The following is a 71038-nucleotide window of genomic DNA, read 5'->3' as shown; positions in this document are numbered from 1 at the left end:
CCTGCTCTATGTGTGTGCTCACGGGTGCATCACCCCACACACATAGTCTCACATGTAAATACAAATATGCACACATATGTAAAGAGTTTTTTAGAAAAGATCATACCAGGAAGAGGACTTAGCAACACAGGAAAGGTTAATGGGACAGGCCAGGGCTACAGGAAGAGAACTGAGCTGGGGACAAGGCTGTATCTGGAGATCCCAAGCAGGGATGGGATCTCGGTGGTCCTTAGAGTTCAGAACACTTGTTCAGAGAAAGTGGAGAGTGGGAAGGAGCATGCGGGCCTTGACTAGAATGTTCCGGAGGGATACATGCAATGAAGGGTCTTGCTCCCGTACCCCTGGTTGTGGCTTCAAAGAATGGAGTGAAGACTTAGGTCCGCTGATCTAACGGAAGCTAAGCCACTGTGAGATTTGTGCGGTTCAGTGGGAGGCTTGGGCCCAGCATAGGGCTGGGTATGGCTGGAACCCAAATCATTTCTCAGGGGCTTGTATTTTCAATCAAAAAAAATTTTTTTTTACTTGATCGTGATGTTTCCTTATTTATTTATTTATTTATTTTAAAGATTTATTTATTTATTATATATAAGTACACTGTAGCTGTCTTCAGATACACCAGAAGAGGGCATCGGATCTCTTTACAGATGGTTGTGAGCCACCATGTGGTTGCTGGGAATTGAACTCATGACCTCTGGAAGAGCAGTCGGGTGCTCTTAACCGCTGAGCCATCTCTCCAGCCCTTCAATCAAAAATTTAAATTTGCTTTACGTGTTTGGGTGTTTTGATTACATGGATGTCTGTGTACCATGTGTCCCTGATGTATGCAGAGGCCGGAAGAAGGCAACGGAACCCTGGGAGCTAGAGTTACAGATGGTGATAAGTTCCTATGTGGGTGCTGGGAATCAGACCCTGGTCACCTGGAAGGGTAGCTCTCAACTGTGGAGCCAGCCCCACCCCCACCCCTGCCCCCAACAGACTGAGGCTTTCAATGCCACCTGGTCCCCAGCTTGCTCCTCAGAGGCTGGTGCTGTTCTGGGAGGTTTACTGATCCTCCAGGAAGTGACACCTAGCTGGTGGAGATGAGTCTCTAGTGGCAGACTGGAAGGCTGTAGTCTGGCCTTATTGCTTGCTTCCTGCTCTGCTCCGGTACACAGGTGACTCCAGTACACACCCTGCCATCACAAACTCTGGCACAACGGACTGAGGCCCTACAAGACTGTGAGTCAAAAGTTATGCTTATGTCTGTTTCTTCTAAATAAAATTTATAAAAAAATGAATGTTTCCTTCCTCCTGCTATTTCTGTCAAGTTTTCTGGCCACACAGATAGATGTAGAAGCAGAAGATTGGTGTCAGGAGTGTCCGCACTGCTTTGAATAAGCCTGACCCTGCGCCCCTTGGGAAATCTGGAAGAGTCTGAGGTTGTAGGAGCTCTAGGACACTGTGGACAGACCTCGGTGGACTCTTCTGGTGAGAAAGCAAAGGTCACTTTCAAGAGGTTTTTCCATGGGAACGAGGACTCTGGAAGTGGACTGAAGATCCTTCATGCAACATGCCAGCATGGAGCTGATCTATATTTAGCCCGTGTCTTGAAGTTTTGCGTGAGGCTTACCTCAAAGGTAACAGGGCACTTAACTTGGCAGAGGAGGTTTCTAAAGAGCTCAGCAGCCAGGCCTTGACATGACTGTTGCTGGCTGCTTCAGCCAGGTTTACAGTGGGAAGTAGGAGCAAGGGAGAAGAGAAAGCTATGAAAGGGCACACAGTGCGGCCATGAGAGGCATGCAAAGGACACAAGAGCAGTGGTGAAGGGTTATGGCCGTGATGAGATCAGCACCACTGAAAAGGAGCAGAGGGAGGAATTTGCACTGGGCTAACAAACAGAATTGGTGTCACGAACTCTACTACATCACCCCTCATCCCCATCCCCTCAACATCTCACCCCCATCCCACCCTCATCCCACCCTCCCCACCCCCTATTCTCACCCTACCCCATACCACCAACCCACTCCCTACCCCCACTTTCACCCCACCCCTACCCTACCTATCCCACCCCCATACCCACCCTATCCCACACCCTGACCCACCTCACCCTACAGCCTATCCCACCCCACCCTCACCCCCACTCTACTCTATATTCCCACCCCACCTCACCCCACACCCTCACCCTACCCCACTGCACCAACCCATCCCATCCCACACCCCAACCTACTTCACCTCCCACCCCCATCTGCCCCCACCCTACCCCCCCCCCCGCTCCACTTCATACTCCACCCCACTCCCCATCCCCATCCTCACCACCTCCCCCCTCTCCCAGACACGGTCATGGGCTCTGTCTTAGTTACTTTTCCATTGCCATAACAAAACACCACGAACAAAGGAACTTATAAAAGAAGGTATTTGGGGGTTGGGGATTTAGCTCAGTGGTAGAGCGCTTGCCTAGCAAGCGCAAGGCCCTGGGTTCGGTTCCCAGCTCTGAAGGAAAAAAAAAAAAGAAAAAAACAAAACAAAAAAACAAAAAACAAAAAAAGAAGGTATTTGATTTGGGACCCATGTTTCCAGAAGGTTAGAACCCATGACCACCACAGCCAGGAGCATGGCAGTAAACAAGGAGGCACGGCACTGGAGCAGTAGCTGAGAGCTCAACTCTGATGCATAACTGAGGCAGGGAAAGCTTACTGGGTCTGGCATGGACTTTTGAAACCTCAAACCCCATCCCCCAGTGACACACTTCTTCCAACAAGGCCACACATCCTAACCCTTCCCACACAGTTCCATGAACTGCGGACCAGTCAATCAAATACCTGAAATATGGGGGGCCGTCCTCATTCTTTTTTTTTTTTTTTTGGTTCTTTTTTTCGGAGCTGGGGACCGAACCCAGGGCCTTGCGCTTCCTAGGTAAGCGCTCTACCACTGAGCTAAATCCCCAGCCCCTAGGCCGTCCTCATTCTAAGCACAAACCCTGCCCACAAGGGTGGCTTGAAGCCAGAACGCATTCTTCTGGGCATGTTTTGGTCACAGGGCAGCAGAGGAAGGTCACCTTCAACCAATGACCCCTCAGTGTCACCCCCTGACCTCCACCAACACAGTGCTGCTGAGTTCTCTGTCTTCCACGTCTGTCCCTCAATGATGCCTGAAGAGGTTCAGATCACTGTACTTCAGATACAGCCGTTGCCTGAGAGCCTGTCAGAGATGCAGCCTGGCATGCTCTTACACTCAAGGGCCAGAACCTGCACTTAAACCTGTCCAAGCCTTGACTGTACTTTAACATCGAATGGCACAGCCCCTAGAGGCTACGCAGAGCCAGATGCAGCCACAAGGTATTCATTTTAAAAACTAAAACTTACTTTTCAATCAAATGTGCAGATAAACCAGGTGGTAGTGGAATACACCTTTAATCCCAGGATTCAGGAGGCGGGAGGAGGTAGGGTGGGGGGAGGCGGGGGGAGGCGGATCATGGGTCAGAGGCAGGAGGAAGAGGCAGGTGGGTCTCTGAGTTCCAGCCTGGTCTACAGAGTGAGTTCCAGGACAGCCAGGGCTGCACAGAGAAACCCCGTCTTGAAACAAACAAATGTGCAGATCAGTCTGCCAGGCGTACAGCAGTACATCACCGGGCTCCAGGACACTCCCACACCACCGAGTATACCCCGGGCACAGTGGGAGCAGCAGTGGCTCACAAGCTCACAAGCTCACACTCAGCTCTCAGCCACATCACGGGAAGACTTTTGCCGTCACCGCCTATTCTTGCCCTCCACAGTCCTTTACCTAACTCATTGAGATTATCTAACCTTGTCAGGTTTCTCCGGACAGCTGGATTTCGGCTGTCCTTCAGTGTCCCCTCTGTTAGGAGCTCTGCTCTCACCCAGTCTGATAGCTTTCCCACTTTTCACGTTCTAAAGTGGCTCCCTGTGAGGATGGGAGGTCCACTCCAAACCTGTGCTCAGGTCACCATAGGCCTCACTGGAGCCTCAACAACCCCTTCCACCTCCCGCTGTGCACCACAGTCCCCTCCACCCCCACCTCTGTCCTGCTAAGTCTCATCAGAGTGTCCCCAACCCTTTAGACTGATCTTAAATTCTCAAGCTGCCCTAGGGCTCATGCTAACCCAGGTTGGCCCACCTGCCTGGAACACTCTTTTTATTCTCCACACTTCTACCTTCACTCAAAAGTCACTGCCTCCAGCATGCCGTCACCTGACCACTCTATGTAAACTGTAATGCCTGTCCCCTTCTCTTCCTCCTTCAGAGCCTCTCATGTTCTTTCCTCAGAACTTCCTGTACTTGCTGGGGCAACCATTTCCTGCTTCCTTCACCGAGGGGTTATTTCTTTTGAGACTAGGTCTCACACCTCATGTAGCCCAGGCTGCCCTTGAACACATCATGTTAGTGGAGGATGACCTTGAACTCCTAATGCATCTGTGAGCATCTGTTCACTGACAAAGCGTCTGTACCCTTGGATCTGAACCATGGCTATCAGTTTACAGACCTACCAACCTGCTGGGTCACTCCTAAGAACTCTTTGGAAAGGCTTTCTCTACCTTAGAATTCTCTGGTTGCAGCATGTGCTTGGTGATCTGTCTGGTCTTCAAATGCTAAGAACTTTCAGGAGGCCTGTCTTACTCTGAGATCTGCGTTTCCCCTTCCGCCCTCCTGCAGATCAAAGCATCTTCCTACTCCGGGCCTGTAGCTATGTCCTAAAGTAGTCAATAAAAATGACAAACAAGGAGACCTTTTGTTTTGGGTATATCTATATCTATCTATATATCTATCTATATCACTTTCCTGGAACTGGCTTTTCTGTGGAGCTGTTTACCATTAGTCTCGTAAGCAAAAGAACATCATTGGAACAAGTCAGAGCTTTCCCCCCTCAATCCTGGTAAAGCCTATTCCAGTGACCTAGTCTGGAAAATGCCTCCTGACTGACCATTTCAATAGAGCCTAGCTCCACCCTTCCCTCTCTAGCCCTTCCAGGGCCCTAAGGCAGCACAGCGCCCTTTCAGGGAAGTTTAGCCTAAAGTCAGCTGTGCATGTGCTGATGTGAGCCTCTCAAGGCTCTTGTCCTCTCAGAGGAAAGAATTCAGTTGAGAGGCACAGGTTATTTAGCAAAGCAAACCAAGCATTTCAAACAGAAACTGGAGTAGTTGCTCCCGGGTCGGGTAGCAGCTCAGTGGGCTCCTCATTTTATATTTTCAAGGCGGTTTTATGAATATTTTTAGGCGGATGGCATATTCATGAGGTAAGGTGATCTTTTTGTCCCTCCCAAATCATAGTGGGCCACGTTTTCCTTTTAGGATTATTTTCTCTTCATGATTCTCAGAGAAGCTCACAAAGGGGAGAGGGTAAAAAAAAAAAAATCACACAGTAAATGATACCACCGTGAAGCTGAGTTCATCTGGGGTTGCAGTCCCTGCGTGAATGCCTGTGTAGGGAAATGCCCAGAGCCTTTATTTTTCTGATTCGGAGGTCTGTAACATTGTAAAATCTTCAAGGACATTAACCACCAAGGGGCATTCTGACCATCGGGAGGCACAGTGACCACAGACACAGCATCAATTCTCCTGCTTATCTCATCTCTAACTCCCTGGCAACAGCAGGTCCTGGACTGAGTCCTGCTGACTGTCACATAAAACCTTCTGCCCTAAGGTTAAGACATTCCGTGGGGCTGGGGATGTGGCTCGGGGATGTAGCTCAGTGCTAGAGCGCTTGCCTACGAAGCACAAGGCCCTGGGTTCGGTCCCCAGCTCCGAAAAAAAAAAAAAAGACATTCCGTAATTTAAAAATGGAGACCTATTGTGAAAGTGGAGGTTTTATGACTTTACCATAGCTTGCCTGGCTGCTCAGACAAGACCAGACTTGAGCTGCATTTAAGACTCCATTGCTCCCAGTCCCCACCTTCTATCTTTTACCTAATCATAACACTTCTCCATGCCAGGTAACCCACCAGGTGGGACACATGTGTGTGCCACTTAACATGCTAAGAACATACTATTTATGGAAAACAGTAAAACGAAATCCTGCTTCATTCCTTTGGGCTCATGACCCGAGGCCCACAGCTCCTAGCCCACCCCTCTCCACACCCAAGAATCCCCTGGTGTTCTCAAGCTTTTCTAAAGTAGCGGCATGGACATCTGTCTTCTCACCTGTAGACCTCTGTCCTCAATTCCAGCAGGAAGCATTTTAAAAACAAGCCAGTGGTTGGTGAGACGGCTAAGGGGGAAGGTGTCTGCAGAGAAAAATGCTTGGAACCCACATGGTGGAAGGCAAGAACCGCTGACTCCACACACCCTTCACATACACAAAATAAATGTTTAAAAAATGAAGATACAAAATTAAAAATACAGTGAAGTGTGTGTGTGTGTGTGTGTGTGTGTGTGTGTGTGTGTGTGTGTGTGTGTGTGTGTGTGTTTGAGTGTGTCTCAGTTAATAAAGTGCTTCCTGTGTGAGGGCCTGAGTTCAGTTCCCCAGTGTTGGGTCCTAAGGAAACTCCAAAAGGCAGTCCAAATATCCAGAAAGGAGCTCAACCTGGACTGTAGGATGTCTACAGGCTAGATAAAGACCCAGCATTCCTCAGGAACTAATGGAGTCATTTCCTTACCTTCTGGCAGAAGGGACAAACAGCCACCTGTGGTACCTATCAGAATATCAAAGGCTGCGCTGGCTCCCTTGGTGTCACCGTTTCAAAGTCTAAGCTCTCATCTCCCTTTCCTACCTCCTCCCCTCCCCTAAACTCCTCCAGCTCAAGGCTTTCCATTCCACAGCTACTCATTCTCCTGTGTTTCTCCTTCTCCTCTCTTCTCTTCTCCTCTCTTCTCTTCTCTTCTCTTCTCTTCTCTTCTCTTCTCTTCTCTTCTCTTCTCTTCTCTTCTCTTCTCTTCTCTTCTTTTCTCTCCTCCTCCTCTTTCTCTCTCTCTCTCTCTCTCTCTCTCTCTCTCTCTCTCTCTCTCTCTCTCTCTCTCTCTCTCTCTCCCTCTCTCTCCTTCCCTCAGTGTGTTTTCCCTGTTCTCTTTCCTCTGCTATTCTCTCCTCTCACAGAGCCCAGGCCATGTCCAGTCTGCTAGCCATGTTCAGTTTACTCCTTTCTGCCTGCTCTGGACTCTTCCAGATGCCTCCGGCTGTTCTCTCTGATATCTACAATGAAAACCTTTGCCTTGACTATTCCCCGGAGCAGTTGTGTGGTCAGTTTCCACACCGCAGCCGCACAAACTGCCAGGTGCAGAAATGTCACACAGCTATAACCCCAGGGCCAGCCTTGGCAGATAGATGAACTCCAGGCTCAGGGAGAGATCCTGCCTCAGAAAGTAAGGTAGAAAGCCTAGGGAGAAGGATTAGTGGACAAGAATACTTGCTATACAAGCAAGGGAACATGAGTTCAAATCCTCAGGGCCCATTTTGCACATAGCCACACCTGCTTGTAATCCTGTGCATGCTGCTCCCCCATGCTGCTCCCCCATGTTAGCATTCTTTCTAGGCCCCACTCCACAGTTACTTGGCAACAGCCAGGTATGCAGGACTCACTATAAATGGGGTTGCTTGCCCCCCCCTCACTCTCTTATCCTCTTACCCTTTTCCCTTTCTCTCCCTGCTTCCTCTCCTTCTCTCCCCCTCTCTCTACACCTGTTCCTGACCAGCCTCTCTACTCTCTCTTCCTCCTCCTCCTCCTCTCCTCCCCCTCCTCCTCCTCCTCTCCTTCTCCCCCCTCCCTCTTTGCCTTTCTCTGTGTCTACTCCCTCCTTAACTCTCCTTCCCATGCCCTAAATAAACGCTATTCCTTACTATATCCCTGGTACCTCAGGGGGAAGGGATGCTTTAGCCTGGGCCTGCAGAGACATTCCTTCCACCTCACCATACCTTGATCTACAAAACATATCCCTGGTTCTCCTTCTTTTCTATAAAACACAGCACCCAACATGTGCTCTGGCACACAAGGCAGAAACAAACAAAAATGGGAGCTTGATGGCCAGCTGGTCTAATCAAAACAGTGAGTTTTGGGTTCAGAAAGAGATCTTGTCTCAAAATAAATAAGGTGCCAAGGAATAGAGGAAAACACTGGATGGCCTCCTTTGGCTTCTACATATATGTACTAGCATATACATCCCTACATTCACATACTCACACGCATGCACCACACAACACACACACACACACACACACACACACACACACACACACACACACAGAGTGGTAGATCTCAAATCTGAGGCAAACCATAACTGAGGTACCTATTTAAACATATCAAAGTGGACCTGGTCACCGGGTTCTCCCAGCATCTCTCGGCTCCTACTGGTTAAAGGGTATAGGTCCCCTACCCTGAACTCCAAGGGCTGGGCTGCTATCCTCCTTCTCATCCTATATAATCCAGCCATTTTGTCTGTGCTGGTCCTTTTTACCCTTCAAGCTGCTGGTCTCCCGGTCTCCTGCCTCTCCTCTCTCTCTGCACATGGCCCAGCTTAAGGTCATCTTTCATGTGCTTATAGAAAGAGATGGGGGATCTGTTCTATGGTGGTATGGTGAGGTGTGGGGGAAGGGGGTACCTCTGTGGGACCATGCTGAGGCATCCCTTCCCCCTGAGGGACCAGCCACACAATGGTATAGTATAGTATTGAATAGAGTTTATTCAGGGCATGGGGATGGGAGTCAAGAGAGTAGTAGAGACAGAGAAAGGTCGGGGGGTCGGGGGGTCGGGGGGAGAAAAGAGTAGAGAGGGGTTGGAAGGGAAGACAAGAGCAGGAAAGGAAAAGAGAGTGAGGAGGGAGCAAGCAGTCCCTTTTATAGTGAGTCAAGACTACCTGGTTGTTGCCAGGTAACCGTGGGGCGGAGCATACCAGGCTGTTGCCACATAATTGTGAGGTGGAGCTTAGATGGAATGCTAACAGAGTTCACTCTGTCCTTTCTACAATGAACCTTCTCCTGCACCATCCCTAGGAGCGCTCATGTTCTTCCTTTTTGTTTCAGTTTTTTCATTCAGTAAGGTGGAAAGCCTGAAGGGGAACACCCAATACTGATTTCTGGCCTCCACATGCATGGACACTCACATGTACACACACACACACACACACACACACACACACACACACACACACACACACCTACAAGTCACAGTAACAAAAGACCACAAAGCAGCTTACATACAAGACCACATTCTTTGTGTAAGCGCACTCAACCAGATGGCCTGGTGTGCAGGCCTGTATGCCTAGCTCTTTGGGAGGCAGGTGGACCACAAGTTCAAGGCCAGCCTGGGCAACTTCAGCAATACCTTGTCTTCAAATTAAAAATACAAGAAAGGTTGGGCATGTAGCTCAGTGGTAGGGCGCTTATGTAGCATGCACATGCACTTGGGTACACACACGTCATCAAACCTGCTTCTTCCAAACTGAGTTCATTGGTTAGTCTCAGACCAAAGTCACATAGCAAGGAGGTATAAAAATGGGAACAATGGGTGTTTAATGTAGACAGGAAAATGAGGAAAGCAGACAGAAAAGATGGCTTCTGCCTCGTGTAGACTCTTTCCAAATGACCGGAGTCCACAAGTGAGCAGTATGGAATCCTGTACAAGCTAGTAAGTTGCCTCCCTCCTTCCTTTCCTTCTCCTCTCCTCCTTTAGCCCAAGCTGTCCTTGTACAGTCTGTAGTGGTTCTGGGGATCAAACTTCAAGGGTATGCTAGCCAAGCACTCTACTGAGTGATGCCCAGCTGTTACCATTTTATAAAACCTCACCTATTGCACTCCTCAACTTGGTGACCCTGACCCTTGCCTTGCTGCTCAGCAAGACCCCCACAACCTGTGTCATGTGCTCCATGAACATGCCCATTCCCCCGCTTGACCACGCCCCCACAGCCACACCTCCTGGTAGTCCTGATCCCGGGCTACTCCCTGTGGGTCCTGCAGATTGAGCTCCTGTTGTCAGGTATGGGAGCAGGGGCCTTTACCCGAGCTATCTCACTGGCTACTACTTATTTTTGTGTGCATGTGCATGTACTGTGTGTATGCATGTGCCTACATGTGCTATGTGTGTGCATATGCTGTGCGTGTGTGCATTTGTCCTATATGTGTTCATATGTGTTCATATGTCCTATATGTGTGCTGTATGTGTGCATGTGCTGTGGGTACATGTGCTGTGTGTCTGTGTGTGCATGTGCTGTGTGTATATTCGTGTTCTGTATGTGTGTGCTGCGTGTGTATGTGCAGTCTGATGTCATCTGATGTTTTAAAAATGTTTACTTATTTTTATGTGTGTGAATGTTTTGCCTGCATGTATGCATGTGTACATGTGTGTGCCTTCAGAGGTCAGGAGAAGGTATTGGATTCTCTGGTACTGGAGTTACAAGTGGCTGTGAATAGCTTTTTGGGCTTTGAGATCTAAGTCTCAGTCCTTTTCTAGAGCAGTAAGTGCTCTTAACCACTGAGCTGTTGTTCCAGACCCTCACTGCAGCTGGCTTTTTGTACTTGGTGGGTTCTTCTTTTTCTTACTGCTTATCCCCAGTCCCCTGACCCCCAGCTTCATCCACTATCGCTAGCTAGGAGAGAAAGAAAGATGGGAGAGAAAGATCTGTGAATCTAATTTTTCTTTGAGCATAACTACTGACAATCTGCAAGCACTACCCCCCCCACCCATGACCAACAACTACCACCACACCTTTTGTGGCCTCTAGCATTTACACACCCTCTGAAAAGTTCCCAGAATTCCAAACATCTCACAATCACAGAAACTATCTGTAGCTGGCAAAACCAGGCCTTGGCTAGAACATGAGGCAAATCATAGTCACCAACTGTGGACAGTCCAAAGCAGCCCTATATCCCATACCTGGAATTAAAATGAAAACATATTTCTGTGCTTTTTAAAAAAAGCTCCTCACTCCTCTTCTCTTCTCTTCTCTTCTCTTCTCTTCTCTTCTCTTCTCTTCTCTTCTCTTCTCCTCTTCCTCCCTCTCTCTCTCTCTCTCTCTCTCTCTCTCTCTCTCTCTCTCTCTCTCTCTCTCTCTCTCTCTCTCTCTCTGACAAGACCTCTCATTGGCCTGGAGCTCACTGGGCAAGCTAGGCTGTCTCACCGTGGGGCCAAAGGGATCTGCCAGTCATTATGTTCCCAGTACTGGGATTACAAGTGTGTACCTGTTAGAAATAACATCTGCTGGTTCTTTTTGTTTGTTCGTTTGTTTGTTTAAGTTCAGGGAATCAGCTTAGGTCCAGCTACAAATAAACAGCAAACACTAGGCCCTTGCTAAGTCCTGCTGGTCTAACCTCCCCAACACACACACACACACCCTTACTAATGCTTGCTGGTCTAACCACCCCTCGCTCTTGCTAATGCCTGTTGGTCTAACCTCTCTCCCCAATTCTACTAAGCTGCCCTTCCCTGCCAAACTGTAAGTTTAAAGTAGAAACTATTGGCAAGGTCATGCGTCTGATAAGCTTTAAAATAAATGGGATGTGAAGTGTCCAGATGGGCCCTGTGAGAGAAAACCTGTAAAAAGAGTCACAAGTATTAGAGTTTTATTATTATTTTATGTGTGGGAGTTTTGTCTGCATGTATGTGGTATACTGTATGTGTGCCTGGTGCCCACAGAGACCAGAAGAAAGGCATAGGATCAGCTGGAACATTAAGTTAAGTCAGTACATGGGTGCTGGGATTTGAACCTGGGGAATTGGACACAGGTCCTTTGGAAGAACACTCACTCAATGCTCTTAACCTCTGAGCCATCTCTCCAACCCCTGTTAGCATTATGGGGATTGTACTCTGTTTCAACTAGCCTTACCTGCTATCTTAGCCAAACAGGGACTTTGCAAGTCATGAAATAAATGATCCCACTACTCTGGGTGTTCAGTGCTCTTATTTTGATGGTGTGATGGTGTCACTGCGTAGGGATGGCCTTGAATCTTGTCTACCAGCATGTGCTATCACACCTTGTCCATAAAAAATGATTATGGTTTACTTGATAAATACATTATTTTACTTTAAATTCTTCTGGTAAAATGTGTACAATGACACCTACCATTATAACCACCGGGGCATGTTGTTCAGGAGCTTTAAGCACATACACTCTGTACTGTCTGTCTGTCCATCCAAGAACACTCATCTTCCCCAAAGTGGAGCTGTTCCCATTAAACACCAACTTCCCAGCACAGCTCCGGCGCTGGCACACTTCATTCCCCTCGCTGCATCTGTGAACTGACTGCTCTTGCTTCTGAGAAACCTGAGGTGAAATTCACACAGCGCACGGGACACTGTGGAAGTGTAAATTCCGGTCGTGAGCACTGACAGACACCAGTTCTCTCTAGGTTCAGGATGTTGGAATCATCCAGCATCCGTTTGCTTCACATTCCATCTCGTCTCTTCTGGCAACTGCAGACCTACTGTCTGCCTCTGAGATGACCGGGTGCCACCACAAAATACCACACACACTGTGAGCTTTAAACAATGGGTGTGTTTCTCACAGTTGGAAAGCAAAGTGCTGGCAGGGCTGGTTTCTCTTCTTGAAACCCTGGTGTTTGCCCTCTTAGAAGGTACATAGAGGATTAGGGCTCCATATTTATTTTCTCCTTTGACCTCAATTTCTTCTTTAAAGAACATATTTTCACATTTGGTCCATGTTTCTATGTATAAATATGGGAGAGGACACGGTACAGGACACCGTGTTAGAGGAGGAACTGTGGGACACTAAAGTTGTGCTTAGTAGCAGAGCACTTGGCAATCATGGACCAGACCCTGGCTAGCTCACAGCACCCCCCACAGCGTGGCCTTCTGTGTCTGGCTGCCTTAACTCTGCTTAGCATTCTTGTTAAGGTTCCTCCGGTTGTATTGAGTGTGAGCTCCCTCATTCCTTCCTGTGGCTGGATGCTGTCTAGTTGCACCGAGACATGTCAATCCACTTACCCGATGACTGCCATCTGGGCTGTCTCCACCCTTGGGTTGTTATGAAAACTGTTGCTATAAACACGTATGTGTACGCTTTTTTACTTTTGAAGAGGAAAGACACCAGGCTTTTCTTTTATGCTTCCTCCGTTTTGTTTGAAGATGTTCTTTCCTGCCCTGAGATGACACAGTTTCCCTTTATGTTTTCAAAAGTATTTACGGCTTCCTTCTGCCTAGCTACGGGGAAGTGATGTGGTGTGTGTGAGGCAGGGATCTAATGCAGCCTCCTCTGTGTGTGTAGCCAGCTCTCCTAGCTCTGCACACTGCACTTTGACCCACGCCTCTGGTGGGCAGTGTCAGCTCTCATGGTCACCCATGTCTGTCCTCTTAGGTGCTTGCTCACTCTGACGGCCACTATTACTGTCTCAACACCACACTGATCATTATTACAAACTGCCTTACACAGGAAGCCCCCAAACCAGCCTCATGTTCCACTGGCTCTTAGCTTAAAGGTCACATGGCTGCAGCTCCACGGGTCTCCTCCCAGCTCTGCTGCAGACGGCACCTCTGCCCTGTCATGGAGGCAACAGTTGTCCCTGACATCCCTGTTTTGGCTCCCACCTCACCTCTGACTCGTCACTTGGCCACAGGCATTGGCAGTGACTGGGGTGGGTGACATCTATATCTCTGTTGTCATTGCTGGACCTGTCCCCTTTGTTGTCTTAGCCTTTGGATCAGATCTTGGTTAGCTCTGCACATGGACATATTGGCCACTGAGAAATATCTTGTTCAAAACACCAGACCCTAATGGAATATGAAAAGAGGGGTCCTAAAGTCTGTGGAAGATCTCTCTCTCTCTCTCTCTCTCTCTCTCTCTCTCTCTCTCTCTCTCCTCTCTTTCTCTCTTCTTTCCTTGCATATGTATGTGCCTAAGGCTGACATCAGAGCCTTCATCCATCACTCTCCGTTTTATTCTCTGAAGCAAGGTCTGTCAGTTGAACCCAGAGTTCCCCAATAAGGCTAGTCTAGCTAGCCAGGTTGCTTGACGGATCCCCAGTCTCAGTCATCCATGCACTGGAATTATGGGCAAGCCACCATGACTATAAGGAGAGCCAAACTCTAATCCTTAATCCCTTCTCTCTCTCTCTCTCTCCTTCTCCCTCTCCCTCTCCCTTCTCTCCCTGTCCCTGTCCCTGTCCCTGTCCCTGTCCCTGTCCCTCTCTGTCTCTCTGTCTCTCTGTCTCTCTGTCTCTCTCTGTCTGTCTCTCTCTGTCTCTGTCTCTGTCTCTGTCTCTGTCTCTCTCTCTCTCTCTCTCTCTCTCTCTCTCTCTCCTCTCTCCTCTCTCCTCTCCTCTCCTCCCTCCCCCTCCCTCTCTTAAACAGGGTCTCATGTGTCCCAGGCTGGCCTAGAACTTGACTATGTAACCAAGGATGACCTTGAATTTCTGATCCTCCTGCTTCTATCTCTTGAGTAGCTTCCAAGGTGCCGGGAGTGGAACCCGGATTTCTCTGCGTGCTAGATAAGCACTCTGCCAACTGAGCCACATCCCCAGCCAATGTCTGGGAATTCCGGAAAAGATTTTTATTGGCTTTATTGACTCAGTTTGGACAATTGCAATACCAATTCTCTAACTGTTGTTTTTATAGAGCATTTTTATATGACTCTATGTAAACTTGACATATTAAAGTTGTAGCAGGGTGTGGTGGCATAGATACGATCCCAGCACTCAGAGGCAGAGGAAGGCAGTTAGATCTTGAGGCCAGCTTGCTCTATGTGGGGAGGTCTAGGCCAGCCAGGGTTATGTAGCAAGGGTCTGTATCTCAAAACCAAAATTGTACGGGTGTATCAATTTTCAGACTGGAGAGATGGGTTAGCAGGTCTCTTGGGAATGACCTGAGTTTGATTCCCAGCATCCACCTGGTTAGCTCACATCCTCCTGTAACTCCAGTTCCAGAGGATCTGATCCCTACTCTGGGCTGTGTGGGTATGCAAGTGTGCATAGCCATCCATATGCACAGAAAAACGTACACTCACATACATAAAAATAAATCTTCAAAAAAAATTCCCTAGTTACCGCTTGTACTGGAATGCCCCTCTGAAATTCATGTTTACTCAAAGATCAGGACATGACTTTTTTTGAAAATAGGGTCTTTGCAACTCAGTCAGTTGAAGTACTAGGTTAAGGTGGGCCCTAAACCCAACAACTGGTGTCCTTCTTGGAGGCCATGTGAAGACAGAGATTGACAGGGAAGGCAGACAGGACAGATGATTTAACAAAAGTACAGCCAAGGACTACATGTGCTGGGATATGAAAAGAGATAAGAGGCTCGTAGCATCCTTCAGAGGGAGAGGCAGCCCTACCCACACTGGATCTCAGGCTTGCCTTCAAGACTGAGAACTCCTCTTTTCTTAAGCAAGTAAGTTTGTAGCAGTTTGGTATCACATTATGGGAAACAAACAGGCCACTAAGGTGTCGGTGTACTTTCTAGATTGTCGCGACCACCTCAGCCAGCAAGGAAGACGCAACACTGTCGGATTCTTCTCAATAGCCTTTATTGTAGGAACACCTCATTATTGATATGGGGACCCCGAGCAACAAAGGCACCAGCCTTATATACAAAACAGGCTGTGGCTATATACTTGTCCTCTAGGGATTGGCGGAGCATGAAATACCTCATTAGCATGAATATCACTCCGGCCTGATAGCTGCCGGAGAAATGTTAACACATGTGCTTTGTGGGTGTTTACCACAATCGAGTACGGGATGTTGGCGCCATCTTTAGCTGCTCCCTACAATAGATCTCTACCCCTTGTCTCTGGTTAGAAGTGCTTCCCATTTTAATGTACTGATTTGGCCTCTTGAAACTCAGAAACTATGGATAATATTGGCAACTTGGATAGTTTATATCTACATTTTAGCTATCAGGTTGTGGTCATGCCATGACGCTGACTGTGGTGCTTTTAGATGTGGTGGCTTAAGTTTTTAGATTAATTTAAGAGTATGGATACTTTGCTTGCGTGTATGTCTGTACACCATGTGAGCCTCATGTGGAGAAGATCAGAAGAGAGCATTGGATCTCCTGGAGCTGGAATTAGGGGGTTGTGAACCTTGGTTCTTTGCTAGAGCAACCAGTGCTCTTAATCACCGAGCTTTCTCTCCAGCCCTGGCTGTGGTAGTTTTAAAGCCACGTTCGTGGGTCTTCATCACTGTTCTGCCCTTCTCTGCTACCCTTGTCTCTGACAGAACACAGAGAAATGACATCTCACCTGGAGCTCTGGCTTCTCTAGGTCTCATGAATCACTCCCCTGGGGAAACTGGTCCCTGGTGAGCTCTCTCAGCAGAGTGCTGTGTGCTGTGATAAAGCAATAAAGTGGCACAGTAGGCCAGCTACAGTCCTTCCTCCCTCCCCTCCCCCAACAGTGCAAAAGAGAAAGGCCATCGTAACCTTGGTCCAAAGACACCACCAAAACAGAGTGTCTCCTGGGTGGGCTCACCGCTGCTGGTCCTGCTCTCCTACTGTCTATTTTTCATATAAACTCACTGTCTTTACTCCATCCCTCACTGTCCCCTCAAGTGGATGGTGTTCACAGGGATGGACGAAGCACGAAGCTCCACATAACACCTTGGCAGGAAGGTGACTCTGCTCTGGCTGTTGCCTGGGGAGGAAGGCCGTGAGCCTAGGACCATCTCCCAGGCAGCTCCTACCTTCCCATCACTCATCTGAGGGAATGGAAGGAAGACGTCTCTGCCATTGTCAATGAAGTCGGAAGGGACAGTGCCACTCTCCTCTCTTTTTGCAGAGCTATTGCAGGACGCTTGCTAAATTCATAACTAAATTTCCCATACCCGTTATCACTGTTGAGCTCAGCTCAGCCTATGACATTCCATCCCTAAACCCCTTAGGCCAGCAGGGCTGAGTGAGCCGTGACTAGCACGGCCTGACTTGGGGAAGCCCTATCTTCCACCCCACTTCATTGGTTGATTCCGAGAGCATAGTGCCATTTCGTGCCAAGCTCCCAGGCTGATGAAAAGACAGCCATTCTAACTCCATATCCTTCAGACAAACATCAGCCAGAAGTCTGGTTGAAGTACGTTCATTCCCTGGCTTCCCTCTCATCCATATGGTGCTCCCTTGGAGCACTTCCTGACCACTCACAGCCCTGTCTCCTCCGCACCCCAACTACCACGCACCCCAACTACCACCACAACATTCCTATTGCCCACTGCAGACTTTGACACCTGATTCATGACCACCCCCCGCCCCCACTCCCGCCTTTTCTGAGACTCTCTCTCTCTCTCTCTCTCTCTCTCTCTCTCCTCTCTTCTCTTCCCCCCGCTCTCTCTCTCCCTCTCTCTCTCTCTCCCTCCCTCTCTCTCTCTCTCCCTCCCTCCCTCTCTCTCTCTCTCTCCTCTCTTCTCTTCCCCCCCCCCGCTCTCTCGCTCTCTCTCTCTCTCTCCCTCCCTCCCTCCCTCCCTCTCCCTCCCTCCCTCCCTCTCTCTCTCTCTCTCTCTCTCTCTCTCTCTCTCTCTCTCTCTCTCTCTCTCTCTCTCTGCCCAGAAGTCACTCTGGCTGAATAGCATGCTCACAGGGCCATCTGCTTAGCATCTGGTCTCTGTTTAGACAGGAGCTTCTGGATTCCCCAGGGCTACTCATTCCTACTCATTCCCAGTTCTGCCTGTCTTCCCAGCCCTCATTTACCAGTGGCCACTTCTCTCTGCTCATTTCCCCCAGTGTTGTGAAATGTCCCTTCCCCACTCCTAGCTTCTATTTTGTTTTCCTTCCTAACTCCTTCTGGCTAAAGGTGGCCCTGATGAATGGCACAGTACCTCTGTCTGCTCAGGCAGTCGCAGAGTGCTGCTAGAGCCCATGATCAGGGTGATATCTGCTTGGGCAGTTTGACCTTAGCTGGGAGAGCAGATAGAGAAAACTGCTTTGAAGAGACAATATAGAAAAGTCTGTGAACCATGAATTAGTTTGAAAGGAAGGACTAGGCACTCACAGGACACTATGGGAGTCTTGGTAAAGTCACACATATTTGGAGCAAGCCCTGCCTGTTTTATCCAGCTACAGTGTGAATGGAATGGCAACCTGCTGATCTGTAGATGGCAGTGGAAACCACACTGTTCCATGCTTCCTTGCTTTCAGGACGGGGAGGGTGGCCAAGGCCTCAGCTTGAATTTGGGCAAAGGGAACCAGTGGGAGATACCTGGCCGGGCCTCTGGGCATGGGGAGGGCTGCAGTCATAGGTGATAGTGCTTCTTGCAATCCAGAAGAGGAGAAAGCATTTACACTGGCCATATTAGTGGTTAGGCCACCACCTCGTTCCACCTCCAGGACACAGTTCTATCTCAGGGACAGAGCCATTTCCTTCACTTGTGTTACACGTTAAGCACAGAGTGGCAACGAACTATGCTTGTCAAAGGAACAAGTTGACTCTCAACCTCTACTGTCTCAACTGTTGCTGTCCCCCTGCCAGACTGGAGAATGCACTTTGGAGGATGTCACATTGGAGGCTCTGGCTGGATTGACAGGCATCACTTTTCCTCACAGCTCCTAGGCTCTAGAACCATTCGCATGGCCCCACCAAAGCACAGGGACCAGGAAGTGTAGCCCTACTGTGTGCCCAGAGGGTAGAGAGGCAGAGTCCATGTGTGAACAGCACTGAGTGACTATAGCACTCCACCCCAGGGAAATTTAACTCTGGCAAAACCTCAACAGACACGTGCCTGCTGAAGACGGGGTCAGGGGCAGGACAAGGGAGTGAGGGTCTTCTGGTCCCCTGCTCCTGAACCCCTTATCTTCATCAGGGTTCAAAGTTCTTCAGGATGGCCTCTCCTGGAGCCAGACATCCCTTAATGTTTCCCTCACCCCATGTTGTGCTGTGTCCATCAACATTAAAACCGCTTTCTCCGAGTACATCCTCTGCTGATGAGTGCTCAGAAGCCAGAGCTTCTCACCAGAGGCTCTTTTCTCATCAGTCTGTGCCTCAAGTTCCATCGCCCCAGGGCCTTTCTGAACTTAGAGTAGGTGACACCTCCATGCTTTCTTCTGTAGAGCAGTTTGTTGAAGCACCTAGGACACCCTGGACGTCCTAGTATAGAGCAGGCTGGCCTCAGCTTGACATCTGCACCCTGTCTGGGAACCCCAGTAAGTCTTTCTGGCCGCCTCTGGCGCCAGGGGCCCACGAAGGACTTAGGGATCTGTAATACATGACGACAAAAGGAGGCGGATCAGCTTCCGTGCTGCGCTGCCACCAGAGTGCCTCAGGGTCAGTCAACATCCCACTGATTCTCTAACTGCTAGCAGGCCAGCGTGGAAGGCACCAATTGGAGAAAAGGAGACTCGAGGGTGTGTTGCAATTGACCAGCATTGTATGGAAAAGAAAGGAGTTGCCGGAAAGAATTTGAACACTTTTCAAATGGAGGTGCAAAACCCACTGGTACAATGACTACTATTCAGTGTTTAAGGAGAAAAGCAGGGGATGCTGCCCAGAAGAGTGAATGCAGGTGAAAGGACCTGGTCCATCTCTGGTATCACAAGAGAGGAAACCTCGAAGACATAGATGTTCACATAGGGAGGCTTCCAAGCTGGTTTTAGAAGGGGTACGGGGGTGTCAGGCTTCACAGTTTATTGTTGTTTCTGTTTTTTTCCCAAAAGCTATGTGCACTCTTATCTAGCACCAGGGGAATCCAGAGTGAGGCCAGCCTGGGCTATACAATGGAAACCTGTCTAAAAACTAGATGAAGGTTGGGAGGAACCATATGTTAAAATATATGTACTGTTGGTAAGGTCAGATAATTAAATTGCTGTTAAATGCTTACGAAAGGAGAGCACTTCTATCTTGAATTGTGTCACAAGTGTTTGATTTTTTTTATGCATGTTTGCCTGCTTGCGTGTGCGCCATGCATGTGCCAATGTCTTGGACGTTCAAAAGGGTGTTGAATCCCCTAAATTGAGGGTTAGACAGTTGCGAGTTGCCATGTGGGTATTGGGGACTGAACTTGGGTCCTCTGCAAGAGGGGCAAGTGCTAACTGCTGAACCATCTCTCTTGCTGTTTAAAATTTAAACATATGTATGTATAGATAGGGCACAGGTCACAGTGGGCAAGTTAAGGTCAGAGGACCACTTTCAAGGCTCAGTGCCTGACTTCTACCATGTGGGTCCCTGAGATCACAAATCAGTTCCTTATGACTGGCAGGAGGCTCGCCTTTACCCACCGAGCCATCTGTGGCCCTGGCTATCCACTTTAGAACCAGCGACCCAATGCAATGTGCTACACTGGACAGTAAAGGGTTATTGGAAAGCAAAATCCATATAAAGTCTACAGCTATGTGCCAAACATGGCCCTTTGCTGGTTACCTCCTGAGTCCCATTCCTGCTGGACCCCACTACTAGAACTCACACCACAGTGCTTGGTCTCACTTCCCTGTGCATGGCCCACCCCGTTCTTTCTGACTTCTGAAGTTGTGCTTATCCAAGGCCAAGCTTATCGAAACAGCGCTCTGGAAAACCCTCCTACACCTGCTTGTCATGATCGAAGGCAAGTGCGTCTGTTAAGAGATCAGAAGTTACTCCAGGAAGCAGCACTAAGACCATACAGGTGAAGTTCAATGATCACCCCTGGGAAGGAACACACTGAGCAGTCAGAAGTTAGGCTGGGCCTCAGTTCCCTCAACAGACACAAGAATGCAAAGATGTTTGGGATGTCCTTAAAAGGGAGGGCCTTGGACTTGGGCCACCCAGGAAAGAGATGGGCCAAAGCCATTGTTTGGTAGGGGTATTTCCTATAGAGGGTCAATCCCAGCAGCTGGGGACCCAGCCCTTCTAGTCTGAAGGGAGTCGATACATTGTGGCTGCTGCCTGCTACGGTGTATCAACACTACTGTCTCCATGCAAGACAGCTAAAGAGCAGGAGTCAAGCTAAAGGACTGGTCTCAGAGGCTAAGACTACGTACTTCCTACTAGGAATGGAGAATCTCCTATCCTACAGTAGCCAGAGCCAGAAGTTCCCTTCTGCTCACCCAGAGCTCCCAAAGCTAGAGGACGTTCATGCAAACTAAGCACAGGCCGCTGAATGAAGACTTAATAACTCTCTGGGCTTATCTTTTCAAGCAAACGATACTTTTATTAACATGTAAGATTTTGTTTTCAACATGGTAAGGGTTTTGACCTCAAATGCTTATCAGGTCTGCCACACATTTATAGCTTGACTACATATGAACCTTGAAGACGCCTCTTCCTTGAAGTTTTGGGTCCATTGCAGGTTTTCCTTCTCAGTACACAAAGGGTATTGCAAGGATCTTTCATTTTACGCCCAGGATCTCCTCAAATATATGGGGATACCAACTTGTACAGACGAACAAGACCTCATCTCCCATACCGGGTTCCGTTTCATTTAAAAATGAGTTAGGCTGTCCCAACAAACTCATCAGGCAGGTTATAATAGATAGTGTAGCACATAAAATTTAAAATTTGCACAAAATACATCTCTCCTCCTTTGGTCTCACACAGAAATTAAAGTCCCCCCATAGAAACAATACAATCCTCCGACCCTTCTCCCAGGTCATCAGTCCTAGCCGTGTAAGGCCCATCCACAGTCCCAGATGAAGTCTGGGCCCTTCTTCTGCCATTGCTGCATGGAGTCCTCTTCTAGAATTAACGCAGCTTCTTCAGAACTTTCAGAGGCGGTGAGCTCCAACTCCAAGTCTCAAGTGTCACAGGGACCCAAAGTTCAGGGAGCTATCAGGTCACCCAAGAAAGAGCAAAGCACCTCAAAATTCAGGAACAACAACCAAAGCCCAGGAATGAACGTTATTCAACTGCCACAGGGCTTACAATCTAGGCCCTAATTCCCGTATGTGAGCGCATTTTCCAAATCAAAGTTATTTTCCCCAAACAAACAAAAAAAAAGGAACCACTGAATAATCAAAAACTCATATCGAGGTCGTCAACCGCAGACCATAGCAGAAACGTAGTGTCAGTGAGAACAGAGTGAAGACAGAGGGGAAAAGAAAAAAAAATAAAGAAAGAAAAAAGGAAAACAAAGGCTCTCTGGTTTCAGCTTCTCCAGGGTGTCATGTCAGCCAATCGCCATCACTCAACCAGAATCCATTGGCTGGAAACCTAAAGCACGGGCGGGAGAGATGCATCACCGAAAGGTTAATCACGCAGGACAGTAGAGCAAACACCCGGACCCTCCTGGAGATTGCCTTGCTCAGGGCCTCATGCTTTCCAGCACAATCTGGAATCTTCCAGGGTCTCCCCACCGACAATTTGCTATACACCTTCCCCAGAGGGGCCTAGTTTACTCCGGGGCGACAAGCCAGCCTCCTCCCCTCAGTCGCCCACGCCCCACCAGGCTCCCGCCCTTACCGCGGACGGCTCACGAAGACTCGCTCTTCTCTATCCGCCGCACGAGCTGCACCAGCATCTCGGCCATCTTCGCCATCTCCTGCGCCTTCTCGTCGGCCTTCTCCGCCCTGGGGCCGCGGGGCTCGGCGCCGCCCGCGCCCTGCAGGTGGTTGAGAGCGCTCTCCTCAGAGGCCTCTACCTGCGTCTTGATCTGGATCAGCATATTGTCCATCTCCCACAGCTTGCCCCGGTTGCGCACGGGCGCGCGTCCGCGCTCGCGCGTCAGCGACGCGATGTCCTCGCGCATCTCGTGGATGACGGGCAGCAGAAACTGCTCGAAGTCCTCCTCCGGCTCCAGCACCTCCACCTCCTCGGGCTCCGCCAGCTCCACTGCGTCCAGGGGCCGCATCTCCGCTGCTTTGCTTGTCTGCACGACACTCAGTGACCGAGCTCGGGCCGAGTCTTCAAAACTTCCGCCGCTGTTCCAACTTTCTGCCTCGGAGAAGCCACGGAGACGAGCGGCTGCGAAGCAGACGAGCGGCGAACAAAATGGAGTCCCAACCGTCAACCAGAGCTCTGCGCCTTGCGACCACTTTCACGACACAGCCGCGCCCCTCTTTACGGCCGCGGTGCGAGGTGCGGGCGCGCGCACGTCCATGAAGGGGCGGAGCAAGCGCCTCCGCGGCCGCGCGCAAACATCAGCTCGTCACACCTCTAAAGCTCTTGGTGATGCACTCTTCTCTGAATGATGCCAAGTTCACTCCTCATTGTTTCTTATTCTGATTTTATTTATTTACCTTTTGAAACAGGACCTCACGTTGTAGCAAGGCTGTCCTGGAACTCAATTATTTGGCTTAAACTGATCTTGAACTCTGAGCAATCTTCTTGCCGTACCTTCCCATGTCTGACAAATTTACTTTTAAAAAAAAAAGAAAGGAAGGAAGAAACGTAAAAGAACGAGCCTGCTTGCAATCCCAGCACCTGGGACGCAGAGGCCGGCAGATTGTTGAGTTTGAGGCCATTTTAGTGTACATAGTGAAATCCAGTAGTGAGACCCTGTTTCAAAACAAAACAAAATTAACAAGCAAACAATAACAAAAAACAGCTTTCCAAAACTGGGAAGGAGGAAAATTGGAAATCCACAGTGTGGACAGTCATACTGCTCATAGCTCCGCCTCTTGATTAATTTAAGTGTAATTATCTTATCTTGATTGATGAGTGCCTGGGTGTTTTTTACCAGACAGAGCTCCTGGCTTCCTGAGGTGAAACTATTGTCTGATGCGTTCTGAGGTCCCAGCTGACCCAAAGTTCAGTTGGTGATCACCTGATGTGGAAAGGACAGAAGTTGTCGTAGTCAAACAATTACTCAACACTGAACTTTAAGGGAAGATGCCGAATTCTTAGTCTCTTGATCAGACAGCACTTTCTCAAGAATATGAACCATGTATCTCGCTGGTTTTCCAACCAGGAGTCATGAAACCACTTTGCAAATACCAACCATAGGCATATTTAAAATGCATATCTTTAACTGGACTCTTCACACTCAGTGGCTTTTTTCAATTTATTTATTTATTTATTTATTTATTTATTTATTTATTCTACATAAGTAAATACATTGTAGCTGTCTTCAGACACACCAGAAGAGGGCATCTGATCCCATTACAGATGGTTGTGAGCCACCATGTGGTTGCTGGGAATTGAACTCAGGACTTCTGAAAGTAGTCAGTGCTCTTAACCACTGAGTCATCTCTCCAGCCCATATGTTCCGTGGCTTTTAATTTAAAAAAAAAAAATCCAGCCTTTAGGTTTTCTTGACAGCATGGAAGCTATTGCAATTAAGAACATGAATGAGAGTAAATGGTTCAGAGGACAGTGAGGTTCTGTTGCACGCTGCATTAGGATAGTTAGATTGCAGAACCCTGACCCAGGGAAAGGCTAGAAAGCATCGATCCCAGGAAACCCTTTTCCTCTCCCTCTCCCTCTCCCACTCTCCCTCTCCTTCCCCCTCTTTACCTCTCTTCTCCCCTTAATCAGTGGGAATGTGATCTCTAGAACCAAGACAGCTTCTACTGTTCAACACAGCAAATTAATTGAACCCCTAAATCCACACAAAACCCTGCGCATGGATTATACACGTCAATGATTCACTCTGAGTTATCAATAACGTATCAGCATCACATGAAGGAAAGAAACAGAAGCATTTCCCCTTGGAGTTGTTTTAACTAGGAGTGAGTCCAGATTCGAATTGTCCTCTTCATGCTCCCTGCGTTGTCTGTCCTCTGCCTGTCTGTTGAGTGAGTCTAAATTTGTGCCTGCCTAAAGGCTACCTTGGGATTCGTTTTTCTCTGTGTCTGTGTCTGTCTGTGGGCGCTCTGTGTCTGTCTGTGCGTTGTCTCTTCTGTGAGGGGTGTGTCTGCCCCTAACAGAGGGTGTTGCTCTATCTTTACTGAGGGACTTTGAGAGCATCACATGGGGAAAGTATGGGACACTTTGTAGAAATCGTTGAGAAGGGATTAAGTCACTGGCACCAACTGATCCCACGGACCCACATCACCAACATCATTATTTTCAAACAATAACCATAAACAGTTGCTTTCAAACTTCATGGTAGATTTTAGGACGTTGCTTTCAATTTCCGTATTTGCTGTTTTGTCTGGGTCAGGGGCATGGAAGAGTATATAATTTAAGGTTATCTATGTATTAGCTTAGGTTGTAAAAGTTGATTACATTGAAAGCTCAGGGCAAGTGAGGTTCATTGTTACATTGTTCCCTTAAAGGGAAGTTATACCAACAGTTTGAGTACACAGTAGGCTAGCAGTCTTAAGTGACCCCAAGGTATATTATTAACTTTGGCTGTTGAGCAAATGTTTCAGTCTCTTAGAATGTGAGATATTTGCATTGCCACAGTCAGGTACATAATGTTTACAGCTCCTTTGTTTGTTACTGCCCAAAGTTCGAAGCAAACGGTCTTCTGTAGGTGAATGAATGATGGAATATTATTCAGCACTAAAAGGAGTAAGCAACCGAAAAATGAAAAGACTCACTGGGTCTTAACTGCTACTAAACAGAGGAAACCTCTTGTACATCAATCACATGGTTTTAACTACTTGACCTTCCAGAAAGGACAGAATGGGGATACAGAAAGATGGGTGTATTTTCAGGAGAGAGGGAGAGAGAGAGAGTATGGAGGCTAGTAGTGACCCTGCTCTGAGAGACAGTAATGGTGCCTGAATGGCAGAACACATTTGTCCGAGCCCACAGTTTCCAACACTAAGTGTGCACTATAACAGAAGCAGAGACTTTACCGATAGCACTGCACGCTGTAGGCTCATTGAGTGTAACAATGATCCAGGGGTGTAGGTTGTTGGTAGGGAATGTCTGGCATGTGTGGGAACTCTGCACTTTCTGCTCCACTTTTTTGGGGAACCTGAAAGCTCTGTGAAAAAATGGTGTGAAAGGGGATGGGACAGACTGGGAAGCTGGCTGGGAGGTCATGCACTTGCTGTGCAAATGCAAAGACCCAAAGGGGGTAGTGACTCATGACTATAAACCTAGCACATTGAGTGTGTGTGTGTGTATGTGTGTGTATGTGTGTGTGTGTGTGTGTGTGTGTGTGTGTGTGTGTATGCGCACACGCATGTAGGGGTAGGGAAATGGAGGGAGGTGGTAGAGGCAGGTGGATGGCTGAGGTTTGCTGGCCACCAACTCTGCACCAGGTCCAGGAGAGATCCTGTTTCAAAGGAATAACTTGGAGAAAGACAGAAGCTAGAGCAGCCCATCTGGGGTCTTCTTCTGGCCTCTTCACGTACTCACAGATGTGTTTGCCCCTTTCACTTGGGAATACACAACACGTGACTATACAAACAGACAAAATAAAATTAATAGAAACTAAAAAACAGAACGCCTTTAAACCCAGAACTCAAGAGGCAGAAGCAGGCAGGTCTCTGTGAGTTCAGGGCCAGCCTGGTGTACATGGTGAGTTCCAGAACAGCCAGGGTGACATAGATGAAAGATGTTGAGGGAGCAGTTTCACAACCAGGTTGATCCTGGCAGCCTCAGGCCATGACAGCTGCTACTGAGAAATAAACATGGCGCAAGATGTTCAGCTGCCCCACAGCAGGAAACGACTTACTGAGGTGGAGCCTCGTTTCCCCAAGCTGGAGATTGAAGAACAGTTTGTCCTAGAGGTGGCAAGGCAGGCCACCTGGGGAAGAACTGCAACTCAAGCCCTGAGGCTTAGGTCCAGACCTGCAGGCTGAGAGGAGGCAAATTCTGCTTTTTCCTGCTGCCCTAGGAGGAGTGATCCTGAATGCACTGTGCTTAGAAACTTGGAGCTTAGAGCTACTTTACATGACTTCCAGAGACATCACGGGCCTAGACACAAAAGGCCTGGGAGGAATTTGGTGCCTTGGACTAAATGTGACCCCCTTTAAGTCCAGCTATTGATATCCTAACTATTACTAGGAATTGGTTCCCTTCAGAAGCACTTGAGTGTGGGACCCCCATGATAAGTTTAATGTCCTTAGCTGGCAGGTCATGGTGCACACCTTTCACCCCAGCACTCAGGCAGAGATCTCTGTGAGTTTGAGGCCAGCCTGGTCTACAGAGGGGTTCCAGGACAGTCAGAGAAACCCTGTCTTGAAAAACCAAAATTCAAAAACTAATAATATTAAGATTAATGTCCCTACCAAAAGAGACACAAGAGCTCAGTCTTGTCCTCTGGTATCTGCAGTGTGAGGACATGTTGCAAAGGCAGCTGTCTGCAAAGCAGAAGGCACCCCAAACAGGTATCTGTTGACACCTCGATTTTGAACTTGAAGCCTCCAGAAGTGCAAAGAAATAAATGGCTATCCTGTGGTAGTTTGTTATAGCTCCAGCTGGCCAAGACATTTGCCCCTAGGCATAATGGAAACTCATGAATTCCACCTCTTCTGTCTGCAGTCTTCACACCAACATATAAGAACCCAAAACAAGCAAATGAACCCAACCAAAAACAATTCAGATGGCCCAAAAGTGATTAATAAAAGAATTGAGCAGAATAGTTGTAGCGGAATTTCCCCCTAGTTAATTGATTGGATAATAAAGACAACAGGAAGACAATCGCTGGGTGAGAAGGAGGAGGGGAGCCTTCCATGTCCAAGAGAGGAAGAGGGAACACAGGAGAAAGGAACAGCCTTTTTGTATGGCGAGGTGGGAGCGAAAGCAGGCAAACTGTAGAGTGGGGACTGTTAGATCTGGTTCCGCCACTGGACGATTTCTAATATAGAATGGTTTAGGACGATAGGTTCTGCGTCCAGCAGTTGTGTCATCTGTCGATTCTAAACTAAGACTGTCTGGTGTTTTACATTCGTGGCAACTCAGGTGGGCTAGAAGAAAAGAATTTCCCTGGGCCAAATTCGGCCAGGCTTTGGGAGGGGAAGAGAATGGTTTGGCAGCAGCTGTCCTCAGAGCCATCTCAGAGCTCTGGAGAGGCAGAACCAGTGTTTGTGGGAGAGGAGAAACACTCAGTTTGTTCTTGGGCTATGTACTAGGCTGGGAGCAGACTGAGACCACTGGTGCCTAGCCGACAACAGCAAGATGGATTGCTTTTATAATTTCATGCTTCAAATAGTAGATCTTTCAAACTCATGAGGGAAAAGCCAGTGGCAGTACACATGTACACATGTACACATGTTCACATGTTTAATGTCAACAATCAAGTGGTGGCAGGAATGTGTGCCTCAGAAATGCAGGTGGTGTGGTCAACGTGTACATGGGATGGGAAGGCCTTACTGGAAGCTAGGTTTATGCCAGTTGAAGTCTGCTCTGTGTCCCCAGAGTATCAGGCCAGGGAAGGGGTGAAGATGCTGCTAAGGTGTGATGAAGTGTTCCACAAATGTGTTATTATTCACAAGGGTCACTTTGCAAGGCCTTTAGACTTCCTCTGTTAGAAGAAATTATGGGAGGAGTCTCTTCTGAAAATGACCTCTTTCCTTCCTTCTACTCTCCTCCTCCTCCTCCTCCTCCTCCTCCTCCTCATCCTCATCCTCCTCCTTCTTCCTGATATTGTGTAGGGAAGCCAAGACCTGGCACATACCTGTCAAATCTATCACCTCAGAGCTATTCCCCAGCCCCAGGAAGGGAAGCCTGATGACATCAGAGTCTCAGACAGCTGAAGAAGACCCAAGAGGAGAGGGTTATGGGCAAGCTGCCATGGAGGGCATTTTCATATTATGTGTGCTCTCTTGGCTGCTGTACTTGATGCATGCTTCTTGAAGCACTCAGGCTTTTGAGACATGAAGTACCAGGTCTTTTAAAAACCAGAAGCAAGAACAGAATACATTTTGTAGATGCACTTTGTTGAAATTCTGGTGAAATGGTATTTGGCAGAAGGGATGGCTTAACCCCTTCTTACAAGGCACATACACTGTGATTTGCACACAGGTTTGGATGTGTAGAGTACTGTTTTGGGACTTTCACTGAGGCAAGAACAAGAGTGGCTGTTATGTCCCCGTATCACTGAGTGGTGCCTTAGTGTTTGCTATACATACTAGATGTATGGGACAGTCAGGTCCTAGTTCACAGCTGCTAGAGACTGCCATGGTGAGCAGTGTGGCTAGGGATCTCCATGTGCTAACATCCACAAGGGGTCACCTTGCAAAATCACCAGTGGATGCAAGTTAAGACCCTATAAACATCATAGGTGTGTGCCTGCCCCTGGTTGGCAGAAGAGAGAGGGACTCGCTCCAGCCACCAGCCCACTTCTAGAAGCCCCTTCAATCTGCAGTTTTTGTCATCTGTGTATTTTGCTCAGCCCTACTGAGCACAGCAGCATAGCAGCAGAGGCTGCAGCAAGCGTGCTGGCTTTGTGATTCCAAGACAGTTGGGTAGGCATACATTTTTTTGCATCCCATTTTAATAAATGTTCAACTTACTCCTCTAGTCCTCCACCCAGCAGAGGCAGCGGAAGAGAAAAGCTATTAGGATGTGGGGGAAGTGGACTGTTTAACAATAGCTCTTTGGGGGCGAGCTCAATCTTCTTTGTCAGCAGCTCAGTCCCATAGCAAACACCAAATACGAACCAGCAGCTGCAGTCCAGTCCTCTTGGCAGGCAGAAACAATGCATGAACCAGAACTGAAGTCCAATTCTAAAGAAACCACAAATGGAGCTGAGCGTGTAAGGTGAACCAATATATGTGTGTCGTTATGGAAGAATAGTGAGGTGGAGGCAACCAAACCAATGCCCCCTCCCTCTGTCTGTGTGGTCATCTTTCATTCCTCCATCACATGTCCTTTCACGTGTCTGCTATAGCAAGGCATCCTTTCGCCTGTGCGCCCCAGAAAATCATCATCTGACATAACTGACTTCCCAAAGAAACCAGAAGTTTCCACTTGGCAGTTGTTCTTTGGGACAACAGTTGTTAATGCCTGCGTCTTGGGGTGTTGATTGCTCCCTGGGTGACCTGGGTCACAGGAGGAAGAGTGCTGGCCACAGAGGTACTGTGTGTAACTGCCCTACCCGAGCTGTGTATGGAAGGCTAAGCAGGTCTTAATGCCTGAGGTCTGTGCCTGATCCCTGGGCGAGTATCTTTCTAGTCCTTAGGAGGGACTTCTGTGAGAGTGGAGCCTCAGGGGGCTGTGCTGGCTGCTGAATGGAGAAGGGGGCCAGGGGAGGGGTGCCGGGGCTGCTTGCCCGCACTCTGCACGCACACTGTTCTAGAGCATAACCATGGCTGTGCACGTTCAGATACAGAGCCTGTGTTCCCCGTGGCAGTTGACTCTACTTAGAAGCACCTAGGCTTTCTGAGTGTTCCGAGGTGACATGCAAGGGGGAGCTGAGGGCTGATACTCAGACATGTGTTTCTTTTTCTTTTCTCTATTCCCCCTCCTTTGTTATTTTGAGAGGGTTTTTGTGTGGCCCTGGCTGTCCCTACACACCACTCTCGGCTACACTACAAAGATGCCGGAGTTAGCTTGGTATGACTCGCTGTCTCTCCAGTGTTAACAATTTGTGTGCGTGTTGTTTTGAAGCAGTGTCTCATGTGTTCCAGGCTGGCCTGGAACTTGCTATGTAGCTGAGGATGACTTGAACTCCTGATCCTCTTGCTTCTGTCCCCCAAGTGCTAGGATTCTAGGGGTGCACAGTCACACCTAACTTAAGGAGTGCAAGGGACAGAACCCAGGGCCTGGGGATGCTAGGCCAATACTCTGGGAACTGTCTTCCCCAGCCCTACTTTTTTCCTTTTTTTTTTTTAAAGACAGAGTTTCACTATGTAGCTCAGGTCAGCCTTGAACTCAAAATCCTGTGTCAACCTCCCCTGTGCTAAGATTACAGATGTGCAACCCCTCGGTAGCATTGTTAACAGTGTGAACATGGTGCTGGATACTCTGAACATCATACCATGCACCCTGTGTCTAAGCTGAGCCGGAGGTTAACCCACTGTGCTGTATCCAATGTCTGCTACACAGGAGGTCTGAGGCCAGATTCTTTTTTTTTTTTCTATAAAACAGTCAGAATTAATGAAGTGTATTCTTGGTCATTAAAATATTCATTCAATGGGGGCTTGGATCAGTAAATGTGTGGGGGGTGTGACAGGCACACAGTGTACACCTCAGGCTCATACTGTGCCATACCGTATTGACACATGGGACCTGAAGGTCTGCTGTGAGCCATGTCATGTGTGCAACCCTCTTCTTGCTGGCTTTGAAATTTCTATAATTCAATCAGGTTAACTTCTGAAAAATAAAGGTTCTTTTTAAAAACTAAGAATAGGGGTTGGGGATTTAGCTCAGTGGTAGAGCGCTTGCCTAGGAAGCGCAAGGCCCTGGGTTCGGTCCCCAGCTCCGAAAAAAAGAACCAAAAAAACCCAAAAAACCAAACAAACAAAAAAACTAAGAATAGGTGGGAGGTAAGGAGGGAGGGAGGGGTTACTCGTGAGAAGAGAGGGCTGGCTTGAACATGGGAAGGAAGAGCCCAGATGTTAATTTTTTATTAAAAAAAATCAGAGCTATTCCTCTCCCCACATGGCCACTTCTGTCAGATGGAGAGCTGTCAGATGAGCAGCTTGCTCCTCCCTCTGGGGCCAGCTTCGTTGTTTTTTTTTTTTTTTTTTTTTTTGCGCGGGGGGGGGGGGGGGGAGTGGTTCCAGTTCCATGTCCCTGGGGCCAAGTGCACTGATGTCACTGCTGGAGGTAAATGAAGAAGGTCCGGATTTCCTTGGGGTACACAGTGATGATGGAGCCTCCTGGTGACCTTGGTGGAGAGGTAGGGTGCCCTGGGGATGACAAAGAGATTGTGCTTGGCTCTTCCTCCTAGACTCCCCTCACAGCACAACAGCTTCCTACAGTCTGCTATGGCTCCCTCTGGTGATGGCCCTTGGCTGTCCCCTCCTCCCAGGACTCCCGAGAAAGTGGGTCTCATCATTTAGCTTCCCCTGTGGCTACACTGAAGGGCAGTGTACTGCCCACCAGCTGGATTTCCCTGTGCGGGATGCTCTGAGTACCTAAGGTGTGAGTGGGACCTCATTCTATTCAAGTCCTGCTGGGGTGAGGGCTTGAGCTCCACACAGATGCAGACGCACAGACACAGATAGACAGACAGATACACACACACACACACACACACACACACACACACACACACACACACACACACACATATCTTCGTGGAGCCCTGGCAGGGGGGATATTATCCCAAAGCTGTTTGAACCTAATCTGGTAATTATCAATGGTTGTGGATTCAGAGAGGGAAAGTAACCACACAAGGACACCCAGCACAGGACAGGTCCGTGCTGCTCCTCAGCCTGGTAGGGATATCCAAGGGTCCCGAACCTTTTAGCTGGCCAATCTTTGTCCTCCAGTGCCAGCGCTGCAGCGTCTGCACATCCCAGGTCCCTGTGAGTGAGCGTTCCTCCACGGCCACTACAGACCCTAGTCCTCGAAGTGCAATCTGCAGGGGCAGGAACAAAGGGAGGGGAGGTCTCTGTTGAAGTCCCAGATGCAGGAAGCTCATTTAGCCAGAACAGAAGGGTAGCCGCCAACTTTGCCTTGGGTCCCAGGCCTCTGCCTCAGCGCCTCATACACCTGGCTCATTTCATCTGCAAGGGCAGATGCCGACCCATTCCAAGTCAGGAATCTAAGACTTGGGGCGTGTGCCTTCCTTGATGATGCTGGATGAGCAAGTCCCTGTGGGGGGCGGGCCCCAAGATGGGGAGAAGCCTGGAAGCCTGCAAGATGGCAGGCACAGTGCCCACACCATTTCCCCAGAACCTCTCTGCCACCTTCTGAGCCAAGAACTTGTACCTTGGCTGAGGCTCAGGAGACTGAGGGAGCCTGACACCACTCATGTACCTGGACACAGACCTTAGACTCTCTGACTCGAAGTTACCTTTTAGGCTGGAGATATAGTCCAGTGGTTAAGAATACCGACTGCTCTTCCAGAGGTCCTGAGTTCAAATCCCAGCAACCACATGGTGGCTCACAACCATCTGTAATGATATCTGATGCCCTCTTCTGGTGTGTCTGAAGACAGACAGAGAGGCTGGGGATTTAGCTCAGTGGTAGAGCGCTTGCCTAGCAAGTGCAAGGCCCTGGGTTCGGTCCCCAGCTCCGAAAAAAAAATGGCTGAAGACAGACAGCTACAGTGTACTTATATATAATAAATAAATAAATCTTGAAAAAAAAGTCAACTTTCCCACAAAGTCCAGGAGAACTGGTGTTTAAAGAGAGAACAGGTTTTCTGATGCTACAAATGTCTGATGATACTGTTCATGTTTGGCTCAGCTGGTAAAGTGCCTACCTTGTCTGTAACCACAAGGCTGGGGATGATGAGGGGCAGAGACGGGGGTTCTCTAAAGCTCAGTGGTCAGCCTAGCCACCCAGTGAGCTTCAGGTTCAATGGGAGAGAGACCCCTCAAAAATAAGGTAGAGAAATAAGGGTGGCATCCTGACAATGTGTTCTGGTCTCATGTGCACATGTGTGTGCACAGTATGCACACCTGCATACACATGTCTACACAGCCATACAAACATAAATGTGTACCACATGCCCTCCCCCAGACCTATCCCCAGTACAAAATTAAACAAGGAAGAACCAGATGTGGTCTGTGGTGCTGACAGGGAAATCTCATGCACCCTGAAGGGAGAGAATATGCTGGGAGTCCAGCATGCCTCATCTGTAAACATGCCCAGTAGTCCCCTGACTAAGGGGTAGCTCAGGACAGGACTTCAGACGGGGTTGGTGTAAGCATGGGCAGTTAACCTTGAGATCCACTGTAGCAGGCCGAGACAGTACCGGGTCCTCCCCTGCTTCATACAGGTGGTGCAGGCGCAGCAGCACACGTTGTAGGTTGACCTGTGGTTTCTCTGGGTGGCCTGTGGGTGTGGACAGGGCAGTGAGGACCCCCCATTGAGCAAGCTTAAGGCTTTCCCTGGCACTTTACACTATCCCCTATCTCAGCTTCCCTTCAGGATAGCATCATGGCCCACACCTGCAGCTGTCACTCAGAGGGACAGTCATCTGTCCATGGTCTCATGGCCCATGTGCAGCAGAGGCAGGATCCAGGTGGTGCTGTGCCAACATTGGACCTCTAACATATCACAGGGGCAGAGGTCAGTGTCCTCAAATCCTCCAGCCTGTTCCTTCCTGCCCACTCTGGCGTTGGATGTGGTTACGCGCTGCCGTGGTCACGTGCCTCAACATAAAGCGGGCACAAGAGAAGTGTTGCTTCCTACCAGGTGTCACCTCCATCGTGCCTGCTTCCTTTCCCATCGTCCTCACTGTCTAATAGGCTCAGAACCAGGGACCCCAACACCCCGACACCCTCAAGGGGCATCTGCTGGATGAACCAACGAAATTCCCGACAACCAGTGCTGAGGGTGAGTGGAGATGAAGTACTTGGGGCTGCAGGAAGACTACCTGAAACAAGCATAATGGTGGCCGATCTTGACTGATCAGGTGGATGGAGAGACACCTAGGAGAGTGGCACAGCACCTTTTTAGTGTCCTCCAAGAGGATCAGCCTAGGTGGGAAGATCTACCATGAATGTCGCCACCTTCTTGTGGAGGCCCGAGAAGAAAACAAGAGGAAGGAGAAAGGCAGGGAATGTATGTAGATCTGTCTGTCTGTCTTTGCTTACATCATGAACTGAGCTGCTGCTCTTCCAAATGATCCCTGCCATGATGGGCTGGAACCTTCATGGCTGTGTGCTGGATCGGTTGTCTTCCTGAGTTACCTCCTTGCACAGGCCCTGGCTGCCTGAGTTGATTTCCCCAGGTGCTTTGTCACGAGATGAAAGGTTGACTAACACAGATCCTAACACAGGGCGGCAAGAGGGCAGGGCAGCATGAGGACCCAGTCTGGGGACTGCACGGGATCCATCTGCAGAGGGCTGTGGCTGGTCCCGGGCTGGGACCACCCTCCCTTGACTTGACTGCAACGCTCTGAAGGCCTGGGTCTCTTGTGTGACAGATGAGGGGACAGGGTACCTGACAGAGCTTTGAGGACTGCCTGGTGGCTAGCGGAGAGAGTCACCCTGGTCTGCTGCCTCACCTCTCTGAAGGTTCTTCAGGTGCTGGGCATGGTTCCTGCTGTACTGCCAGCCAGGTAAGCTGAGGACCTGCAGGTGCAGGCTTGGGGGCAATGTCACAGGCCAGGGGTGATGGGGTCCTGCAATGCAGACAGACAGTGAAGAGGGGCATCGGAACCAACTCCTTAGGGATTCATCTTTCTGCACCGGGTCTCTAACCCCTCTAGCCATCTCCCAGTCACCCATGTGCAATCCACAACACTGAGCCTGGATTCAGCCCCGTCCTACCTTTGCCCCACCCCACAGGCCTTTCCTGCCCCGAGGCTGCCCTCTCCACATCCAGCTGCTGCTGCTTAGCTTAAGCTATGGAGGGCTTGAACTTGTCACCCGGCCACTTCAGACTCCAGATGAGGAGACTGAGGCGTAGAGAGGGACACACTGGCTCACTCCCTTAGCATGCCTTCCCCGTTTCTTCATCGCCACAGAGGCCCTCCAACTCCCTCCTTCCACGCTGACTTTCAACAGGAGCGGCCATCTTCGCACCACACTGAAGTTACATGCACTGGCCCAGGCATGGGTCACCTGACTCAAATGGAACCAATAGGGGCTATCCCTAGGGTCACCTGACTCAGAAGGACCCAATAGGGTCTATCCCTAGGACAGCTTCAGTCTAGTCTACAAAGCTGGAGTCTCAGCTCCTTTTGCATGACTCAAAGTTTGGGTCTCCTGTTGCCCATGTGCTAAGAACCTTGTCCCCATCCTGGGGGCTGTTTTAGGAGGTGAGGCCTAGGGGAGGAAGTTAGGTCACTAGGTCGTACCCCTGTAAAGGTCACTGGGACTCCAGCCCCTTCCTCTCCCCCTTTGCTTTTTAGCTGTTATGAGACAAACAGTTTTCTGCCCTGTATTCCCCACCGTGATGTTCTCTGCCACAAAACCCTTACTTTTAAGTTGATTATCTCAGGTGTTCTGTGACAGAGACAGCCATCTGATCCACACGGTGGGAGACAGCTGTTCTGAGAGTAGCCAAGGAGGCATATTTATAATCCTGTCTCTGGGGGGAGGGTGTGGGGGGAAGGTAAGCAGACAGCTCAGGTAAATAAAGGGATGGCCTACTGAGGTTCTAGGTCTTGAGCTCAATTATGGCCCCAAAGTATTCGGACCTCAGAGCATGACTCTCAGCTGCTCAAGGAAGAGAGGGAGGAAGGGAGGAAGGAAAGGAGGGAGGGAGCTATATTGAATCTTCTTGCCTGCAGTAAAAATCCTAGCCACAAGGGGGAGCGCACACCCTACATGGCCGTCTGCAGCCTGCAGAGGACAGAGTAGAAGCCTTGCTGGAAATACCTGCTCTCTAGACATCCACAGTCATCCTGCCATCTCATTCAGCCCCCCTTTCTCTAGTTTCCTTCCCTTCTCTCTCTCTCTCTCTCTCTCTCTCTCTCTCTCTCTCTCTCTCTCTCTCTCTCTCTCTCTCTCTCTCTCTCTCTCTCTCTTTCTGGACCTGAGGACAGAACTCTGCTACCACTGAGTTAAATCTTCAACCCCTCTTTCTCTCTTTTTAAGATGGGGTCACACTGCTTAGACCAAGCTGGCCTTGAACAACACAGCAATGCTGCCTCAGCTCTCCAAGTGTTGAGATCACAGGCATGGCCCCTGGTAACCCTAGGTGTATGTGTAGGTGTCTCACTCTCCACCAAACATAAGGTGCCAGGCTCTTGGCAGTTCATTCCCATCAAACATTCCCTGTATAAGCGAGTCCCCCCCCCAATTCTCAGTTACCCTGAGAACTCCTGTAGGACAAAGGCTGCACCTTAAACGTTACACATGGCAAGAGTTTAGGAGACATTCCCTGCAGGGGTGAGCGGCAGCCACCTGCCTTCTAATGGCCGGGAGGGAGGGCTGGCTCTGGTTGAAAAAAACCAAACATTCGAATGCAAACCTCTATCAGGGAGTAGGGAGAAAGCATAGCTGAAGGTGTGAGAACAGAAACACATTTTCTCTAGGCCTCATTCTGCAGAGGCTGCATCGCTGAACCCTTTAAAAACGTAACATGTCAGGACTCGCTATCTCAGATAAGACACAGAACTGTGAGGCTGTTACAGAAGGCCTAGGGGAAGCACGGCACAAACGCTGGCTAGGTAGGTTCTGCAGAGGCCTAACCTGAGGCCCAGGACAGCTACGGATGCAGCCATTGTACGGTCATAAACGCACTCAAGATACTGAGCTCGTTTAGTGATTTTGTTGTTTGTTTTGGGAGACTGACTACAGTTCTCAAATGTGGGCCTTGCAGGTGACAACCGCTTTGCAACTCCACACAAAATACACATGCATGCTCTCACAAGTCACGGTTCACAGGTTGTCTATACTCCTGGATTTAATGTGTGTGCCCATGACAATTCTTTGTCTAATGTTGCCAGAAGAAGCCAAAAGGCTAGACGCCCCTGGACTAGAAGCACTCTCAGGGATTGGCAGCCTACCTTGAGTTGGACAGCCAGCCTTTTAAGTAGTGTGCTCCCAACACTTGAAGTTCTATGGTGTTGCAGGGTCATGTTAAGAAAGGAACAGAACACAGCAAGGAAGGAGATGGAGAAGACTGAGGGGAGAGAGGGGAGGGGGTGGGGGCAGGTGCAGGTCTTTCTGTACTGACTAGCAGAGTAAGCTTGGGGGAGCCACAGACAGCACTTAGACTTTAGTTCCCTTCCTCCAAAGCTGTGTGGCATCCTGAGGCAGGAGCCTCTTGCAGGCCACTCCCCCTGGTAGGTGCATCCTAGGCAGTCGTGATGCTCACTGTGAATGGCTGTCTCTTCTTCATCAGTTAGCTCTTTTAACAACACGACAGGCCTGTGCTGGAGGGCCACCCCACTCCTCGGGCGCAGGGCAGTTGTGGTGGACTTGGGCCCCAGCAGAAGCCAGAGCACTGGGTGGACGACAGAGGTGTCATTCAGTGTGAGGTTGTAGTTCAGGTCCCAGACCAGGTTGTTCCACAGCCGCCGATGGAGCATTACCTGCGGAAATCGGTCCTTCCTTGGCTCTGGCCCTGCTGCGGGTGGCTTTGAGGGCCCATAGGGGGACAGCCAGGCCTCTCTTACCTCCACCTGCCCATTCTCTTGGCTGGAGACACCATGCGGTCGCTCTGCCAGCAGCACCAGCCTGCTCTTGTCATCCTCGATGAAGGCCGACTGTACCATGGGGTAGTAATTCTGCGGACACGAATGCCAACCAGTGGCAGCCTCAGTACAGAGTCAGGCAGACGCCTAGGTACCGTGGCAGAGCTGCTTCCAAGCTATGTGGCCTGACAAGAATGACCCCCTGACAAAGCCAAAAGGTGGCAGGGAAACGGGCCGCTGCCAGGATGCAGAGCCCACAGGGCAGATTCTGATCAGGGCCTTTGAAAAAAGCTTTCTCCGGGGCCTCTCTATTGCTATGGGTAGGTGCTTAATAGGGTCAGGAGAAACAGCCATACCCGGGGGATGGGATTGCTCTTGAAAGCCTTGTAGGGCCTCCGCTGCATCTGGTAGCCATTGTTGTCAGAGTAGAGGACTTGTTGGCTGTTTAGGTCACTGCTGGTCCTCAGGATGGCCTCACGGTTTAGGTCCAGGGGGCCCACTTGGTACTGCTGCTCTATCCGTCGGCAGAGCAGTTCCCCAGCAAGGCTCGGATGCACATGGGCCAGACGAGTGTGGATCGAATAGATGTAACCCTGGTCTGTTATGTTCCTAGGAAGGGGTCATGGAGGAGAGTGTTGTAGGGGCTGGCTGGAGGCTCCTTTTTCCATATAGGAAGCCGAGTGCCAAGAGGCAGCTATCTGCAGGTGTATACTGCAGGCATAGTAACCCAGTAGCAGGACTATGGACTCTGTGGAGATTCATGTAAGCCCTGGACCACTCATGGAGTGACAAGAGTCCCTCTCCCATGCTCTGACTCAGATACCTGCAACTTGATGGCTCAGATATGTGCAAAAAGCATGGGCGGAGGAGAGCAGTTCTCTCATGAAGCTCTCAGTGATTAGTCATGTACCAGAGCCGTGCCCAAGTACAGGGGCTCTGGGAGAAGACACTGGCTCACTGACTCACCCACCCAGAAACGCACCTGTAGAAATACTGCCTTACGTCCGTGGCCAGCGTGCCCACCACCATCTCCATCCCCACCGCTTCCCAGGAAGGCTCAGCGGTATCGTTGGATGCAAAGAGGTAGTTGTCAGAAATGGGGCCCTGCTTCACGTCCCCGTTGGCTCGATACTCCAGGAACTCTTGGGTCATGTGCACTGTGCGGTTACTCTGTCTACAGGGGTGAGAGGAGAATGGTTGGTTATGAAGGAGGAGATGAAGTTACCAGAGGCCTCCGGGGAAGTCTCTGACTGCACACATAGCCAGGAACTGTCAGGCTATGACACACAGGCTGTCTGTCACCAGGGAGCACTGTCCCCAGACTGCTCTTCAGCAGCCACACTGGCACAAGAGTGTTGTTTCATCATGCTGACCCAAGCCATCCCTATGTCACGTGCCAGAGATCCTTTACACCCCAGAGGTCTCTTTATCCCCAGGGATGTGGGTGAGCGGGTGGCTGGCTGGACACATGGGTGGGTATGGATACACAGATACATAGGGCAGTGGCTGGCTGGCTCAGTGTATAGATGGTCAAGTGAGGGCTGCTGGTGGGAACAGAGCATTAAAGGCCCTTTCTGCTTTAAATAGTGTAGGTACTTCCTGAAACACTGTTTTTGTAGTTAGAGAAGCAGACCGCATGAGCACCTTTCTCCTGGAGCCCCTTAGTCTTCCCTTTGTCTATGGGTCAGGACTCTGAGAAGAGACAGTTGAAGCAACCTTTTTGCAGTGGCCCAGGCTCCCCCTCCTAAGGAACACAAGAACGGGAGGGGGCCTTGCTATCACCTGGTCCTTCCCTCGAGAAGGTGAGCAAAGAAGGGGTCACAGGACGCTGTCCATGTATCCAGGACCTAGACACACTCTGGAGTCAGCACTGGCCTCATCTTACCTGTCCTGAATGCTATGTAACATGTTGGTGTCCTGGTCGAACAGCAAAGTGTAGCAGTCATTCATTACAGGCACCAGGAGCTTGCCTTCCTGGCTGGTCTGGTTCCTCAGTTTGCGACTAAACTTGAGGGTGTTGGCCCTGGGGGTGACCAGCTCTCTGGTGCCTGCCTGGTCCCCGCGTGTGCGCCTGACTTTGTAGTGCCGGTAGCTGAGGCCTGGGATGGTGGTCAGGATGAGCAGGTCATACGCAGAAGGGTCCTTTGTCGAGTTCTGAATCTACAAGCCAGCAGCATGGAAAGGAAGTCTCCTCAGTCACCTCATAACTCTTGCCACGCAGTCTGGAGTGGGTGCTTACTGTCTGCCCAGGCGCTGGTGGCCTTCTACCTCCTGAGGACTCTCATGGTATCTTTATAAGCGTCGGGTTTGCTCTCCCAGACACTCCCCAGCTCTGAATAAACTATCTCTGGGGCCTTGCCTTCCACTCACTTCTCTCTATGTCTTGTCCTACCATCCTACCAAGTGGTGTGTGGGGAGTGGGTGTGGGTGTGGGGGTGCAACAACAATGACAGGAGACTGTGATTCATACTGAATGGCTCAGGAATGCAGAGGGGGCAGCCTAGAGCTCACCCCAACCTTGGCACCTCTGTTACAGTGCGTCTTTAAGACGCTCAGGACCTTTGCATAGGTGCACTGGAACGAGGTTACCAGGCGGCAGACATTGAATGCTCTCCAGCAGGACTTCTCATCCATACCTGTGCTGACACTGGACGGCCCAACTCATCTGTGACGCTGACACTGGGGAAAGCGACAGTCAGGGTGATAATGGTAGTGATCTTCCAGGCTAGCGGGTTGTACACAGAGGCAGAGTATCCCACAGGCCTCGTGTCTACAGAGAGAACAGGTGTCACTTGAGGCCCCCTGATGTTTTTTGGGAGCTCTTGGATATGAGGGAAAATGAGGTAGGTAAGACCTGGCCTTCCAGAGCCCCTAGGGGAGATGGGGGAAGAAGGTGTATGGCCTGGATCTAAGGCTTTGAGTGCCCCGACCAGCACAAGAGGCTCTTATGATGTGGTTCTGGTGTCCTTTCTGTTCCATTTGTTATGTCTAGACCCTTGAATGTACTGCTTGCTCTCCAGCCTCCCTCCAGACTCAGCTGTCCTCTCTACCCAGTTCCCCTTTCGGTTCTTCCTCCCTGGTGGAGGGAGCCTACCTGTGGGCTCATGAGAAGGCATAGGTCACCTTACTGTCCTACCCAGCACTGATGTCACAAGCCAGGTTCTTCTCTTTCTGCAACTCTTGCTCCTATCAGACTTGTGTCTCCTGGGCAAGGGTTGGTCTGGGCTATCCCTGGACGGAACCTACAGGCTGGATTGGGTCACACAGAGAGAGCTGGAAGGGCAGGGCAGGCGGAGACACAGCCCAGACCCTGTCAGAGAAGTGAAGGAGACCAGAGAAGCTAGAAAGGGCCAGCAAAAAGCACAAGAGGAACGGCAGGGCTCAGGGACCTGGGGCCTTGTTCCTGGCTGCTCCCAATCTCCCTGGTTTCAAACATCCCCATTGTATGATGGTTGCTCTACACGCATGACACCTGAGCGACATAGAAGCTGGGCCATGGCTGTCTGGAGGTCACCTGCAGCCCAGCTGGGCTTTAGAGGAAAAGCTGGACCAGGTAGGCCTGGGCCAGAGAATACAGCAGGGAGGACAGGGTTCAAAGTTTGGCTCTTGCCCTCCCTCACTGGTGAGACTGAGCCGAGCTGAGCTGTGATCTCTCAGAGCCTCAGGTTCTTCGGGTCAAAAGTGAGCCTCCTTGTCGTGGGCTATGCAGGGCGTTAAAGACCACAGGAGCATTCTAGAGTTAGCAAACACTCGGGGCTCATCAGTGGCTCTTGCTCAGTCCACCCTGGATTCCAGGACGAAGAACCAGGCCCAAAGCACTGAACCGGCTGGCAGGGTCACACCATGGAACTGGGATCATAGGGCTTCAGGCTCATGTGAGGTTCCAGGCTCCACCCCCGTCCCAGACTCTTTTTTTTTTATTTTTATTTTAGTCAGGATTTCTCTGTTAAGTAGTTCTGGCTGTCCTGGCGCTTACTATGTAGACTAAGGTAGCCTTGAACGTATAGAAATCCGCCTGCCTTCTGCTATCTAATGCTGGGATCTTCTATCACTCCTGGCCCTAGATTCTTTTCAAAGCAAAACCACTACCTCCCCACAGGGGCCTGGCTTACCTGTGCCAGACCCTGGGGGCCTGTCCAGGGCAATGGAGGCCATCAGCTTATGTACACCTCGCATCCCCATGCTGAGATGTTCCATGTACATGTTTTTCACCTTGGGGGATTCAGTGCCTGTGATGGCATCATGGTGCTGGACCTGTCGCCGCCAGAGTCAAGGAAGAAGGACGTCAAACTTGTTCCTGGGAGGCATCTGCTTCCAGAACATCAGGGGAGAAGGCAAGCATCCTTCTCGTCTTACAGAAGGGAAACAGGCTAAAGTGCTGGCCCGGCTTGTCCTGACATCACAGAAATGCCCTGCCTGAGTCCTTCTAGTAGAGTCTCAGCTTCCCCTCCATCATTGTTCCCGTGTGCACACTGGCTCCTCCTGGTCCTCTGTGTGGGGTGTGATGCTTCACTGCACCAGGGAGAGGAGGACTATCTCTTCACAGAGCAGGAGACTAAGGTTCCCTGGTTGAGGCCACACATTCCACTGTTCTGTTGTACACTGAAAGTCTCTCTGCCTTTCTGCATGACTTCTTGTGTCTCCATTTCCCCATGGATACAGAGGAAGGAGGTGGGCGGAGATGGCTACCATGTCATTCCATCGCCACAACATCCTGTGGGGTGAGTGTACAGGGGCCCAGAGAGGAAAAGTTGTGAGCCTAAGGCCATCAGAGAGCTGAGATTTGGATCCAGGAAGGGCATTGGTGCCGGTCTATTCTTTACTCTTTGTCAAATCAGGTGTGAAGCGTATGGGAGACTCCCAATGGGCGTCAAGACCTACGGTCCTGCTGTGGCCCAGTTTCACATTGCACCAGTTGTGTGACCAGAGGGGACCTAGGTTTCCTCTTCTATACAGTGGAGCCTCTAAGCATGGAGAAACACACACCATGAGAGGACCCAGTCTCACTAAAGCCATACAGGGACTTTACCTCAGACACAGCCCAGCGAAGCTGTTGGAGCTGCTGCAGGGCCCAGGTAGGGTCCAGAGTTCCACGGGGGTGTGGCCACATATAGCGTGTGAACATGGACTCCCCAGCATATAGCAAGGCACTGGCTTGTCTCGCTAGACCCTTGAGAGTGCTCCGGGATGTGAAGAAGCCGGTCCAGGCCTGCTGTGGCTCTGCAAGGTAAGAACATGCAGTGACGCTGGGGGCCTCGCTGTAGGTCTGAGTGCGGATCTGGGGACAGCTAAGGGTACTAGCTTTGCCAGGCCACCCAGGGGAGCACTCAGGACTGGTAGTAATAGCAGAACCTGTGCTCGCACAAAGAGACCAGGACCTAGGACTTATGGTGCTTGGTGGGAACATCAGGCTAGGCTGGGCAGACTGGGACAAGGCTGAAGTATCACAACAGGAGAGAAGACAGCCCACAGCACATCTAAGAAGCATGCAGCCTCCTCATACACAAAAGGCTGGAGAGCTGGGGGAAGGGGGGTGACATGGGCCTGAGTGGGCAGCAGCAATGACGAGTCTTGAACAGCCAGATAACTGTACATGACTCTGTGGGCTTCAGGGAGTCCCAGGTCAGCGTGAATATCAGCGGGGCTCCTTCCAAGGCCCTTAGAGGGAGGCAGAGGTTGGTCGCTTAGGGACTCAGGACAGAGGCAGGGCATGGGAACAGGATGGGAGGCAGCCACCTATTCCAGAAGGCAGGTCCTAAGCTCTTGTGATTTCTCCTTTCTTGCTTCTTCCAGGTCTAGCCTCTGCCTATTTCCTAGTCTTTCCCCACAGAACCAGCAGAACCAGACCCCAGTGAGTGGTCTGTCATGTGGCTCCAAGGAAAGGCCACAGTTAGGTAACCAAATGGCACCGGCAAATGGAGTGGGTAGAAGGCTAGGAATTCACAGCAACTCGGCTGCCCAAGCTGTAAGCCTGGCATCACACACACCCCAACTCCTGTCCTATACCAGGCCATCTTCATTTAGCCCTGCGCACATGACATTCCCACTCACGCAGCTCGGATACCCACAGATGAAACTGCTCCCTCTCGGACTCTATACTCACAAAACATAGAGCATCCTACAGTTGTTGTGGCCCTGCCCACATTCCTACCCTTGTCCTCTCCATGTCTGCCCACAGTGTGGTATTCAAGGACTTGAGAATTACAGCAGCTATGTTAAGGGCACCCTGCAGCTGGAGCCTGTGTGTGCAGTTTCTTTGGAAGGGAAAGAAATGGGGAGAAGGGAAGCAACCTTCTCCTCCTCTAATCCTTCACTGATGAAACCAGGTGGGGTTGGGCTCACAGGTATCACTGTGGCATGGGAAGAAGGCAAGGGCAGGTCCTGCTCCAAACCATGATCACGTGGTACTAAATGGTCAGCCTGCAGATGCTATCCAAGCTTGGCTCCTTCTCCAGTCTTGGACCGATCAGCTGGTGCATGAGTGTCTGGCTGGGCGAAGCTCACTGACAGGCACGGCTATGTTCTGGTCTCTGAGCTGCCCTGCTCACGTGTTCCAATCAGCAACCTACCCACGCTCCTGGGTGAACCTCTAGCAAAGGCAAAAGGTGAAAAAGGACAAAAAGTAGGGCCACGGGGCCCTTCACAGGCTGTGACGCAGGCAATGAAGAGATCTGGCTTTTGCTTTTGGCATGGAGATGGATGCCAGGCCTTCTACATGCTAGACAAGTGCTCTGTCAGTGAGCTGTACCCCAGCCCCACAACAAAGACACAAGGAGATACTCTGTGATGTTCTGAGGCAGGGCTTGGGCATGGAGTGGGGAGGGCGCTTTCCTCATGCCCTGGCTCTCCGCTGGAAACTAGGCAGACATGGTCACCAACAGGGAATGCACACCAGCCTGGTGGTATGGAAGTTGGGTGCCTTCCCTGTATCTTGGAGCACTGCGAGTAGGGACTGGAGGGGTCACGGTCCCTGCCTGATACAATAGAACCATCAATGTTCCTACTGCGAGGCTGGATGGCTCCCAGACTTCCACCAGCCAGGGAGCAGAGGCTGTGTCCTCAGACCTTCCTGAGGACACAGGCGGGAAATAGGTGACATCCCTCACAACGACAAGAGCAGAGCAGAGCAAGAAGAAAGGGTGGCTGCTTCCCACCCTTGATGTGAGGAGGGGCTGCCCAGGGGAAGGGCATGTAAAGAGTGGGTGGAAGGCTCCCACTCCCAGGAGGGCCCTATGACTGCACAGGTGTGGCCATTGGAGACAGCAGTCTAGGAGGGAAGGGGGGGGGGCAGCCTGGTACTTATACTGAGCTGGGAGGTAGGCAGCTCTGTATCCGTGATACTAAATTACCCCCAACCTCCCGAGGCTCATACCTGAAGAATAGGGTAGGAAGTCATGGTGATCTCGGATGTCCCAGGTCACGTTGAAGTCGTGCAGGGCCTGGAAGTAATCATTCAGTGTGGCGTACTGCACTGAGATGCCAAACTGGGCAGAGCGGTTGTTAATGTACTCCAGCAGGGGGTCCATGTTGTCAAACTGCACCGAGGCGTTGAAGAACTGCTTGTCACATCCCTGCAGGACACAGAGTAGCCGTCTGAACCTCTGGGAACCTTCACCCGGGCAAGAGGGCTTATTACCGACACCCCCCAGAGGTCCACCGGCTTGTTGGTCCTCGTTGGCCAACAAGGGGACCAGAGAGACTCCTGTAGCTGTCAAGTTTCTCTTAAGTAACCATCACTAGTGTTAACTGTGATAATGGTTATTACATAGGACTGACCACAAGCAGGACCAGGGGGGCAGGTTGTGGGTCACCTGCCCAGGTCCAAATAGAATGCCACCTCTTTCTGCTTGCACAGCTAAGAAGCTGTGTGGCCTCAGGACAATTCCTTAACATCTCTGAGCCCCAGATCCCTGTTCCAAAATGGACTCCAGAAATACCTACTGCTGGACTAGTTAGATGGATGAGAAAATGCCCTGCCGAGCAGTTGGCTTAATAATAGTGGTAGGGTACGGGGCTGTCCCCAGGAATGCCCCTCTCACGAGCCTTATGGCAAATAGCTCTAAAAATCCATTGCACTGACAGGAACCTGATGCACTTAGAGTCGAGCAGGATAACCTGGCTTTCAGTCCCAGACAATGGGAGTGATGGGGGGTGGAGGCTGGTATGGCTGGGAGGTTATCTATCAGCCAGAGTGGGTGAGGCGCCTGGGTCTGTCTTCAGGGATGGATGAATCACTGAGAACTTGGTAGAGAAGGGCTAGATTAGAGCCTGCCTCATGGGCAGGCTGCTCCTGCCATAGGCTGCATGGGAGGCCCTGGCAGTACTGAGGACACTCAAGTGGACCATGCCATACCCAGGGCCAGAGGACGTGGGGAGTCCGGAACCATGCGGCCCTCTGTTTAACGTTGGCCACCAGAGCCTCAGCGTAGAGGTGGATGTTGTCTACGGTGACAGGTTCACTCATGTTAGGATACACGCCATCTGGGGGTGGCTCTGGGAAGACGGCCACACCATTCCAGTAAAATCCAGACCTGAGGGAGGACAGAGACTGAGCAGAAGGGACCGGATGAAGAGGCTCAAGGTTACCAATGGTTTGTCACCTCCTTACTTGGTTGAAGCTGGGGTGAAATTCATCTTGGGTAGAAAACTGCCCCCAAAATACCAGTAGTTAAGACTTTAAAAGGTGATGCAATTAAATAAAAATCAAAGCTGAGAGTGATGGCCCACATCTGTGACCCTAACTAGTGCTCACCAGTTTAAGGCCAGCCTGGGCCCCAGAGAGAAATTGCATCAGGAAAAACAAAACCAGGGGCTGGAGACACGGCTTAGGAGTCCTAAGCCATCTCTTGGAGAGTATCTGAGTTCAGTTCCCAGCACCTACGTGAAGACTCACAAATGTCTGTAACTCCAGTTCCAGTGGATCCAATGTCCTCTGTGGGTTCTGGCACACATAGGCACATGCAGGAAAAACATCCACACACATAAAAAATTCTGAAGGAAAAAAAAAAAAAGGCAAAACCAAACCAGAACCACCCAACCAGTCAAACAATTAAAAAAAAATCCTCTCTCAAGGCCCACCCCGAAATCTGTGACAAACAAACATCAGAGGTTTCTATAGCAACAGGGTCACTCGCTAACAGTTTCTCCCGGTCTCCATGGTCTGGAGAGCCCTGGGAAGTGCCATCACTGCTCATGCCACACAGCACTGGGTGGCAGTCAGGAGATCTTGGGCCACCTTTGCCAAGCCCTGTCTCTCCTTGATAAACAATGACAGCAAGGACACTGCACGTGTTGTCCCTGCCTCCTGTTTGCTTCCCTGCCACTCCCAGAGCACCTCACATGCAGACTCGCAGATGCACAGGACAGAGCCAGGGTTTGAACCCAGGCCTGCCAGACTTCAGAGCACAGGCTTTCTGTTGTCAGTCTGCAGGGACCTCCTTACCACAGGGCACATGACAGCGGGTTCTATGAGACGGTGGGGTACTTCTGTGCTGTGACCCTGCCCCTTTCTGTCCCTGACGCCTGTACACCCTGATGGGGTGAGGACTTTGGGTTACAGGTTTAGCTAACAGTTGGTTCAGATTTCTCACCCTGTAGATGAGGACAGCTGAGGCCTAGAGCAGGCGGGGGCCCATCAAAGTCCAAGTACTATGTCCTTGTGAGGGCTCTATCAGAACCTCATCCTTGGTGCAGGAGAGCAGTCTCAGTGGTTGAGAGCACCTCTTGTGGAGGACTTGGGTTTGGCTTCCAGCATTCATACTATGAAGTTCACAACTGCCTCTTAACTCTAGCTCTGGGGAGATCCAACGCCATCTTCTGGCCTCGCTGGGCATTGCACACACATGGTGCATATAAACTGATGCATAAAAACAGATCAACACATATAAAAACCCTTCATCGTGTGTGTGTGTGTGTGTGTGTGTGTGTGTGTGTGTGTGTGTATGCATGCACCCACAGGTCATGCTGCCCTGGCTTTTGGAGCAGTAGGATGGGGTGACGTGAGTACCCTCAAGCTCAGGAGCCTTGCACACGGGAAACCTCATGTGTGGACATGGGAAGCTACTGCTAAAATTTTGCTTCTGATCTACAGGCTCCCGGGAGAGGGCGGTGTCCACAGACCAGCAGGGCGGCTGTTGGCAGGGCACCTACCTGTTAGAGAAAGGGATGTGTGAGGGGGTGCAGTAGCTATAAAGGTCCATGACGTGGGTGTAGATCTCCTGCTGCTCTGACAGAGATGGGGACCCGTGCCACACGAACTGCAGCCCCTGCGAACCAGGGAGAATGGGGTAAGGCAAGGAGAGCGTTTGCTGGTACCCTGCTTCTCCTCCCTCAGTCCTTTGCAAGTCTACGCCATATGCACACCTTCGGCTTCTTGCGAAGGCTCCTCGTGTCACCTCCTCTGTTAGAGTCCCCTAAGCCAGGTGCTACCAGGGCCACATGTTGCTGCGAGATCAGCCTGCACGCAGCGGTGAGGTCAGCCTTCTGGAGGTGTGCATGTAAAGTCCCCACCACACTCCCACCCGGCCTCAGAGCTCATTCTGATCTGTTTGAGTACCCACAGCCATGGAGAGTTCTAGTCTCACTCAGCCTAAGACAGGTTTGGGGATCCAGAGCAGGTTCTGCTCAGCACTGCCTTGGGGAACCCCTATAAGTTCTTAGACCCCCATCTACCACCTGGTTTCTGAGAGAAAAACAGGAAGAAGCCATACACAGCACTCTAGGGCCATCCACAGGTGATTTTAGCCAAGTGTGTGCGTGAGCTCAGGCTCAGGGGCAGCAGCCTGTCCTTTGCTTCTTATCATGCTTTCCTGAAGCCCAGGGGACCTGTGTGTAACTTCTGCTGGTCAGGTCTACCACTGCTTTCTGGGCAATCAAACATGGACAACTTCCCCTCCGGAGCCCTGCTCACCCCACCTGCAACGCAGGATAACTATAACCGGGCCTTGCACAAAGACGTGCTTGCTCTGTCAGCACAGTGGCACTCCACACAGAGTGGCTGTGACAAGACAAATCATGGAGAGGGATCCTAACTGGCGCTAGAGAGATGGCTCTATGGTGACCAACATTTACTGCTCATAGGGGGCCAGAGTTTGTTTCTCAGTAGCCATGTCAGGCAGTCTCGACTGCCTGTAACTCTGGTTCCAGAGCCTCTGATCCTCTGGACTTCTTACACACGATCCACACACAGATGTACTCACATGTCATTAAAGATAAAATAAATCTTAAAAAGGAGGAACCTGACACAGAAGGACTGGTGTCCGGGTGCAAAGGGAGTGAGTACAGCCCAGTGGCAGAGTGTTTGCTGAGCATGGTAAGGTGGCCATGGATGCAATCCCTATTGCTACTGGAAGAGACCAGACCAGAAAGAAGTAAAGAGAAGAGAACAGGGAGGAGGAGAGATGAGGAGGGGAAGGCAGTGAGGAAGAGGGGAGGGAAGGGGAAGGAGAGGGTGTAAAGGGGGAAGACAGGTTGCTTAAAGGAAAGTATAGGGTGGGGGATGCAGAATAAGCACACCACAGTGGAGATAAGAGAAGATGGCCCTCGGCATGTCAAGGAGAGAGGCCAGGCAGATGGTAGCCCTAGCCCCTACAGCTTCTAGCACCATGAGGGTAAACGTCTGCTGCCCAGGGCTCAGGTGTACCTGACCCCTCACCTCCATTGCAGCTTCCTCACTGACGGGGATGCTGGGTGAATGCAGCCGGCACCAGGACTGGTCCATCCTAGCACAGTCAACCCACTGTGGCTGCTTGTGTGCGATGTCCCCAGCTGAGCACACCCTCCCTGTCCTCTAACTCTCATCAGCATTTCCAGAGTGCAGCTCAGCTCCCATCCTCATGAATACCTCTAGGAAGGAACCAGCCCAGGCCTGGCTAAGGGGTGGAAAGGCCTTGGAGGAAGGGGGCAGGAGGCCACTCTTGGAGGCAGCTACAGGAGTCAGATCAGGGTCAGGCAGTTGCCACAAAACCCAGTGAAGGGCAGGAAGGCAGCAGGAAGTGACAGTAGGTATGGCGTGGGACACACCTGAGCTTCCTGCATGGCATCCTTGAGGTCGTAGTCAATCCGGGAGATGAGGTGGGCATTGAAGCCGGCCAGGGCAAATAGGGTAGGGGTCGTCGCTGATGCACCAAAGGGGTCCACGTGCCAGGAGAACTGTGGCCGGATTCCAAACGTTTCGTAGAGAAAGCCATGTCCTTCTGCAAAGATAGGGGTCACCTAGTGGTGATCACCGGGGTGGCCTCTTCCATCACCCTCACCCTGGCTCTCTGGGTACCCTGTGAGGCTTCACTGTGAGAATGTCCTGAGGGCTGTGGAGGAGGGTTTTATATTAACTCTTAACTGTATACATTGAAGCAATTTACCACCAGTCTCTAGACGTGCCGTTCTCAGAGTTAACTACATTCACACATATCTCCATTCAGTTCTAGAACTTTCTTTTTTTTTTTTTTTCCGGAGCTGGGGACCGAACCCAGGGCAAGCGCTCTACCACTGAGCTAAATCCCCAACCCCAGTTCTAGAACTTTCAATCTGCATAACTGAAATCATACTACATGTCTCTGTGGACCTGGTGGCTCTAGGGACCTCTTGTAAGAAGAATCCCAAAGTACTGGTCCTCGTGTGTCTGGCTCAGTTCCCTCAGGACTAGGTGAGTGAGTGTGGAGGTGAATACTCCTGCCTCAGATTATACAGCCAGGCCTGACACCCTGAGGGCCACTCCAAGGGACCCTGAGGTCCCCATCCAGAAAGTAGACATCTTAAATGTTTGCTGTTGGATGCTACTAAGCTTAGGGGTAGTTTGTTATGGAGCAAAGCATTCTGGGTCAGACTCATCCAGCCATCTGTCTACTTGAACATCTTTCAGAAGCCACCATGATGGGACAGTCACTGGGTTCAGGGCAACAGGATAAAGGAACTCAATGTATTGAATGAACTGCTGACTAGCTCCCCGAAGCCTTGCCCCCAGCACTGTCTTCCTACCGCCCAGTAGGTTTGTAGTCTACAAGAATGTGATACAAGGGTTCAGTGACACTCCAGGCCTGGGAGCTCTGACTGAGACCTGGATGGTGCCAGGATTTGCAAGCAGAGCAGCAAGGTTGAGGTACAGAGAGCAAGGATGGTCAGGAAGGGAAAGAGGGATGGAGGAGGGTTACACTCTGGGGAGTCCGATGTGCGGAGGAGGTAAAGGTCAGGCGGGGCGTTGACTAGCATCATCCTGCCAGTAGGACAGGCTGGGACGTGCAGGAAGCAGTAGGGATAGAGCAAGAGGCTTCATGCTCGACAGCAGCGTATCTCGGGCAGGTGAGTCCCCTGGGCCACTCCCATACTGGCAGAGCCCTGACTGTGGTGAAGGATGCAGTGAGTCAAAGGCACGCTAGCTAACTGCCTTCCATTAAACATTTGGTCTTCTAGTTGACAGGGCCACGGGGCAAGCCCAATCAATGATCGATAAGTCATGAGGCCATGACGTCTTCCCAGCCCCCGGGGGTACGAATGTGCAAACAAACCCAACTCAGCGCAACTTCAAGAAAAATAAGCTCATGCGGTCAGGAACCACCAAGGAGTACATCTGATGTCCCCCATCAACCGCATTGATGTGTCCCTGGGTGGTTTGCATGCTGGTGCTGCCTGTGCAAATCGGCCTCGAAGTTTTAAGATGCCTGGATTTATCTTTTAACAGTGTGGATTATGGAGACAGTCAATAACACGTGTGGGTTAATAAGCTTGATGGGTTTCTGTGAGGAGCTGTCCTCACATACTCCATTACAGGATGGCACCGGCATCCGGCAGAACGCACTTAGTAAAAAGGGCAATACGCAGGCGCCTGGTAACTTCCCTACTCAAAGGGACACGTACGCTTTGGTACGTCATTTGGCATAATTGGCAGCGACCAGTCAGAGAGTGACACGTTCTAGGTGAGGATAGTTTCCTATATAAGGGACGGTTATTCCTCACTCGGCGTCTCCGCATTGTAAGCTTATGCTCTCCCTCTCAAGACGCATTAAAGCTTTTCTGCAGTAGGATCCTGTGTGTGCCGGCATCGTTCCTGCTGGCGAGACGTAGCGCGGGACAGGTTTCAAGATCCCCTCCCTTCTCTCAAAAGAGGGCCAGGAAATGTGCTAATGTCCTTTCCAGTGTGTTGTGTTATGCCTCTGTGCTTTACCAGGTAAGCCGGGCCAATGCAGAGATCATGGGCCCTGATTCTAATACCTGCTATTGCACCTTGGTGGAGTCGCTTCCCTTGTGGGGGTCTCAGTTTTTGCAACTCTAATTTCAAGATTTGCTTTTTAAAAATACGTGTAGGCAGGGGTTGGGGATTTAGCTCAGTGGTAGGGCGCTTGCCTAGCAAGCCCTGGGTTCGGTCCCCAGCTCCGAAAAAAGAAAAAGAAAAAAGAAAAAAAAATACGTGTAGGCAGGTGGTTAAGTGTACGTGAGTGCAGGTGCCCACAGGGACCAGAGGAGGGCATTGGGTGCCCTGGAGCTGGAGTTACAGACTGTCCCGAGCTTCCTGTGGAGTCTAGGAGCTGCACCTGGACCTTTACAAGAACAGCAACCACCCTTAACCACCGAGCGTCTCTCTAGTCACCTGGGCGCAGAACGAGACCAGGAATCCACAATGCTCAGCCTCTATGAGGACTGTGTGAACAAAGCACATCACTGCAGCTGGAGATGGCGGTGGGGAGAGGCTACATAGGCCTGCAGGAGCAGTGCTGGGACCGCAGTGGTGGTAAAGATCAGTAGTGGAGACGGTGGTTCATAGGCCTGCAGGAACAGGGTTGGGATGCAGTGGTGATGAAGATTAGTAGTGGAGACGGTGGCCGTGATAGTGGCTAGGGTGGTAGCGATGGAGGTAATGGTAGTCCTTATGGTGCTAATGCTAATGGCAGCGATCACGGTGATGGAGGAGGTGTAGTGATGATTGGTGGTGGTCACAACGGTGATGGCGGTGGTGAAGGCAGCTATCATTTACTGGGCATTTCTTAGGAAGCCATAAATTCTACTTAAAGTACTTCCTGTGAATTATCCTAGCTTAGTTCTCTCAAGGCTATCAAACTAATCTCTCAGTGAAGAACCTGGAGTTTGATGGTAGATCTCTTGCCCAAGGCCACAGGGCCATGGGGCCATGATAGCCCTAGAACTCCTGACTCTGGATCTGGTCCTTAACTCCTCTACTCAAAACCCTATAGATCTAGAAGATCACTGTTTCCCTTTGTTAAAGTGCCCCTGCCAAGAGAAGCTGGCAGAACTCAGGACATGGAGGCCAGACATACACTTCTACCCAGTCCAGGCCTCCGAGGGCCAGGCAGAATGGCTGCTGTGGCTCAGATATGAAGTATCCCACAGAGACACATGTACCAGGGCTTGCTCCCATGGGGAGGTACTGGAAATTTCAGGATGTAGGCCCTACTGGGGGATGTACGCCATTGGGGCAGGTGCACTTTGTCTCTGGTTTCTTCCTACCCACCATGAAATCAACAGTGTTCTCATCCACATGGTCCAGCTGCTGTTTGTCACCACAGGCCCACTGTCAGCAGAGCCAGGGACTGTAGGCTGAGCCCTCCGAAACTATAGGCCACGCCGACAGTTTGCCTGTTTTTCTCAGCTACTTATCGGCAATGAAAAAGAAGTGAGAGCAGCATCCAAACCTGTGAGCTGTAGGATCTGGTCATCCAGGTGGGTCACAGCCTCGTCATGCATGACCTGGCCTCCAAGAACGAACTCCAGGCGTCCTTCATCCAGGAGCTGGCGGACCTGGTCACAGGCGGGCAGAAGAAGACAGCCAGGTCATAGGTCCCAAGTCTGCAGCACTTCCCAGGGGCCTTCACGAAACACCACACCCTGGCTCCCTCCACAGAAGCAGAACACTGTTCTTGCTCATAGCATGTCTCAGAAGCACATAACCCATGGCAGCCATGGGAGACCTGGATCTATGCCTGATTCTGCAAATGTGTTCTTAATTTTCAAATAACTTAAAAAAAAAAACCAAAAGGCTGCAAGAACAGAACAAAGTGTCCTCATACCCCTCCCCAGATCCACTCATCAGCCACATTTTTGGATTCTCTCGAGTGAACACTTCCACATCTATCTGCTCACTCTATTTAGTCTGAAGTACTTACGATGAACCGGTCGCAGCCTGCTTCCCTCTGAGACTTTTGTGCGTTCCAGAGGAACAAGGATGATGCTAACCCTAGCCTTAGCAGCATGACGGGGAAACAGAACGCTAAGACTACCCTGGAACCCCAGGCTTTCTGTGAACGTCCCCGACGGTCCCACCCGTCCCTCTCCAGGCACACCATTCAACCCAGGACCACATGTCCCAGTGAATGGCCATCTTTCACTCAGCTCCTTTAATTCAGGGAACAGCTCCTCATGCTGTCTTTTTGGGGGGTTGGACAATTTAGAGGGAGACAGGCCTTGTTATCTGGTCTTGCTAGTGAATGTGTGTTAGATAAGTGAACCCAGGGGTAGACAGACAAGAGTGTGGGCATGAGGGTGGGCAGTCTGTATGTTGCTTTACGTTTGTGTGCTGAGGGGTGAATCTATAGTTGGCCCTGAATATATATGGGGAGGTGTCCAGCTATTGGGAATTCTGTAGTGAACACAGCAGTCAAAATCCTGGCCTCCACAGAATTGCACTAGTAGATTCTTTCCAAGGGTTTTACACAAAAGCCACAGAGGGTTGGAGACAGACCCCATTGGAAAAGGCAGGCTCTAAACTCAGACAGCCCTGTTTCAAAACCATACCTGTTTATTCATAAACTGTAAACCCATGAAGTAGTTGCCAGACCACATCTGTGAGTCTATGCAACAATCCCCCATGGCTGGCACTCGCAAATGGTGAGCTCCAGGGGGTTCCTCAGAATCCTCGGCATGGGCTGTCTGAGGGGGAAGATGGCCATCTTGTCTTATGGAAGAGAAAGCTATGGCTTATAGATGCCAGTGGCAGGATCATTCTCTGTACTGTGTGACACTAAAGCTGCCACTGAGCCACAGGGATCCCAAACACAGCCATCCAGGAGCAGGGGAGAGGCAGTGTGTGCAGATAGGGGAGGGGACAAAGTTCACCTGGGTGTTAATTAAGCACCAATTCCTGATGCCTCTTGGGAAGAATGCTGGCGTATGGGGAGCGGGGGTGATGTCCGGTCCCCTACCAAGAACAAGCAGAAAGATAACATCACCCTGTCTATGGCCAGTGGCCCTGACCACAAGCCTAGATTTTTTTTTTTTTGTTTTATGTTTGTTTTTGTGTTTGTGTGTGGTTTTTGTTTTGTTTGTTTGTTTTTTACCGCTGGTATGTCCCTGAGCACATCTGGAGCTCCCTACCTAGTCTTCACCAGGAACTTTCCTATAACACTTGGGATACCTAGGGACCCATGTCTTGACACTCCGGTCCCTGACTTACCTGCTGTTTCTGCTGCTCAGAGGCTACACCATCCCACCACAGCCGGAAGAACTCCTGCTCCACAGCGATGAAGCGGCGCTGCCTGCCTCGGACCAGTTCCTCCACCACGGTGGTGTAGACATTGGCTGCATAGGCCCGCATGCTTTCCTGGGGAGGCAGAAGCCATCACAACAGCCCAAGGGTGGTGGTGAGCCCAAAGGACCAAAGAGAAGTTCCAGAGATCAAGTACCCTGGTGACTAACATCTCCAGTGTTCTCAGGCCTAGGGGAATGTGGTAGGGATCACCACTCTCTATTTACAGATGGCGAACCTGGGACAGTGGACAGAAAGCCTCTCCCTGCCCCTTCTGTCCAAGATTTTGAACAGAAATAACGATGAGGTTAAAGGTCAAATACCAAGCTTATCCGGCCGGGTAGGAGTGTGAAGAGGAAGCTGGACTGGATAGCCCTCATGTGAGCACCACAGAGGGCCAGCCTAGTTCCCTGTAGTCAGCTGACACCCACCTGCTTGGAAGCCAACCCCACCTATGCTACTCCAGGCTTATTCCTGAGATTGGTTACCTGTCAGCCCACACTTTGGGGACACACTCCCCTGCCTTGACTTTTGCAGGGACCATCTTATAAGATATGACACCAGGTCTGCGAAAGTGAAGGAAAAAGAGTGGCAGGAAGTGGGCAGTCCGAGACTGAGGCTCAGACAGCAGGGTCAGGCTGGGGGTTGCAGCCCAAGCCGCCCCTCTTCCCCGCTGTGCCGGGTGCACCCTGCAGGAGGCAGCTACTGTGCAAGGGGCTCAGGAACTCCCCACACTTACCTGGACCGTGTAGACCCAGCCCACGTCCATGTGACTGTGGGGCACCACAAAGGCCCGGATGGGGCTGGCGGGCCGGGCCGCCAGCGGCCACAGCAGCAATAGCTGGCCGAGCAGCGGCAGCCAGCGCAGCAGCCCCATTGTTGGTCCGGTGGGACGCTGCCCGGGCAGCGGGTCCCGGGTGGAGCAGTCCACTTCCGGGTCCGGGCCCGCGACGCCGCCTGTCGGCGGGAGTGCGCGAACGCAGCCAGCCCATGGGTAGGGCACGAGCTTGACATGGTACCGCGCCCCTGTCGGCTGGAGTGTACCGTGCAGCTCTCGTCCCCAGCTTGCAGCCCAAGACCACTACCTCCAGACTTAAGAGACCACTGTTGTCCTCACAGACCGAAGCCTCCCAAGACAACCCACGCTCGTACGCAGACCTCTAGCCCCAGGGTGGCTTGTCTTGAAACTTTTGAGTCCATTTTAAGGAGGTGAAACTGGCTTTTACAGACACAGAAACGGAGGGGTCAAGGTTGGCAGGTTCAGAATCAAATCTGGGGTCCTGGATGGTGAGCTGGGGCAGATGTTTAATTTCGTTGGTCACCATAAAATGGGAATGTAATAAAGGAGGCATGAGTTGCTCGGGACATGGGGTCTAAATGAATGAAGTCCCTAGCTCTCAGCCAATGAAGACTGCAGTTCCCTGAGCCACCTCTGTTGGCTCTCCCTGGCTAGCAGGTGGTCTATGGTTTGGGGCTTTCTGGGCTGTGGTGGGGCCAGAGGTGTCACTCAGACTGGCCTGTTCTGTCACTTGCCTTTCAGCAAATGTGACCTGAAAACAAGTTGTTCTTTGAGCAAATGCAGATCCCTCTCCATCCTATTCATGGGCCTGAGTCCTCTGGGTTTCACAACAGGTCAGACCTTCCCCTGCAGAAGTAGGTAGCCATTTACCAACTTGTGTGGCCACTTCTTCAGGACTCACAGGTGGACTACATTTCCCAGTCTCCTTTGCATGACAAATGTTAGCCAATGGGATGTGGACAATCATGTGGTCTCTGGGAATGGGACCTGGGGCAACTGGAAGAGCAGCCAGTGCTATCAACTGCTGTGCCATCTCTCCAGCCCAATCACAGCTTCTTAAATTGTGTGTCATGACCACACATGTGGAACTGCAAAAATTTTGGCAACCGTAAAGGTTTCTAAATGTCTACTACCACACTCAAACTTAAAGAATCTGAGGTATTTCTGGCGGTGCTCACTCATGTTCCTTCAGATGACATCACTGAAGCCTTGACTCTGAACACCAGCACTAACACTTTGCACTATGGAGGCCGACACGCCATGTAGCAAACACCATCTGAAACATTTTGGTTCAGATATGACGTGAACTGTGTATTTTTCAGCAAATACACAGCATTTATGCTGTCACAGAAACAGTGGTTTAATATCAAAAACAAATATTTAATATTTCCTTCTATGGGCTGGAGAGATGGCTCAGCGGTTAAGAGAACTGACTCCTCTTCCAGAGGCCCCGAGTTCAAATCCCAGCAACCACATGGTGGTTCACAACCATCTGTAAATGGGATCCGATGCCCTCTTCTGGTGTGTCTGAAGACAGCGACAGTGTACTCATGTACATAAAATAAATAAATCTTAAAAAAATTTCCTTCTATAATTTCTCAACATATGAGCATCAATGTTTGGATTGGCATAAGTTAGAATGCTGTACCATATTTTATTTTTGTGTGTAGTGTATGTATGTGCCTGTGTGCATGTGTGTATACAAGCATGTGGTTGTCAGAGTTTGATGCTGACTATCTTCCTATATCACACTCTATTTTTTGAAATACCATTGCTCACTGAATTTGGAGCTCTCTGATTGGCTAAGTTGACTGGTCAGTTGCTCCAGGGAGTCTCCTGTCTTTGCCTTCCAGTGTTGGGGTTATGAATTCTCACCACAGTACCCAGCTTTTCATGGATGCTGGGATCTGAACTCAGTTCCTCATTACTCATCTCTGGGAGAGATGCTTCACTGGTTCCCTAAACCACTGACTGTTGTCTGTTCTGTAGGTGAAAACATTCCTGAACTGAAGCATGCGGTGAATTATGACTTTGGGGATAGTTGAACAAATATGGAGGCCTATGTACCCAAGGAACGAGTCTGCCTAACCTGAGATTGTCTCTCTGCTACTCACGTGGCATCAGGGGATAATTCTTGAACTTTGGCCAGCTCCAGTGTGGCGAGCAATGCTCTGGTAGTCCTTGTCCTTCTCCCCAATTTCCTCTGCCTTTCTAAAATGCAGGAGATTATATTCCTAAAGCTAGCCCCCAAGGTCTATTCCCTTATTTGGTTACTTTCCTCCTCCTGAGACGTTGTTTGGGAAAGTAATGGAACCTTCAGGAGGGGGAGCCAGCCTTGCTGCAGGAAGTATATCACCAGGGGAGGACTGTGAGGTTTATAGCCTGACCCTATTCTCTCTGTCTCTCTGTCTCTGTCTCTGTCTCTGTCTCTCTGTCTCTCTCTCTGTGTGTCTCTCTGATGAGTGTGTGTGCACGTGTGTGAGTGTGTGAGTGTGTGTGTGAGTGTATGTGTGTGTGTTGTATATGTGTGTGGTGTGTGTGTGTGTGTGAGTGTGAGTATGTGTGTGTGCGTACTTGTGCGCGCTTCATGAATGTGGATGAAATGTGACTGCTCTGCTTCCTGCCTGGCCATCCTCACACACCTCTGCCATGCTTCCCCAGCTGTGATGGGGCTCTCCTCCCTGGAACTGTGGGTCAAATCCAACACTTTCTTCCTGAAGTTGCTCTTTGTCATGGCATTTTATTCCAGTGACAGTGACATAACTGATATGAGTAAGACAGGAAGAGTCTCCAAATTTGTAACAGGCCATTGCTGGTTTCAGGAGGGTGAGAAGGAGCTGAGGCCATGGTGGGGCAGGCAGCCTTGAGGAGCTGGAAGGTGAGGAGAACCAGCTTCACAAGAGCCCGATGGGAATGAACTGCACATAGCACGCTGGGATTCGCGACTAAAAACCAGCCTGCCTCTATCTTAGGCTTGAAAACATCTTACAATAAAGGCAAATTAAGCCCCCTCCCATTTATGATTTAGCCCCTGTTTCTCAAGGGTTGGCCTATGTCCTACCTGTAACCTTAACTACAAATGGTTCTGTACTGCCTGCTCCAGGAATGGTAATCATGTCTTTGCTTCAAAAAGTAATTTATAACCATCTTGCAACCTACCTTTGTTTCAAAAAGTTACATGACCACCTATGACTACCTTGATATGACCATGACTGCCATGCAATGCCCACCTTGCAACCGTGTCTTTGTTTCAAGAGGAATTGTCTTGCAATGCATGTGTTCTGTTCCCATAACCCACCTATTGTGCCCACCAAGTCCTGCATTTAGAAACCCCCTATCCCTGAGCTATAAAAGCCTTGCGTTCTTCACATCCAGTGCTGACCTTTCAACCCCACCTTAGGGGGAGGCAGCCTGTGAACACAAATAAAAAAGCTTGCTTTAAAATAATTTGGCCATGATGATTTAGGTTGGTGGTCTTTCTCCTCCCCTCTTTGGAATTAACAAGTCCACTGATTTCAGATTTCCGACACCCAGAACTATCAGGTTAGGTGTTTCTGAATGACGGGAGCTTACTCTGTCACTCTTTAACAACACACAGGTATGCAGTGACACCATAGTGTGTTTCTCCCAACATCTGCCTGGGATCTTGTCTTGGGCAATGTGCAAGTTACAGCTGCAGGGGTTCGGTCGGACAACTCTGATTCAGGTCCTGCTACATGGCACATTCTGGGAGGGAAAACACACCAGCTTCAAGGCTGAAGGTCACAGATTCTAGTTCCAATTAGCTGGAGGGCACCCGGGGCCTCCTGTTGTCTCCCTTAGATGTCATGTGACCACACCTGCCATCCCACTAGTTTCTACTGTGATTCTAATTTGCACTCTCCCCGAGATGAGAAATGTTGACTCTTACTTACTGGTTTACCTTTATGCCTGTGATCCCCTTCGTACAACTTTCTCTGTGAGATACGAGAGATGCAGGTGCCTTTGTGTTTCTTTGTGTGGATGTGAAATGGTTTCTGCTCCACTGGTTAGAAAGACAAACCTGTACATAGAGTGAACCCGCTGCAGACACCATGTCTTCGGCCCCAGAGGCTTCCCTGCCTTCTGGACAGAGCCTTCCTGCAGGGTCATGAGCATGCCCTCATTCTTCTCTGCATTTTGTAATGCAGAGTCTGAGGGGAGTTTTATTACATCGAGGCCCAGCTCTATTCTTTTGGCAGAAATGCTTTGTATAGATGAGGTAAGTGTCCCAAAATGTTTGCTGTGAGCACCCAGGGTTTGCTGCCCCATCCACTAGAGGTCAGGACTGGTGATTGAGAGCAAGAAGCCACTTTTCTTATTACAGGGTCAACAGTATTGTAGTTATGGGGCCACTTTTTTTTGGGGGGGGGGTGCTTGCTGACGCACAGGGACCTGAGGAGAAATAGGCAGGAAGAAGACAGGACAGGTGAAGCAAGTGTGGCAAGGTCACCATAGTGATTTGAATACTTGAAGGATGTCATAGTTTTGCTGCTGTTGCAGCGGTAAAGATTTTAGACACAAGGCTACTTAGGGGAAATGGGTTTACCCAAGGGACAGTAGCTGGTTACCTGATTCTCACAGTCAAGGGCAGAGAGTGAATGCATGCATGCATGCTTGTTTATTTGCTTGTGCTGTGCTCCATTTTCTGCTCTTATATATCTCAGGGCCCCTTGCCTAGGGAATGGTGTCCCCCATAGTGGGTCTTCCATCTCAATGAATTTAATTAAGACAATCTCTGCAGAGCGATTCAATGCAGATGATTCCTCCCTGGGACTCTTTCCAGATAATTCTAAGCTGTGTCAAGTCAACAATTAAAGCTGGCCATCATAGAGGACCAATGAAGGGTCCTCATTTATCCACTGGTGGGGACAATGGGGTAAGGCTTTGTCCAGTGGTATAAGCCCAAGTCTGCTTTGCACAAGAGCCTCATCAGAAAGGTCATTGATGAACACGAGCCTTTGGGTGCTTTTAGACGTCTTTATGCTTGTGCCTAATACCATTGTCTATTTTTTTTCCACCTTTTCCCTTTCCCTTTCCCTTTCCCCTTCCTACTTTTAGCCTGTTCTCCAATCTTCAACAGCCCACGTCAGTCCTGTTCTTCTCTTTGTATGCCACCAGAGGGCGCTGTGACCTAGACAGCCGCTGTTCTTGGTGCTGAAATTTTGACCAGTCGTGGAGAGCCTTAGAGATCCATCAGCTCTTGGGGCCTTCATCTTTATTTCTCTCTCCCTTTGAAAACACATGCTTAAGCACAACAGATACATCATCTTACATTATCAAGCATCCCCAACTTTTGAACTACAGATGTACGAAGGGACATGGAAATGATTAGTAACAGGGACTCTGGGAGTCTTGGCTGGAGCCTGTACTCGCCAACTCTGTCTCTAGGCTAGTTACAGTGCTACTCTGATTTTTTATTTTATAATCTGTAAGATGGCCATGGCCACCTACTTTTATTTTACTGTTTTTAGTTATGTGTCCTTGTGCAGGTATGTGTATTTGGCTGCTGGGTCTTCCAGAAGATCAGCATGTGCTCTTAACCTTTGAGCCATCTCTCCAGCTCCAAGGAAAACCACCTTCAAGCAATTCTTGTGACTCTCATTGAGGGGGTGTGGCATGGGGTAATCAATCCCTCAGTTCAGTCACTTATGTCCCTGTGACCATGACTGGTGGGTACTGAGCATGTCCTTTGTGCGAAGAGTATTCCAGGGATATCCCCTCATGTGTGACATCAGAAGAGGTGATGTCTGCCAACCCTGTCACCTGTGACCTCCCACTGACTCTGAGAGAAGCAGGACCACTCTCTTGATCTCTGCTTCTGCATGGATGGACCTTGCAGGTGGGTCTATCCAGCTCTGACTACAGTAGCTTGTGAACTTATTTGATGCAAAGTCAGCAACCGCTGATATTAATCTCCCCAGGGACCTTGCTCCTTAGCCACTAGCTGTGTGTGCACTGCTGAGGCTTCAGTTTCTATCCTTTTAGTCTCCTGGGAAAACCTCTACTATGGGGTTCTGCAGTGGTCAGCGGCGGCTGTGTGTCCAGTCACTTTGATTTGACTTCTATACTTCATTGGGATCTATATGGTGATCTCCAGATGGAAACACATCTGGAATCATTGGGTCCAGTTTACAGCGGAAGAAGCTCAGGCTCTCGGGGCTGGAGCGGTGGCTCAGAGGTTAAGAGCACTGACTGCTCTTCCAGAGGTCCTGAGTTCAAATCCCAGCAACCACATGGTGGCTCACAACCATCTGTATTGGGATCCAATGCCCTCTTCTGGCCTGCAGGCATATGTGCAGGCAGAAAGCTGTATAATGTACACATAATAAATAAATAAATAAATAAATAAATAAATAAATAAATACTTTAAAAAAAAAGAAAGAAACTTGGGCTCTCAAGATTGAGTTAACTGTTGTAGCAGCCGGCCCTGGCTGGCCCACAATTAAAAGCTCAGTTCCCGCAAGAGAAACCAGGAGCACGAGGTGCAGAGCCTCATCTGCAATCAACAAGCAAGCATTCACCTGGGAGGAGAACCAGAACCCCTGCCCTACCCACAGCCTCTTTTGTGGATGCTTGCTCTCTGCTTGAGCCTCAAGCGATCATAGAAAGATAGGCTCATTTCAAAAAACGCTGTCTAACTTTGTTAAAATTTGGTATAGTGATTTTTTTCTTTTTTTTTCTTTTTTTTTTCTTTTCTATTTTTCGGAGCTGGGGACCGAACCCAGGGCCTTGCGCTTGCTAGGCAAGCGCTCTACCACTGAGCTAAATCCCCAACCCCCGATTTTTTTCTTTTTAAAAATGTGTTTATTTTTATTTTATACTGGCGTTTTCCTGCATATGTCTCTGTGTGAGGTTGTCAGATTCCCTGGAACTGGAATTGCAGATAGTTTTGAGCTACTACGTGGGTGCTGGGAATCGGACCCAGGTCCTTTGGAGAAGCAGGCAGTGCTCTTAACAACTGATCCGTCTATGCAGCCCTTGTACAGTGCTTTTTTAGATTGCATTTACATAGTTGTGTGAGCGTTTGTGTGTTCACACACACACCCCAATATGCTGGGAGAGGTCAGAAGACAACTTACTGTAGTCTGACCTCCCTTTCTACCATGTGAGACCCACGGATCGAACTTTGGCCATTAGTGGAAAGCACCTTTACCCACCGAGCCATTTTGCTAGCTCTGGGTAGTAACTTTTTAATAATTGTTTTATTAATTCTTTGATAATTTTATACAATTAATTTTGATCATATTTACCTCCCCCAACTCCTCCCATGACCATTCTCTCTGCCTTCACCTCCCTACGCCTCTAACTTTGAGCAAGCTCAAGCCAGACAAAAACCCAGCATGGAGTATGGCTGGGAGGAGAAGCACGAAATCCCACCACTGGCTGAGGAGTCCTTAGATGTATTTGAGGGAGTGTGGGGTGATGTCATTATGCAGGTGAAGGCAGGTACAGGATAGAAGGAAGCCTGCCATTGGACAAGAAGGAAGGATGGGTGGCAGAAAAGTTTTAGAGAGAAGAGGAGACCGGAGCGAGTTGGGAGAGCAGTGGAGAGAAGCAACATGGAGGCAGACGTAAATGATCCTCACTGTGCATCTCTACATAGATACAGGTTGTTATGAATATTCTTAAGGATGTGTACAGGATTTTGTGTGTCTAGATGAGCAAACTCTATCTTATCGAGGTGGGAGGTTTATATCCCTATCAATTGGTTGTAAGTTAATTGTGTGGACGTGTTGTACATTGAACATCTAACATATAAATCTGGTCGTTGGGTTCCAGTTTGTTGAGTCATGGCTCAACTGGGTTGTTCAGAGTGTGAGCAGAGCCCGTGATGGGAACGCAATGTGTGTGTGTATCAGGCGTGGTAACAACCCACCAAGGGGACGGCGTGTGAAAACTGCTGACAGAGAAACAGCTGGAGCTGGCGGATACGGACAGTTGGAACTCCCAGGAACTGGCCAGCACTTTTTAAATTTTACTGCAACGAGGGAGAGTTAGTTTTCTTTAATAATAAGACTCTGGGTAGGTCGACCAAATGCCTTGATAGAGCTTTCTTAAATGACATATCAACAACATCTGTAAAGAGGGGAGGACACCACATGAGGCAGTCAGTCTGATGCTTGATCATCCGTTCTTCGCCATGTTTGCTGTAGTGCAGGTTAGCCAGGAAGGCCGTGTAGGGAGGAGTCTCCACTGAGGCATTCCCGCCATCATTTTGGTTGGTGGGGGATTTTCCTCCATGTTAATCGGTGTGGAGAGTGCATAGCCCCGGTCAGGGGCTCTGTCTCTGGGTAGATGGTGTTGGGCTGTATCAGGTAAGTATCTGGCCAAGCCGGAGGCAGAGAGCCAGCGAACAACACACACACCTCCATGGTGTTGGTTCAAACTCTTGCCATGGATTTCTGGTTTCCTTTGGTGATGAACTATGACCTGTAACCCAAATAAGCCCTTTCCTACCCAAGCTTGGTTCCTCCCCCCCCGCCCCACAGTGTCTTATCATAGCAACAGAAAGAAAACTAGGGCAGACAGCATGTGCCTGGCAGTGCGATTTCTCAGAACTGAGGTCTGGGGTGTTACTCACACCTGAAGACGCAGACAGATGGATGGTAGGCTGGGCTGGGAGCCCAATTGGGCTGGGTCCCATCCGTGGCCCGACTCTGAGATGCAGTCAGCTCATGTACAAGTGGGGTATCCATCTCTACCTGGAAGGGGTGCTGAGGGCTGGGAGAGACTCGGTAGAGATTTGCGGTGTGCTCAGCTTTCTGACAAGATGTCCTTGTAATTATCCTCTTCACAGACCCAGGGTCAAGAGACACTCCCAGGGTCCTGGGGTCCTTAGGGCAGAACTCTGGGGGAAGGTGTAGGGATCATGAAGTAACTGGGAATACACTAGGTAGTTAAAGGGTCACCTTCCAGAACAGTGTCCCCAGGACTGATGTGCTAAGAACTGTGCCCTCCAAAGGTGCATGGTCATAGTCCTGGGTCCCCAGGCCTCAGGGCTTTGAACTTGTTTTGAAGTGAGTTACTGAAGGTGTGGTTAGTAAAGGTGAGGTCAGGAGTAAATCAGGGCCAAGGACCTTAGACAAAGAGAGAGAAGAGCCACATGACCACAGAGCTAGACAGCTGTCTGTGAATACAGACCAGAGAGTGCTGGGGACTGCCCTCACATGCCAGAAAGGCCCAGGGCAAAGCAGGCTACACTGAGCAGATGTGAGCGATGGATTCACCCCATACACTGTTTTCCAATATAAGACATAGTCACAAGCACCCACTGCTCTGTGACGGGTGGCAGGGTTGATAAGTGTTAGCTTAAGAGTGGTCCCAGCCAGCTTTCCTGGCAGAACCCATGGTCTCCCACACCTTGGAGGCAGCCCTGTGACTTCCCTAGAAGTTCTGACTTTAACCCATAGCCAGCGATCAGGGGTGAGTTTTGCAGTAGATCCCAGGTTATGGCTGAGAAAACCAACAGGAGGAGCCCGGCTCCTTGACCCAAGTCATGTCTAGTTGTTCAGCTAAGGGCACATCCACTCAGCTCCCAAGAACAGGGTCTTTGCTGATCAACAGTGTAGCCCCCCTCCAACCTGTCTAGACACCATCTGTAACATTTAAATTTGTCACTTCCTTCCAGAGGTATCCCTGAGCAATGCGACCAGCATGGCACCCTGCTGTAGTTGAACAATGCCTCCCCCCCAAACGGTACAGTGCCCCCTCATTTTTAACACCCACAAATGAGTCATAATTTAGGCTTAAGATCTTTGTAGACAAGGTCAGGTATTTCTAGGCTTGAAGTTGTTCAGTCTAGCCTTGGACTTTCCATCCTCTTGCCTCTCGAAACAGTTGAGATTGCAGGCCTGACCCACCATGATGGCTGGTAAATGTTTCTGTTTTTCCTTAGTAAAGATTTATTTATTTTTCTCTTATTTATGTGTCTGTGTGTCATAGGAGTAGACCCCACATGTATGCACTGTTAAGGCCTCAGTAAAATATCCAGGCCTAGTTGGAATGTTAAGGCCTAGGTAAAATGTTAAGGCCTGGGTAACTGTTATCTCGATAGCCTGCCATTGTAAGGAAACGTTCTCCCATGTTTCTGTGGTTACTAGGAAACGTCCTAATGCCAAGTTGATTACGTATTCTGTTATGCTCTGCGCCCTTGGAAACCAATCATGATAGAAGTCAGTAGAACTGTTTTGTATGTTAACCACAATAAGCTTCGACCTGAACCAACCACCCAGTAGCACTTCCTATACCTGTGCATAAACTTTCATGGTATTTGCTTTTATAAGCTGCCCCTGGGATGGGCCCCAATATACAAGATATAAGAAACTATTTAAAATAAGACTTCCATTTTGAGTAATGGTTGAGTAACGTTTCCGTTCCCTAGACATCCTTGGGAACTAACATCCTACTTGTCAGGAAGAGACATGTGCAGGGTAACTGACATCCTGGTTGGCAAGTTAAGACATGAATATTAGACAAGGCAAGTCCCCTGCCACAGTTGAATGCCCCCAACCATTGGGAACAGGATAAATGTACAACAGAGACTTGTTCCTAAGGAAGTCCCCAATCCTGATTGGTGGAAAAACTTGGCATGGATGCTTGTAGGTCTCTGGCTTAAAAAGCCCTGTGTGACCTTAACTCAGGGTCACGGTTCAGTTTCTGGATCTGGACGGTGGCCCCAGTTGATCAGTCCTGGGACATATGCCCAATAAGCTAGCCCTCTCTGAGGGAGATTAGTGTTTGTGTGGTTTATGAGGTGTTTTCTGAACCCTAACATGCAATTCCTAAACAGGCAAGAAGAAGGTGTCAGTGTCTTTGGAACTGGGATTACATGAAAGTGGTTGCGAGTTGCCTGATGTTGGTGCTGGAAACTCAATTCCAGTCTGCAAAAACAACAAGTGCGCTCTCTCTCTCTCTCTCTCTCTCTCTCTCTCTCTCTCTCTCTCTCTCTCTCTCTCTCTCTCCCTGGATTAAATACTTCTTTAATTGGTTAGAATACCAATACCAAATCTGCCACTTGCTTCATTCAGGAGATGAAATTAAACCTCTCTTACGATCATAGGTTCAGAGAATTGAAAAGATTAATTGCAGGATATTTCCCACCTGCTACTTGGATAAATAGGACAAGAATAATTCAATTATAACAGACTTTGTATTTCCTGAAAAGACAAAAGAAGAAATGTGAAAAGGAGGAAAAATGAGGTTTTTCCTTACATAAAGGAAATCCAGGGCTCGTTCACACGGCTGCTTTTGTATTTCTAAGCTGCCTAGTCTAAGAGGCCTGCTTTCCACACCCCATCTGTATTTGAATATTTTCAGCATGTCTCAGAACTAGTGTTGATTTAATTTACTGTCACCAGGGGTTTGTGAAATATTTTCCTAAGTGGTTTTGAACCATTTCAGAGGCTAGTGGGTGGTACATTCAGGGAGGGTGCTTCCTATATGGGAGATGACCCCCCAGTCAAAGTAGGGGGAGGGGGTTGGGATGCCTCCTGGCCCACCCACCTGTCCTAGCACCCACTCCAGGCCCCCTCAGGGGTACTCTGGATTCCTTTAGTCTGAGGCTCAGTCACAGACAGGATGGAACTACAAATCCTAGTGCGGCAGGATTCCCTGGTAAGTGGGTTCTGTCTGGTCCAGCCTAAGGTCTGACCTGTCTTTCATGTTCATCCACTTGGACACCCCTTCCAGCCCTCAGGAAGGAAGTGCCCATCTGGGTCTAGCTGCTCCACTTAGCTCCTCTGTTGAGGCCAGTAGCCAGTCTACTTGCAGATACAGACTCACCTCCCAAGAGATGGCCCTTTGCTCTCTCCCTATCTTTTCCACACTTCAGGAAAAGCTAGTGATAGCTAGCTTTTAGTTGTTCAAGTTGCCACAGCCAGCAAAGAGAGTCTCACTAAATTGTCTAGATCAGGGTGGCTTACGGGCATGGCTATGTGGGACTGTCTTGATTGTTAACTGAGATGGGAAGACCCAGCCCACCGGGGGTGGCACCATTCCCTGGGCTTGGTGATCTAGACTATGTAAGAGAGGAGGAAACCAGCTGTACACAAATACGCCAGAGAGTATCTGTAGATTCTTTTCTCTCTACTCTTGACCGTGGGAGTGATGTGACTAGCTCAAGTTCCTGCCCAACAGGGACCTGAAACTTGGAACTGTGGGCTAAATAAACCCTTCCCTAATTATTTTTGTGTGTGTGTTGGGGGGGGTGGTCATGGTGTTTTTATCACAGAGATGGAAACAAAAGTAGGGCAGGTTCTCCTGTGCCGCACTAACCTCCATCTAGACACCACATTACCTCTCCTAAGACTTAATGACTCTTCACAGGCAAAACCACAGGCTCTTGGTTCTTCGTTCAGTATTCTTCACAGCTAGTATGGCGGTTTGAGTGAGAATGACCTCCATGGGGCATATATGTTTTAGTTGGCAGAAATGTGTTGGAAGGATTAGGAGGTGTGGCCTTGTTGGAGGAAGTGTGTCACTTCGGGTGGGCTTTAAGTTTTCAAAAGCCCACCAGGCTAAGTCTCTCTCTCTCTCTTTCTCTCTCTCTCTCTCTCTCTCTCTCTCTCTCTCTCTCTCTCTCTCCCTCCCTCCCTCCCTCCCTCCCTCCCTGCCTGTCTGCCTGTCTCTGCCTCCTGCTTGGGGATCAGGTGTAAGCTCTCAGTTGCTGCTCCAGTGCTGTGCCTGACTGCCACCATGGTCCCTGCCATGATGGTCATGGACTCACCCTCTGACACTGTGGGCAAGCCCCCACTTAAATGCTTTCATTTAGGGGTTGGGGATTTAGCTCAGTGGTAGAGCGGTTGCCTAGGAAGCGCAAGGCCCTGGGTTTGATCCCCAGCTCCGAAAAAAAGAACCAAAAAAAAAAATGCTTTCATTTATAAGGTGCCTTGGTCATGGAGTCTCTTCCCAGCGGTAGATATACAATATAAAACAACGAGACAGCAGCACAACCGCAGTAACTAACACAGCCGGTTTCACTCACCACTGTGCTCCCCAGTCCCCAGCAATGAGGTACCTGGAACCCCCAGTGAGGGCACTGGTTAACCCCAGAACATCTGCAGCTGCAGTAGTGGTTCTTAAATAAATTCACTGTGCCCGTTTCCCAGACCCATCCTCTGGGCATTCTTGACTCTGAATTTCTCTGTTCATTGGGAGATTCCTGATCCACTTTGTCCCAGGCCCTGTGCTGAGCTCTGGAGCCCCAAACACTCAACTTTCCAGCCATCAGTCATGGCTTGATGAGACCTGGACCTGTGTGTCCTCCACTCTAGAGCCCAGCATCTCCCAGGGCTCAGGGAACATCAGGCAACCAATGCACAGACCAGTGGAGGACTCTCCAGTGCTCCATACCACTGGGGTCTTGATCCCCCCACTCTAGAGTAGGCCGATCTTTCCTCCTGGGGATGAGCACACTGTCTCTTCTCCTCCACTGTGGATCTGTAGTACGACGGCCAGTGTCACAGGGTTAGTGGCAGGAGCACACACATGTCCTAAGTGCTTTGGTGCAGGGGATCTCGGTTCTCAAGTCAAACCTGAGGACAGGACTGGACCACTCTCAGCAGGGGTTGGGGCTCTGTAAGCCTTGGCGGAGGAAGGTTTCACTTCCACTTGGTCCCTGGTACAAATGGGGTTCATATGCTTGTGGGGTACATCTTGCCCATCCACCGTGTCACTTTTGGAGAAGCTCCCAGGCCCCATGGTAATTACTTTCTCTGCTCCCAGGACCAGCCAATTACATTTTATGGTGGCCCCTGGGCAGACAAGGCACAGCAGTCCAAGCCCAGTATTCTGGGCCCTGTGCAAAAAGAGGTGCAGAGTCGGAGCGTTTGTCAGAAAATAGCATCCGGATCGCTGAATAATTTATAGCTCACTACCCCAGCTTTAAAAAGCCTCCTTCGCAACGATTATTCCTCCTCCAGAGTTGCATAGACAAGTCCTGCTCATCTGGGAGGCAGCAGGGAGGAGCGCCACCGTCTTCCCTATTGACGCCTGCCCCCAACATGCAAGGATGTGCCTGTGGTTGACTGTGGTTAATGTGGCCATTTTGCCAGCATCAGCTTTTGTCACCATTAAACCCAGCTCCCCCAGGGCCCCGCAGTATTAGAGATGATCTCCTAAATTAGAGCAATTTATCCTGTGCCTGGGATCTGAAGCTCTCACCCTGGGGTGTCCTGAGAATGTGTGCCATGCAGGCCTGTAGGCTATTTGTCATTGGTGGGTGGGCGCAGAGGCTTCCAGAACTCAGTGGAAACATACCTCGTCTCAGCCGGAGTTTCTACAGCTGTGACACCACAACCATAAGCCGGGGAGAAGGGGCTTAATGCGCTCACAGCTCCACATCATAGTCCATCATTAAAGGAAGTCAGAGCAGAACTCACAAAGGTCAGGAACCTGGAGGCAAGAACCTGGCACTGGGAACTGATGCAGAGGCCATGGGTGGATGCTGTTTACCGGCTTCTCTGCCTGCTTTCTTGTAGTATCCAGGACAACCAGCAGAGAGGTGGCACTACTCATAGTGAGCCGGGCCCTCCCACATAGATCATCAATCAAGAAAAGGCACCACGGGCTTGGGCACAGGCTAATCTGGTGGGGGGCATTACCTCAACTGGGGTTCCTTCTTCCAAACTGGCTGGAGCTTATGTTAAGTGGACATAAATCTAGCCAGCACACAGTCCCCTTCTTCCTGGTTGTGACGGTTTGTGTATGCTTGGGCTAGGGAGTGGCACTATTAGGAGGTGTGGCCTTGTTGGGTAGGTGTGTCACTGTGGATCTTTAAGACCCTCATCCTAGCTGCCTGGAAGTGAGTATTCTACTAGCAACCTTCAGATGAAGACGTAGAACTCTCAGCTCTGCCTGCTCTATGTCTGCCTGGACACTGGGGTGCTTTAGCTTTGATGATAATGGACTGGACCTCTGAAACTGTAAGCCAGCCCCAATTAAATG

The 71038-nt window shown here is 50.0% G+C and overlaps 2 protein-coding genes across 2 annotated transcripts; both read right to left on the bottom strand.

The window, feature by feature from the left end:
* Positions 1–20948: 20948 nt before the first annotated feature.
* On the bottom strand, positions 20949–22726 carry Mrfap1 (Morf4 family associated protein 1). The gene is made up of 2 exons (NM_001009264.2): positions 22217–22726; positions 20949–21967 (listed from the first exon to the last, which is right to left on the bottom strand). Exon 1 carries the CDS (start codon positions 22602–22604, stop codon positions 22227–22229), a length of 378 nt encoding a protein of 125 aa, NP_001009264.1. The 5' UTR covers positions 22605–22726; the 3' UTR covers positions 20949–21967; positions 22217–22226.
* An 8422-nt stretch (positions 22727–31148) lies between these two features.
* Positions 31149–56154, bottom strand: Man2b2 (mannosidase, alpha, class 2B, member 2). Its single transcript, NM_001134971.3, is given in 19 exon segments — positions 31149–31449; positions 32006–32123; positions 33435–33547; positions 34725–34841; positions 37487–37703; positions 37788–37898; positions 38162–38414; positions 38788–38979; positions 39691–39965; positions 40442–40575; positions 41918–42059; positions 42835–43025; positions 45178–45376; positions 46159–46336; positions 47955–48070; positions 49827–49999; positions 53447–53552; positions 55204–55350; positions 56015–56154. Coding segments are annotated over 19 exon segments (3015 nt in total). The 5' UTR covers positions 56153–56154; the 3' UTR covers positions 31149–31354.
* Positions 56155–71038: the final 14884 nt, after the last annotated feature.

This window comes from Rattus norvegicus, chromosome 14, assembly GCF_036323735.1.
Source record: "Rattus norvegicus strain BN/NHsdMcwi chromosome 14, GRCr8, whole genome shotgun sequence".
In the NCBI taxonomy this organism is placed as follows: domain Eukaryota; kingdom Metazoa; phylum Chordata; class Mammalia; order Rodentia; family Muridae; genus Rattus; species Rattus norvegicus.
Note: the sequence above shows the minus strand (reverse complement) of the source record. Positions and strands in the feature narration are given on the sequence as shown.

Coding starts and splice junctions, on each gene's coding strand:
- Mrfap1 (NM_001009264.2), bottom strand. CDS start 22,604: ATGCGGCCCCTGGACGCAGTGGAGCTGGCGGAGCCCGAGGAGGTGGAG.